Source organism: Trachypithecus francoisi, unplaced genomic scaffold (assembly GCF_009764315.1).
Source record: "Trachypithecus francoisi isolate TF-2019V2 unplaced genomic scaffold, Tfra_2.0 Lachesis_group11, whole genome shotgun sequence".
Classification (NCBI taxonomy): Eukaryota; Metazoa; Chordata; class Mammalia; order Primates; family Cercopithecidae; genus Trachypithecus; species Trachypithecus francoisi.
Genome location: NW_022681456.1, coordinates 43,526,320 through 43,598,408, shown reverse-complemented (window position 1 = coordinate 43,598,408; position 72,089 = coordinate 43,526,320). Strand labels below are relative to the sequence as shown.

The following is a 72,089-nucleotide window of genomic DNA, read 5'->3' as shown; positions in this document are numbered from 1 at the left end:
TATCAAGATCCTCCAACTACTTGCAATGCAGGAGGAGGCAACTTTATAACACAAAGCAGTGGAAAAAAATTATTTAAAAGTGATAGTGTATAATTAGATTCACTTGACTTATGTTGTGGACTTTTAGAAAAGTGGTTAAGAGTTCTGTTCTGAAGTTACCAGGAAATGCTTCACTGCAAAGTTGAAATTGAGTCCAGAAAGCTGTAGCATCTAGATAATGGAAAGTCAGACATTCTGAATACTTGGTGTACTTCGGGGAAAGAAGGTGGCGTTAGGGGGAATTCTTTGACTAAAGCAAAAGATGTGGGTTCAGGAATTATGTTCTAATGAGTGTTATCTGGTTGGATAGGCAAGGTAGGGTCAGATAATGAATGGACCATCTCAAATGCTGGGCTAAGAAGTTTGGGCTTGATCAGAAAGGCTACAGTGAAAAAGCATACATGTTTAAGCAAATGGTGTGTTGAGGTTCTGTAAAGACTTACTTAGCTTTAGTGTCAGAGAATTAATTGTGACAGACAGAGGCTGAAAATTTGTTGGAAACTGCAAGTCTGTACAAGAATAAAACTCTAAATTTGAGGGAATGGCAGTGTAGAAATGAACACTAGTGATCATAACGAGAAAAGATGGTACTGATTATTAGGGGAGGAGTAAAGAAAAGACTCGAAGATAGGTCTAGTTTAAGCTTGAGTGATTTGGAAATGTAATGGAAAGCAATGAAGCTGAATTTAAAGCAAGAAAGGTTTATTCAGGTGGGAATGTTCCTTAGTTTGAATTTTGGGCCCTATAGAATTAAAGCAGGATGTTCTGGTGGAAATGTCCTGGAAATATGGAACAAACCTGACTGAAAAATTAATGTTAGAGTTACAAAGTTTGAATTGGTAGACATGAGAACTTAAGCGATGGAAATAGATGCATTCTTAAGAATGGAAATATAGAGAGAAAATAACTGGAAATGGGAAATTAAGACCACTCGAGTTATGTTGAAAGATTTCATTATATCTGAATGGAAATTGGAGGATGTATGCTAGTTTACCCAAAAGGCAGCCTGTTTTGTTAATTTAACACTACATTAAACTAGGAAAGATAACCTCTTTCTCCGTGGATCCTCCATTGAGCTTTGGTTCATTAGAATTCCCTCATTCCTTCTTTGGGAAAGTGGAATGGGAAAGTCAAGGTTGTGGGGCGAGAATAGGTGACATCTCCTGGATTTTCTCCTCTTATTCCTCCCCATTCCCACACTCTTATTTTCTGCATACTTAGATTTGGGGTAAATTCTCATTGTATTTCTATGTCAAGACCTGAATCCCTCTGGATGGGGTAGTATATTATGTCAGTGGACAGTTAAACTCACCAACTTTTTATTTCTTTTTGTTTTTTTAATCTGATGACTGAAGACAGCACCCCTCTTCATGTTTCAAAAGATCTAGTAAGGACTAATGAGAAAAATTTGAGAGGGCCCAGGGGATGCATATCTATAGGTATCTCACACCACACGCAGGCAGCTTATTGTCTTTAGTTCCAGTAAAAATAGCCCATTGGGAACCAATTCAAAATCTGTGGAATCTGGCGTTAATGTGAAGTGACTCTTGCTCTTGCAAAGAAATCCGCTTTAGAACTCCTCTCTAGAACTCAGATATTTTACGAATAGTGATGAGGATAATGAAGCTAATAATTATAAATAATAGTCCTATGTGTTAGAAATTGTCTCCTTGATGATACAATTGTTCCTCTACTCTTCTCCCACATTTTAATTAGAACATGCTGCTGTTTTTTTAGATTGGGAAGAGGCAGTGGTCTGATAAGACAACACATATTGGCACTGTCCCCATTTCATACCCTCTTGGTTACAGCCACCATGCCACTGGCCTTCTTCCATTTCAAACTAGATTAATTTTCAAGAGGACAATTTCCTAGGTACCTCTTGGATCCAAAAATAAACTGGCAACTGGTAAAATTCTTGTTGTAACTTCCATTGCAATTTCAACATAACTGTCTAGAAAAGGTTGTGTCACTTGAGAGAATACAGTGACCCACAGGGAAATTTCAAAAATTTAGACCACTCTGATATAACAAAGCCTTTTCAACCCTGCAATCAATGGCCATTTAAAAAGAACAAGTGCACAATTTAGATTGTCACTCAAGGACCAAAATACTAAGGAGATGATTTTAGATCTGTAATGTCTTCCTATAAAGTTATATAATAATAACTTAAAAAGAATCAGCAGAGTGTACTTTTTTATTTATCTTGGGGAAGAACATAATGCATCAAGAATTACAGTTATTGGTAAAGTACAGAAAAGGTTTAGCATATAGAGTAACATTTACGTTTGTCTCTTTTATTCAAATATCCTCTACTGACAAAGACATTTTTAGTTATGAAGGGGAAGGGAGAGTTAGGGGGAAGCAGAAAGAGCTTGAGATTACTGTCAGTTCTGAATTCAAATTCCTGCTTGGCCACTTTCTGGTTTTGTGGCCTTGAATAAAAATATTTACTCCAATTTTTATTCCTTTTATTTCTTGATCTAATAAAATGAGGACCAATAATGATTGCTTAACAAGGTTTCTGCAGATTAACTAAGTGTACTTGGTGCATAGTAGGTGCCTAGTAAAAAGAGAATATCCCTTTACTTGCAGATGTGAAAGTTCATATGACATAATTGTATGACTTCTTATTTTAATAATTCCCCATTTCGAAATCTCAGCTAGTGAAAACATCCAAGGATAAAAGAGCTAAGGAATCAACATTTGTTTATTTTGTACCTATAATATCACACAACAAATATGCACTGATTTTTGGTGAGTGATCTTCAAAAAAAAAAAACGAAAAAGTGTAAACTAGTAAAAAGTCTCACTATATCTGCTACTTAGTATTCAAACTGGGCTTTGAGTTATCTAAGCTACTATAGAAAATGTTCTGAAATTTAGGATTTTTGTAAGAGCCACACAAATTCCTTTTGTGGTTTAAGTGGATCCTCCCAGTTTTCATTGTAAGATTGAAACTCAGGTACTGAGGCTGCCTGGTCCTATACCTATACCTAACCTACATTATTATTGTTCTGCTGTTGGGAGAGTGATTTAGGAATATAAAATGTAATTGAAAAAGCATTGTTTTCTAATCAAGGTATCCAAATGCATTTCTTGCTTTGTTACTAACTAGATTATGTAATTGATCTTTACTTCTTTGGGCCTAAATTCCTTGTTGGTTCTATATTAGCAATTCTCAGGAATTAGCTGGTCTCAGGACTTGGACTTCATTAGAATTACCAGGGATATATCTTTAAAATCACATTCCTGAACCTTCCTTCCACCTTCTGAATAGCTAGGAATGGGGTCAGGAATCTAGGGTTAACAAGCTCTGTAGGTGCTTCTGAGTAGTAACTGGGTTTAGAAACCAGTGAAGTCTTTCCAAGTCTTCCTTGCCTGCAGATTTGAAGTCTCTTTCAGGTTTTTTTACTTTCAACTAGGCTTTTAAGTACTATGGAGGTGGTTGCTCTCCCAGCCTTCAAGTGACAATCTGGACTATAGGAGAAGCTTAATAAAAAACAATTTTGTGAATCAAGTAATTTGATTTCCTTGTTGGCATTGAATTCTCTCCTTGGGTGGCCTCCAACTTTCTCAGATATCAATTCTTCCTCAGTTGTTAAGAGAAACAAATTAGCTTCAAAGAATTGTTGCTTGAAGTTTTCCCAAATACATAATTATTAAAAGCGTGTGGCTTTTAATTTAAAGTTATGGCAGTATTCATAACTGATTGTATTACTCCTAATGATATAGTGCCTTGACTTGATTTAGCCCTTGTTCCGATTACATATACCTGTGAAAAATTGATTTTCAATTGCCTTTGCTTGGAAATGATGTGTTTAATTGATTTTGGGAACAGATTCTATCCTATTAATCTTTGACGTGCTATGGTATTAACTTTTTTAAGCTCTCAAAAGAATAGCTTAAAAAATAAGCTCTTAGAATATTTAGGGAACATACAAAATTATAAGGAGAAGGCTGGGGCGGTCGCTCACGCCTGTAATCCCAGCACTTTGGGAGGCTGAGTTGGGTGGATCACGAGGTCAGGAGGTGAAGACTGGCCTGACCAAGATGGTGAAACCCCGTCTCTACTAAAAACTACAAAAATTAGCCGGACACGGTGGCAGGTGCCTGTAATCTCAGCTACTTGGGAGGCTGAGGCAGGAGAATTGCTTGAACCCAGGTGGCAAGGTTGCAGCGAGTCGAGATTGTACCACTGCACTCCAGCCTGGGTGACAGAGTGAGACTCCGTCTCCAAAAACAAACAAACAAAAATTATAAGGAGAAAAATCGAAATTACCCATAATCTCATTATTTAGAAACAACATGCAATATTTCAGCACATTTTTTCTAGTTATACATGCACACAAAAAACAAATATTTGGGATGTTTTCCAAATATGTAATTTTAATCCTTCTTTTTCTACTTAATGTTTTATACTGAACATTTTCCTATGTTATTTTTGTTCAAAACAGTTTTAATGATTATATACTATTTCTATAATATGAGTAGACCATAATCATGCAATCACCTTCTCATTTTTATATGTAGTTGGTTTTTAACTTACTGCTTTTATAATAATGCTATAATGAACATTTCTAGAAATGATTATCTGAATTTCTTACTATTTCCTTGATATTTTCTCCTAAACAAGAATTACTGCAACAATCTGAATTTTTAAAGGTTCTTAATATGTATTACAAACTATTTTTCAGAAAATTAAAAAAATCGATAACAGGACTGAATGAGAATGTCCATTTTTCATCATACTATTTTTAATAGTTACTGTCATTGAAAACAATCTTTGCTAATTGAAATTCTTGTTGTTCATAGCTTTCTTTTCTTTAAACATTAGTGAAGTTGAAGAGTTTCCTTGCTTGAATCAATTATATGTCTTATACTGTAAATTGTCTTATGGTCTTTTTCCATCTTTTCCTATTAGATGGTTAAAGCTTTTATGTATTGATTTATATGTGTTTTCTATGTATTAATTATATAATCTTTTTTTTTTCTTTTGTCAGAGTCTCACTCTGTTGCCCAGGCTGGAGTGCAGTGGTGTGACCTTGTCTCACTGCAACCTCTGCCTCCTGGGCTCAAGCGATTCTCCTGCCTCAGCCTCCCGAGAAGCTGTGATTACAGGTGCCTGCCAGCAAGCCTGGCTAATTTTTGTATTTTTAGTAGAGATGGGGTTTCACCATGTTGGCCAGGCTGATCTTGAACTCCTGATCTCAGGTGATCTGCCCACCTCGGCCTCCCAAAGTGCTGGGATTATAGGCTTGAGCCACCACACCTGGTCTGTATGTCCTTTAATGTGATATGGTCGGCAAATATTTTCTAGTTGGCTAGTAGATTTTTAATTTATTTGTGATGATAACAATATTTAATGGTATTAGGAATATTATGTTATATTATACTATAGTCTACTATACATGAAGACTTATCTATGAAAAAAAAAGGTGGAAAATCCAGATAGTACAGATGTTTAGTACATTTTAAATTTGTTTGCGTTATTCACATGGCTTGACTTTTTACAAACATATGTCTCCTAGAGCTAAAAGAGTCCTCATAGATTGTCTCACTTCCTTTTTCCTGGTAAGCAGATAACCATGAAGTAAGAGCATGTCTTGTCTTTGCATGTCAAGCATTATTTTGTGTTTCACTGTTGTAGGGGAAGATAAAGATACATTATGTCATTCTTCTGACTATGAATTTAATTAAAATCCTGATTCCTGGATGGTATCATGGGCCTATTGAATGAGAATCTCTGGAACTAGAACTTGAAATCTGCATTTTAACAAATGAGTCTGGTGATTTTTAGCATTCTAACATTGGAGAACTACTGGTGATGGAGAGTTCAGATGACCAATGGTGAATTTTATCTCACATTACTAGCTTCTTCAGTTTTCTTCCCCTCAGTGCTCAAGTAATCAAGTTGCATAATATTAGGTTGTACTCTTTATATATTGGTTTAGAAAGGTTTTTAAGCGTGTGCTGTGAATCTGAAGCTGGATGGAAACTCATTCAAGGCAGGAGTTGTAACACCCGGTTTTCTCCTTAGACAACTTTGCATAGTGCTACCAAGTTATTGACTCATAGAGATTCAAAGTACCAAAGAAATTGAGATACTTAATATTTTAAAAATATAAACCTATTCTCTGTATGAGAAAATGGAGGTAGAGTTTTAAAGTCTTTCAGGGTTTGTCAGGTTGCATGGTTTTTGATTTAATTTTTTTTGAGGTTCTGAATGGTGAACCTTGACTGATACTACTCCAATGATATTTTTAAAAGTATTTTTATAAGACGTTTTAGGGGTGTCCCTTTTGTAAGAAAGAGACATAAGATAGTAAATTAGAATTTTTATTTAATTTAATCCAAGATTTTGAGAACAGTACCTATTCACAAAGAATCAAAAAATAGCTTGATTTAATCTGCAGTGTGTCTCTCTCTGTGCTTAAAACTGTGGATCTATTTCAAAGGAATGGAACACGATCCTTGTCCTTGAAGAACTTATTGTATTTTACTTGCACTTAATTTTTGGCATTGTTTTACACATTATTTCATATAATTTTACTCTCTATAATTATATTTCTGGAGCATTTGCATTGCTCTCGTCTGCTTTAATAATGCTATTGCTGATTTATATTCATATATAATATCATGTTCTTTTCAAAGCGTATTTATGTATATGGTTCTAGGAGAGCCTCAAGAACTTAGTATAATATTAATAGATTTTTTTTTTTAGTGTTTGATGCTTGTGTGGCTCTGAGCTTCACATGAATCCCATCACTGAATTATCACAACAATGCTATAAAGTAGGCTGTGTTATTGTCATCTCCTATTTACCAGTGTGAAAACAGCTGAACAAAGCTATTTCAAGAGCTGCAGGCTGACTCAAGAGCATACGGTTCGCCTTAAGAGCCCCCAGTCTAAACCATTAAACACACTGCCTCCTCAGCAGCATAGGTAGTTGTAAAAACAGTTGGACAGATAGTCAAATTCTTGTCTACTTATATTGCTCAGATAGAATGGGGCATATTTGCTGAACTTGCTCTGCAGTACTCAGTAGAATATTTTCTGTGGGTTAATATAATCCTTGGATGATAGTCAAATGGTGATCAGAACCCCACCCCTGCCCATGATCTCTCCCAAGCCAGGCAATATATTTTTATTCAGTTACTTTTTTTAATCTGAAGTCACCAAATAGCGTATCTACTAAATGTAAAGCAGAAAAGCAAAAACTATAAAGCCAAAAAAAAAAAAAAAAGAGATTCCAGTATACATATTCAAAATCAGATCAAGTAGAAAAAACAAAAGTAATGACACAGAAGAAATAAATATTATAATCAATAAAATTGACTGCTAGCCAAATACAGAATTTTTCACCCTTCAAATCAATAATATTGTTTTTTAAATATCTCTGGAATATTCACAAAAATTGATCATGTTCATAGCCAAACAAAAACAAACGCAAAAAAATCTTAAAACCAAAAGTGGAGATTTTACAATCCATATTCTCAAATAGTTATGTAACTCAAAACTCATGAAACATAGTAAAACTGAGGAAACATTATACTTAGATGCAATTTATAGCTATATGTGGCATCATTATTAAGAGATGGCTAAAAATAAGGGTTCTTTGTACTCATCCTAAGAAATTTAAGGACCCATAAGGCCAGTCGTGATGGCTCACACCTGTAATCCCACCAATCTGGAAGGCCGAGGCAGGTGGATCACCTGAGGTCGGGAGCTCGAGACCAACCTGGCCAACATGGTGAAACCCCATCTCTACCAAAAAAAAAAAAAAAAAAAAATGTTTATACAAAAATTAGCCAGGCATGGTGGCACATGCCTGTAATCCCAGCTACTCGGGAGGCTGAGACAGGAGAATTGCTTGAACCTAGGAGGCAGAGGTTGCAGTGAGCCAAGATTGTGCCACTGGGCCAGCGTGAGACTCTGTCTCAAAAAAAAAAAAAAGAAAAAAAAAAAAAAGAAATTGAAGAACCCATAGTATGAATCGGAATGTATTAATAAATATAAAATCAAAAACTCATGAACAGGAAAATAAATGGAAAATCCAGAAAGCCTAATTAAACCTGGAATCTGATTATTTGATAAGACCATAAAATAGATAAAACAGATAAATCTCTCTGTTTTTTGAGTTTGACTATCATCCAAGGATTATAAGCCTGGTTAAAGGAAAAACAAAAAAGATGCAAAATAAGTAATAAAAGATTAGAAAAAAGAGAAAAATGACAATAACAGATATGGAAGACAGTAAAAGTCATGAGAAAAACTTCATGAAACTCAATTGTAACACGATAACAGAAAATGAATATTATATAAATGTAGTTCACTCAAATTGATCTAAAAGAACAACTTTGTGCTAACCATTCCATAATATAAAAAGAAGACAACAATATTTACCTTCAATAAGAAAGTAAAATAATTGGTATAAATTTGGAAAAGAGATAAAATGACATCGTATTGCAGATAATATACTTCTGTATTTAGAAAACCTAAAAAAAATTTCACTATTATGAATTAGAAGAAGAAAATTTGGTAAGTTGACTGGGTATGTAATATTTCAAAGAACCTAAGATATTATATATTTTAAGATATCTGTTACTTTATGAACCACCAAGAAGGAAAAAACAATGTCAGAATTAAGGTGTCATTATTATAGAATATGTTCCATTTTCAAAGATGTTAAAAATGTGTGTTTCAGAATTGATGATATGAGATAGATATTTAAAAAACAATAGTTTTGTGTGTGTGTGGCGGGGACAATAACCACTCATTTGCTAAAAAAAAAAAAAAAGCTATGAAATACTTAGGATTAAATTCATCAGGAAATATATAGGACCTACATGAAAAAAACCCATACATTTTCATGTAAATAGATAAAACTCCCTAACCAAATAGATCAAGATGCCATACTTTAGATAAGAACAGTTAAAATTATAAAAACATCCATGTGCTCAAAATTAATACACAAATTCAACACAATGCTAATTAAAAACCTGGAGTATACTCGGGGGAAATTTGACAAGATGATTTAAAAAGTCATATTGAAGAAAAAATATTCAGTATCACCGATAAAATTTAAAAAGCAAGAATAGTGAGGAGAGATTATGCATAATAGATAATAAACCATTCTATTAAATTACCATAAACCAAATGGGGAAGCAACTGGCATAGAAATTGACAAACTGATTAGGGGCAGGAAAAAAAACATCGTATTTTAAAATTCAATGTGAAAAGGCTGTTCATAAATGGTGCTGGTAAAAACTGGCTTTCTGCCTGAAAATAAACTAAACTAAACTAAAATAAACTAAAATAAAATAATAAAATAAAATAAAATAAAATAGGCCCTTACCTTTGGCCCTGTCAATTCTGGGCCAAGTAGTAGATTAAATCACTACTTGTAAAAAATAGAATAAGAAAATTCAGGGAGAGATATGTAAAAATCAACAGTTGAGAAAATATTTGCAACATAAATGACAGTCAAAGTGTTATTACCTGTAATATACAATGAGAGCTTGCAAATTGATAACAATAAGACAAGCATACCACAGACAAAGGAATGAAAAACGTGAATAGTTAATTCATAGAGAAATAAGCCCAGATGAACAATAAACAAGTAAAAAGCTGTTCACATTTTTTACTAGTTAGGAAAATACAGATGAAAGGGAACATGAAATCATTCTTTTTACACATCAGTTTGAAAAATGTTAAAGAAAGATTTATACCAACTGTAGGTGGACATTTGTGAAAAAGAATATTCACATGCATGGTTTGAAGAATGTACTTTTTGAGAAACAACCTGGCAATATTTTTTAAAAAATATATACAAATCATTTGGTTCAGCAGTTCTATTCCTATGATTCTGCACCATAGAAATAAAAGTGCTAGTATATAAAGGGTGTTTATTTCATCTCTGTTTCTAGCAACACAGCACTGAAAAATAAAGTGAATAACAGTTAATAGAAGAATGGGTGAATAAACTGTGGTATATTTGTAACACAGAGCATTAAAAATCTACTGAAAGAATAAGTTAGACCTGTATCATCTAACTTGAATGGATATTCTGTACTGTTAAGTGAAAAAAAGCAAGATGTATTTCTTGCATATAATATCATTTTGGTAAAACAAATAATGACAATGATCCCTTTACCCCACATGTGTCTATGGGTATGGAAAAATGTGAAACTATATGTTTAACATTTGTTATCTAGATGAGAAGTGACAAGGGGAAGAAGGAAAAGAGAGGGAGAAGCAGGAAAAAAAGCAATGTATAAAGAGTCAACTTTGAGCAAGAACATGAGGAAAAAAAGGAAAACAACAATAGCAAAGAAACAAAAATTTCTAATAGCTTGGAATTAAATTCCCTGATAGAAGAAGATACCATTATAGGGTTGGAATAGACCTAGATTCACACACACAGAAGATAATTTAGGAAACTACCAGAACTTCCATTTAGCTATGTTAGTTAAGAGTTAAATCTAATTTCCATAGCAGAAATTTGGACTAATTTTAGAACCCACACTGCAATCTTTACTTTCAATTTTATATATTTGGATAATGTTTTGGAGGTCTCAAATAATTAATATTAAAACAGATAATTTTTTAAATTTACCTAAAATCCAAAGTCTGTATTTATCTGGTAAGATGAAATAAATGATAGGAAGAACATTTTTCTCTCACCATTTTAATATTTACATCATGGTGTATCATTTTTTATTTTGTAAATTCGTGGTGGTCTTCAGAAATCAGAGTGAATATAATTTGCTACTGTTTTTCACCATGTGCCTTGCACATAGTAGGAATTAAATAAATAATTTGTTGAACAGGATTGAATTCCACTTTTTTTTTTAAGAGTGCTTTCCAGCTGAGATAAATCACCAAAGAATCACCAACAAGAATTCCTAATACTAGAGGACCTAACATTCCTTCTGATGCAGGAGACAGACTTTTATTTCAGCACCAAAAGGATCTACAAAACGCAGCCCATCAGTCACAATGAATAACAATTTCACCTTCACTCAAGTGTGTGCTTGAACAGTAACAGGTGATTAAACCTATCACAGTATTACCTCGCAGACTGGAGGCACTCACCACATTCTCATGGTTTCTAAGGCAACTGATTAAGGAATCTAAGAACTAAGGCCCCATTTAGGCTAATGCCCTTGGAAAGGTAGAATTTCTTTTCCAGTAGGCTGTACTGGAAGACAAGGCTTATTTGTTTTAATGTTTTCCATTTCTCTGAATTTCACAACACAAGGTGCTCAGATACCTTTTGGTAGAGCCTACTGGAAAATGTTACCAGTATAAAAATAAAGAGCTCGGTTTTGCCAATCCAAAAAACACTTGGTGTGATTACTGGTAAATAGGAGGCAACTCAATGAGGACTCTGTTTTCCTTTTAGCCTCACTTTTTATTTACTTCTTTGCGACACAAACTGTAAACGGTAACATTGATGATGTTCGGCCAACACCTCAGTGAAGGACTCTCTTTAATAAAACGCGTGATGTTGGATGGGTCCAATACAGACAGGCTTTTCATGCAGTTCTGCTGTTCAGGCTTGACACCCACTGTGATGAACTGCCGTTGAGATAAATTCAGTGGTTCTTTGGAATAAGCTCTTTGGGGTTACAAAATGGCCTCCAGAGAGAGAGAGGGTCAGGGCTTGCTTCCAATGGGAAGTTAAATGGATTTTTTTTTTTTCTTTTAAGCAGCTAGTCTGAGATCCAACCAGCAAGTTGTTCACATACTTCTACAGTACTCCCAGTCTCGACCACAGCCTTGCTTTCTCTTTATGAACTCATTACCCAAATCTCTGAAATGAAGTGATTTTTTTTCATTAACACGCTGAAGCATAGCACGAGCATTTCACTACCTACTACCACATAAAAGTTACTATCTTTGTTCTTTTCTCTGGCAGAAGGAATGTTAAGTCTTAGTTATCAGCTATGAAACACAGTTCTTGCTGTTCTTTTATGCAAGAATAATGTTGATCACATTCCCACACATTTTTGGGGCAATGATGGTTGTTATGACTCTCAAGGTCCTGAGATAACTTCAAAATGGCAATACATTCACACATCTTATGGAATGACTTTTCATGCAAGGCTCACACTAGAATGTAAACTCTGAAGTTTTACCTGTTTGACTCACTAATACATTCTTGTGTCTTCTACAGTACTTAGGAAGTATCATAGAAGGCAGGGCCTTTATACTGTTTATTGAATGAATGAATGAATGAATGGTCCTATTCTGGGCCATAGTGAGGGTAGCATGGCACGCCAACTGGGAGTGACGAGGACTTGGAACTATGCCACCCACCAAAGCAGAAATTGTAGGACAAGGCCTGGCTTGAATGCTCTGGGGGAATGTCCATTTCAACAGGAAAAACACATGATTTAGTTGTGTAGATGGATATGAAAAGTGATAGTGATGACAATAAGTTGCTATATACTTTTTGCACAGTAGGATTAATCTGCACAAAATCTTACAAACTAGATGGTAGTATCTCCATTTTACAGTGTGACAAAATGAGTCCCTGGAGGTTTAATTAGTTTCCTAATATCATGTAAGTAGTAAATGGTAGAGTTGAGATGAAAAATACTGACCGATTTTAAAGTTCATGCTCTTTTGATAAATGTGTGTGGATAATAGGCATTGGATGTAGAAGGAGGTAGGGGAGCCCAGTGACTAGTTATCCTCAGAGTATGTAAGTCAGAGGCCGAGGAGTTCAGGAATCTAGGTAGGCCCATGATGTAATCCTTCAAGACATGGGGAGTCTTTTGAGCAAGTAACAGGGACCCAGTTACTGGGCTGGAAATTTTGGTGAAGAGGCAGGAGGATCTGGTAAGAGGAAGGAGGGACCCTCAGAAGAATTGGGAAATTGGACAGGCCACAAGGATAGTCTCTGGTGCAGGAATATATGTTTTCTAGTACTGAGTAACAAATTACTACAAATTTAGCAGCTTGAAAAAACACCCACAGTTCTGGAGGTCAGAAGTCCATGCAGGGTCTGCTGAATCCTCTCCCTAGGATCTCACAAGACCTAAAAGATTGATTACACTGGTCTCTTTGTGGGAGCTCTGGGGAAGAGTGTACTTCCAGGCTTATTCAGCTTGGTGGTGGGATCCAGGTCTTGTGCTTGTATGACTGCAGTTCCTATTTTCTTGCTGGTTGTTATCTGGGGACCACCCTCAGCTCCTTGAGTCTGTGTTCAGGTCCTGCCCTGTGGTTCCCTCTACTCAGCAATGGGAAAATGCAAACCTCCTTTGCATCAGATTCCTCTCACACTTTGAATCTGTCTGGATTCCTCTTTTGCTACTGGCTGGATTAAAAGGGCTCATGTGATTAGAATAAGTTCACTTGAATTAATCTCTCTGTTTCAAAGTAACTGATTACTACCCATTAATTGCATTTCAAAATCACTTTTTTTTTCATGTAAAGTAACACAATCAGGGGCATGATACATCATCATCTTCACAGTCCTGGGGAGTAGGGACTGTGGCCTCTGGGGTGGGGACATATTAGAATTCAGCCTAGCAGGCAAGGCAACTGTCAGGATTTGAGAAAAGGCAAAAATGGGGATTCTGAGTTCCAGTGTGCTGAACTGTTTAAACTTCTTTTGCTTTAGGTCAGTAAGATCAAACTATGGACATAGGATGGCTGCAGCCAAATCACTAATCTTGACCCATCTTGAGCCTCGGCTCACTGGCAAGGTGACTTAGGAGAGTGAGGAAAAAGTTGCCCAAGCTTTTACCCATGTGGAACACATTCACTTCTGACATCCTTTACGAATGGTATGAGAGATGTTTGACTACTTCCTGACATTGAGAATTTTGTGGCTGGAATGGAGGTGTGTGATAATGATGAGGAAATCTAATCATTTCTGGCCTTCTCTAAAACCTGTACTTGTTCATGGAAAAAAAAAAATATGTGTTTTTGCCCAAAGGCCTATTCGCCTGTTCCCAGTTGTAATTTTAGTGTTAGGAAGTAGGCAGGGGACTCTTGCCTGCAGAGTGACTTTATAACAGCCCTCACCTAACCATCAGCTCCACAGCTAGACATCCTGACACTGTGGAATGGTAATTTATGAGGCCTTTGCTATTTTTATTTCTTTATGTGACAGGGAAGAAAACTCCTTTTTTTTTTTCAGAATAAATTCCCTCCCTTTAGGCAGAGAACTTTTGCCAAAAGCAACAACTAAAAATAAAATCTTCCTTTCATGTCTGTATTTCTGGGCCTCCTCAATCAGAAAATTCTACAGGGACAGGGAAGTAAATGATAATCCTAGAATATTTTAGAATCATTGAGTTCCCCAGCTGGTTCAGAAACTGCATCATATTAAGTGCCTAGCTTACCTATTTGTAATATAAGGGTTAAAAAGCAGTCTGAATGAGACAATTTAGTATTCTTGACAGTATTAAATGTCAGCTTCAACTGTTGGGAAAAATTCAGATTTTTTTACTCCCACCTTCAAAACATGCTTTTTTTTTGTTGTTGTTTGTTTCTCTTGAGAAGACTTAAGTTCTGCATTTTTACTCATAATCAAATAGGATAGATTTGGCTAGCTGGTTCCTCAGAATAACTGCTAGACTCTTCAAACAAGCAGCTGTCCCCAATTAACCTGTAAGGCATGTCAGATGCAAGGCCTGGTTCTCCAGGCAGACAGGCAGCTAATGGGGACAGTTCTTCACACACTTCATTTGCATATCTGGCAGTCAGACTATACATTGCTTTTCTCTTGGTTCTGTTATTTAATTTCCACCGGTGAACTAATGAGGATTAAAAAAAAATTTTTTTTTCCTTATTTTTATTTTTCAAAACCATGTTGATAAGAAACAAGCAACAATGCCCACATTGAGAGTAATGCTTTTTGCCATTTAAATATTTTATCTTTAGAGGAACACCGCAAGGCAATATCTTAGAAAGGCATTCCTGGCACAATTTCTCCTACGAGGCCTTGGTCGTCCCAAACATATGTCACTTTGTAATGAACTTTTAGGCACCAAATTGTCCCATAAGGTATGTGAAGCGTATAGCTTTCTAAACAGAAAGCTAACAGATGAGATGAATATAATTCAGCGCTTTAATTTGTAGATACCAGTAGTACAATTAATCGTATTTGAAATAGGTAGGTGTTACAGCTTTTAATTCTGTGTTTTGTTTTGTTTTGCTTTTAATAGATTAGAGAGTTACTTTGTCCCTGATAGCCCACCTTTGGAATGTTTGGCCACCTTCGTTGTGGTCAGTGAATGAGGTGCCTGCCAACTGGCCCCTTCAGGTGTCAGGACTGTACTCTGGGAAGGCTTGATGTGTCTTTCTCTGGGCATCAGAAGGATGTGCCCCCAAGCTGCACCACTGCGGATGGAAGTGGACAAGAAGGACTTGGTTTTGTTGAGGATCTGGAAGACATCACTGACTTAGTTTCCTGGGGCTGCCGTAACAAAGTGCTACAAACTGGGTGACTTCAAACAACAGAATCTCACTGTCTCACAGTTCTAGAGGCTGGAAATCTGAAATCAGAATGTCAGCAGGGCTACACTCCCTCTGAGACCCTGGTTAGCACCCATCCCTGGCTCTCCTAGCTTCTGGTGGTGATTGCCAATCCTCAGCGTCCCTTGGTTTGCGGCTGCTGCATTCTTCTCCCTCTGTGGATGTCTTCACCTGCCATCCTCCTCTCTCTCTGTGTGTCCAGATTTCCCTCTTCTTACAAGGACACAGTCATATTGGGCTGTAACCCACCCTAAAGACCTCATCTTAATTTGATTAAAGCTGTAAAGAACCTATTTCCAATAAAGGTCACATTTACAGATTCTAGGAGTTAGGACTTCAACATTTCTTTTGTGGGAGGACAGAAACCAACCCCAAACACACCTGTCTCCTGCTTTGCTGTACAATGAACTGAGCCTGGAATGGGGAGAAAGTGTAACACAAACTCTCTTTGAGTAGGGATCACTTTCTCCCCCACAGGGTCTCTGTTAGGACAGCAGGCCAAAGTTTGCATGTTTTACTTAATTTTTTTTTTTAATGAACCAGTGTCTCTATTGCAAAGGCTCACTCACTAAGAGGAAAAAGAACTTCCTTCAATTCCACTTCCAGAATGGGAAAAACAGTTTTTAGGGGATTAATGTGAGTATCTCCATTTTATAGATGAGAAAACTGAGGCATGGGCAGCTTTAAACACATTGAACACACCTATGTTTCAGACATGGTAGGTGTTTCTGTTTATATATTTAAGGAGTTAGGTAGTAGTCATATGACTTTCCCTAGTTTGTGTATCTAGAAGAGAGAAGGCAGCAGGTCTTTGAATGTCTCATCTGGAAGTTTGGGCATATACATTGTTCTGACCATGTGATAAGGAATATATTTTCGAGGATGTAATCTCTGTTATACCCTTTCGAGTTTACCTCACCAACCTGTACTAAAGTTTTTTCTTTCTAAAAAGCTCTATTGCGTGGGCACAATGGCTCGCACTTGTAATCCCAGCTCTTTGGGAGGCAGAGGTGGGTGGATCACCTGAGGTCAGGAGTTCGAGACCAGCCTGGCCAACATGGCAAAACCCTATCTCTACTGAAAAAAAAAAAAAAAAAAAGGCCCTATTTTATGGTAAAATAAATATTCCTTATTTATGAAGACTATGTACATGTTATTCTCAACTGAGCCACTTAGTACATGTGATTTTACTTTCTTTTTTGAACAACTTTAGTTTTTGTTGAACTTAATTTGCTAAAGTTTTCATTTGCTCAGTTTTTCCATGTACCTATCACATAGTAGCCTTCCAACTCTGGTTACCTCTTTTCAGTATCTTCTAACACATTAGTAAGCTTATGTCTTATTATTTTTTTTAATAGAAGCATCCCCCCGGAGCTCTCCTTTCTCTTGTTTAAAATTTAAACTCGTTGTTCTCCAGACCTGCTATGCAGCTAGCATCCTGAGACAGCCCCTCATCGTCACCCTGGGTGTTCCTTTATTTTCTTTCCTGCACTGGATTCTCTGCTTTCCATCTTTTGCTTCCTCATTTTGGTCAAGCACTTTCTCCAGGGCCTTTTTCAGGCATATTGGAGGTAAAATGGTAATTGTTTACATATCTGATAGTTTAGAAAATTTTTGTTTGGGCTTTTTAGGCAAACAAAAAGCCATTTTAAGGCATATTTATACCAGTTGGATATATGTGGAGGTTTGAATATCTCCATGCATAGTGTTTACCGTTACCTGGCTACAGAGTGCTTAGTAAATATTTGTAAATATGAGAACCAATGTCTAAACAGTTCATTGGTGGAAATCCAACTTGTTCCTCATGAACTCAGTTCCTTGAAAGTCAAACTCAGGACTTTGGTTCTTTGGCAACTAGTACTTTTTCAGAATTATCCTAGGTCAGAAGGTTTAATGAGGAAGTCTTTATAGGCACTGCAATTCCTTCTCCTGATAAGCCTCACTACACTTGCCACACCTTGCTCTGATCTCTTCTACATTCTATCTTAAGGGTGGGGAGAAGTAGGCACTGATTAATGTTGGCAATAATTAGTCAACATCTTATTAATAAGTGGTTAGTTCCTTAGTGTTCATTAAGTACCCACTCTGTTTCCAGCCTTATCTCAGGCAGTATAAAAGATAAAGAAGTAAGTAAAAGAATTTGGACCCTTCCTTGATAGGATTTACAATCTAGCCAGATATGTTAATAATTAAGGAGTTTATAAGTTCTATCCATTTTCCTCCTCCCTCCTCATTTCCAGTTTACTCTGATTCTCCCATTTGCCTCCCTGACTGCTTTCCCTTCCCTGTCACCCATGATTCATCATCTCTTCAGGCTTGCTTAGCAGTGTGGCCCATTCTCAGTGTGGAGGATAGAAAAGGTTTTGCAGATGAAGAATGTTTTTATCACTTGTTAAAATTGTGACCTTGGGGAAAATCAATCAAAGTCTAGAACACTCAGTTTCTTTATCCTTAAAACTGAGATAATTATGCCCACCTTATGTGTTTATTACAAGGATTAGTAATAATTTATACAAGGTATATCAAATGTTGTGTGCATGGTGGATGTTTAATAATTTGAACTACAGATACAACTGCTGCCAATGTTAAATGTCATTGTTAGTAGAAAACTGCTCAAATTCCAGGAAATACTTTTGAAATGTTATTAGGGCAACAGGACATTTGTGTCTGGTCATAACATTTAAGTTACTTGCATCCATACCAATATTTTTATTTAATTTAAATAGTTAATTTATTTAGAGTCAGGGTCTCACTGTGTTGTCCAGGCTGGAGTGCAGTGGCACAATCATTGTGTACTGCAGCCTCGACCTCCCCAGGCTTAGTTGATCCTTTCACCTCAGCCTCCCAAATAGCTGAGACTACAGGTGTGCACCACCACACCCAGCTAATTTTTAATTTTTATTTTGGTAAAGATGGAGTTTCGTTATGTTTCCCAGGCTGATCTCGAGCTCCTAGGCTCAAGTAATTTTCCCATCTCCACCTTCCAAAGTGTTGGGGTTACAGGTGTGAGCCACCATGCCCTGTGGCCCTATACCATTATATTTATTAACTAAAAATATTACTTATAGTCATTGCTACCTCCATCTCCCATTTCTTGCACCAAAAGGAGAAGAATTAAAAAATAGCAGGACTCTGCTCAGAAGAAATACCTATGAGTTCTCTCTTAGTAGCCCTGAAAGTATGAATTTATTCATTGATTCAACAAATACTTAGGAGTCCAGTCCTTGAGGCTGAACATGAAAGAGAGCAGGACATGGAGGCATTTAAAGGTGCTTGGTGTGGCAGAATTGGGAATAGAAAGTGATGAGCAATAAGGTTGAAGAGTTAGGCAGGATCCTAAACATCTGGGGCTTTCTAGGTCGTGTTCTGCCTTTGGACTGTATGATAGAAGCAGAATGGGAGAGAAGATTGAACTCTTCTGATTATTCTGGCTGCAAGTGGAAAAAGGATTTGAGAAGGCAAGATTTTGGACAACAGAAGCAGTTGGGGTGCTGCCGCTGCAATCCAGGCAAGAGATACTAGTTGCCTTCTCTAAGGAGATGGATAAAATTGGAAGACCTTGAGAGCTAGTTAGGATATAGGACGTACAAGTCCATAATCTCCAGGACTTGCTGAGGTGGAATGTTTTGGGGTTTAGACATCTTTTTGATATTCCTAGAGAGGCAATATGATGTATATAAAGTATATTATATCACAACCTCAGGGAGGGCTGGGCAGTAATGAAGACATTAATATTTGCACAGTAAAAGTCACATATTCACAATAAGTTAGATCCATCAAGACTGTTAGTAATTGTCAATCACTTCAGAGAGGTTTTGCTGCCAAGCCAGCAGCTTGTTTTGGAATTGTGGGTAACTGTTGATGATTGTAAAAGGCAAATGGAATAAACAAAATAGTGACTTCAGGCTGATACTTGGGTATTTTTTTGGGGAAATCTAGCTGGATGATGGCACCATTTCGAGAGAGGGGGACAAAGCAGAAAATGCACATTTGAAGCCATAAAGATGTGTTCAGTTTGGAGTTTGCACTAGCAGTATTTATGGGACATTTATGTAGATATCAAGTAGCAGCATTTCAGCAGCAAGGGAATGGTCATCAGTGTCAAAAGCTGGAGACAGAACAAAAAAGATGAGTGCTTATGTGTTCCTTGGATTTAGCAACCAAAGAACTGTTGGTGCCCTTGGAAAGAATGGCAGTGGTGTGGCAGCAAAAAAACCCTAAATGTAGTAACTTAGGGAGTACGCAAAAGGTAAGAAAATAGAGTGAGTAAATGTAGATATATCTTTTAAGTTTACCACATATTTATTTGTTTTGCTGGCCAAAATAAAATCCATCTTGCATGTCAATGAGCATAGAGATGCTAAATAGTTATAAAAAGTGTAAAAAGATAAATAAGCCATATTCCTTGCTTTTAAGAATCTGGTGCAGAAGATAAACCAAGAAAAAAGGTATCATGATTAAGTTAAAAGAAGTGTTTACTGTTTTTTTTTTTTTTTTTTTTTTTTTTTTACAAACGAGTACACATCTAAATTCCTATGGAATTTTTTGAAACACACCCAGGTTCTGTATCCTCGAATATTTTGATTAATTAAGTCTCAGGTGGAGCCAGCCAGCGTTTTGCATGTTAAGTAAATTCCAAGGTGATTATGATGAGATGAATTAAGACTAGGAATGTACATTTAGGAAACAGCCTTAAAGAGGTGAGAATTTAAGTTGTCAGAGTTAGAACTTGGAGATGAGACTGAGAAAAACTGAGAGCAGAACCTATATTTGTCCTATTTTACTTAGAAGGGGAGCTGAGAAGGGGAGATGAAATAAATACAATAAATAAATAAATACATAAATAGGCTGTGGGAACTGCCCAGTGCCATGCAAATATAAAGGGGTGTTATGGAGAAGGGCTTTAAAAAATGCTGAACTGTAGGAAGATAATTTAAAAAAATAACCCTTGATGCATGACAAGAAAGCCCCAAAATTGGGGTTTAGCACAGGAGGGTTCTTGGCTCCACCCAGGAAAGAATTCAAGGGTGAGCCGGTGGCCTAAAACAACTTTTATTGAAGCGTCAGTGCACAGCAACCGCAGAGGTAGTGCTCCTTGTAGAGCAGGGCTACTCCATAGGCAGTGTGCCCAGAGCACAGGTCAGAGGCAGTTCTGCAGTCATATTTATACTCACTTTTACTTCTATACAAATTAAGGGATGGTTTATGCAGAAATTTCTAGGAAAAAGGTGGTAACTTTCAGGTTGTCAGGTCATTGCCATGGAAAGGGACAGTAATTTCTGGGTGTTGCCATGGCAATGGTAAATTCACATGGCACACCGGTGGGCCTGTGTTATTGAGAGGTACTTCTGCCTGGGGTACTGTTTTAGCTAGTCCTCAATTTGGTCTCGTGTCTGAGCCCTGTCTCTGGAGTCGAGTCCCACCTCCTACCTCACTTCCACTATTTTAGTTTCTAATTACAAAAATGTTACAGAAAAGTACAATGAAGAAAACAAAAATCCTTTGTGGTCTCACATCCAATCATATCCACTGTTTATTTTTTAATGGGTATCTTTCCTGTCTTTTGGCAAACACTTTTAAGAACTTTGATGGAAAGAGTAGCCATTTATGGGAGTTGACATTAGTTTCAGGCCAAAAAGATACTTTGCAAAAAACTTTAAATTGGATTGATTGTTTTTGAATATTAACATGAAGAAAGATGACTTTGTAACATTTTTGGTATAGCTATAGCTACTCTGAAAAGGTTTCGTGGAAAGCATAGACCAAGGGTTAGCACACTAGAGCCCTTGGGCTAAATCCAGCCCACTGCTTGTGTTCTAAGTAAAGTTGTACTGGAATACACAGCTACACCCATTTGTTTATGTAATGTCTATGGCTGTTTTCCTGCCACAACTTCAGATTTGAGTAATTGTGACAGTGATTATCTGGCTCTAAAGCCTAAAATATTTATGATATGCCTCTTTACATAAAAAGTTTGCTTATGCCTTATATAGACTAATGTTTTCCAAATTATGTTCCATGACACACTGGTTTCCTGTGAAGTGTTAATAAACTTTCTTGAACAACAGCCTTGTATTCAAACAAGTTTGGAAAATGCTGGATTAAAGTTAACCAGGGTTTCTTTCCAGTAGTACATCTGATAACATTTACTATGCTAATTGATAACCTACAAGAGCACGGTATATTATATATAGCATGCTCCCAAATTATCTGGTCATAAAATTTTTTTTTTTCCCAGCAACATCTATTAATGTCATATAGTTTGGAAAATCTTAAGTTAATCTGTTTGGAAGGCTGTGCCAGGATCATAAAATGGCATAAACTTGAGGCCGTGGAGTTTTAGTTCTAGGAGATCTGTGTAGAAAGCCTGCTTGGTTCCAGAGATCAGAAAACCATTATCTGCTGGTGAGCTGTCATTGTCCCCTGACCTCTGTGAAGGAAATTTTAGTGTGAAGTATAATTCCCAAGAGTTCTATTCAGAAATGGAGATAGGTGGTAGATTTATACGGCCTCTAAGATGGTAACTGGAGTAAATGATATGTTCAGCTTTCTGAGACTGTTTCTGAAAATTTAGCTTTCTCAATGTTTTAGGGTAAAATTTTGGAGGTAGATATTTGGAGTATTGTTTTCAGAGCTACAATACGACTTTCATGGGCACCAGGCACTTTTCCCTTTGTGGGACTCCTTTTCCATAAAAAAAAATTAGTGACAGTTATATTTTATGACTGTATTGGTATAAAGACAAATATAATCTAGGCTGAATATATCCATTTTTTCTTCTGATTTGAAGATATATTAATATTAAAACCTTTCATAGCCCCTAAAAATATTGTAGGCCTTAGACACTGTTCCTACTGGGTGAGTCGGCCTTGAGAATTGTAAAGGCATAATATATTTTCTGCAAGACCAAAACCTTCTTGAGAGTTACATACTTTGTACTCTCCTTCTCCCTTACTCGCTTAAAATCAATTGTATATAGTATTGGTTCAGTAATGTCTGTTGAATGAATGAATACATGATTAATTTCAAGATTCTCAAATACCTTGTTCGAGGACAAACATGAATAGCTGCACTAAAAGACATTTAGTTTTCTTCCAAAGATCTAACCAAATTAATACAAATTATTGAAATAAGTCAAAATACCAGAATGGGATAGAAAGAACTCTTTATGTTAGATCTCTTGCCAGTAAGTAGCAGTGAAGCCAGTCATTTCGTAACTTTGGGCCTCAATTTCTAAATTAGCAAGAAAAATGTTAATTAAAATGATGGGATTCTATACATACTTCTAATCAGAAGCCAGAGAAAATAGCTAAAATGTTTATAATTTCATAAGGTTGTGAAATACGTAACTGGTTTTCAAAACAGTCTCAGTGGTAAGTCTCCCAAGTTCATTTAAAAGTTAAACTCTCTCAAAAATGTTAATCATGGCAGATATGGTTACAGACTACATAATATGCTTTCAAAGGACAGTACATGGGCCCCTTCTAAGAGCAAAACAAATCAGAAAGTTCTTAAAATTCAATAAGAATCCTAATAAGCCACCTAACTCAATTTTCTTCCAACATAATCCTCTTCTTGGATAATATTATTACCTGCTTTTTGTCATATCCTACTTGAAAGCTTTAATACCCTAACCACAATGTTTTCTTTTACCAGGAATTTTGTCTAACTCAATGCACAATTAGTAGAAAAGACATGATGTAATTAATATATCACATGGTCAGTGATATCCACATAAGACTGTATCAGTGTAAATATTTAAAAAATAACTTACAAAACAAATATGCAGGCTACTATCCATTTGCTATTAAATCAGGGATAAGAGCTACTATTTTACCTGGTACTACTTCCAATTGAATAAAAAAAACCCATCACCATAAAAAAGGTAGGTTGGGCCAGTCACTTTTAAATTATACAAATATCTATCATTTTGTTTAATGGAATAATACACAACTCAGGAAAAGGCCAGGCAGCACATTTCTGAAATATAAAACTGGCTCAATATGCTATGATTTTCATCTCAAGAGTGAGTAGATGTGGAAAAACTGAAATTAGTTTGTCCACAAGTCTTTCTCCTTTCTTTGCAGTTTGTGATGTTCTTTCCTGGGAAGAGAAGAGTTGTGTAGGCTGACAATGCTGGTTCCCAGTACCCCCACCCCTCTCTACCATTTCCTTCCATCTTGGATAAAAGGAGAAGGCAGATTTATCAGTAGAAACTGTGTGTGGCTGTGGAGAGCATTTTACCATTTGTCCCCTAAATGTCATTTCATAGAGGATTCTTCTCTGGCATGGACATCTTATGTTTTGGATATTCCAGGAAAGTGTGAATTTCACATGTTCTATTCCTCTGTCAGGCATGGGTACTGGTTTTGGGTTAGGGATAGAATATCCACTTACTCCTGTCAGGTCTCTAAGCACCATAGTACATTTTTGGGTGCAAACCAAGACCCAGCCATGAAAGATCTGGGGAAGATGTAGCATTCATCAGGGGGCCAGTACGTGTTAAGAAGAAATTTCTCATACATATGACTCTAAACTGCACATTCTTAGAGAGGTTTACCATCTCAATTTTCAATGGACTTTATTGACTTAGTCCATTGCATGAAGGCTCAAAGTGATTTTGCTTTGAAACACTCAAAGAGAGCGTTATTGAATTACGTTCTTGATGTTGAAAATGACGCTGGACAAGAATAGCTGTCCTAAATGGATCTTTGACCCCTTAATGTAATCAAGATTATCAGGGACTATTTTCCCCTCTTGAGCCAACAGTTTTGTCATAGAAAAAAATGAGTGAGAACAATTAAAATGTTTTCTAGATTCGATACTAGGTATTGGAATGCAGAAGATGTCTGTTCTGGCAGACTGATTATTTTTCCAATACCAGGTACAGCACAAAGTTTCTGGTTTACAATCCCCGTCTTCCCTGGCACCAGGTTGCTTTGCCTGAAAACTCCCATCCCAGGAACCAGAAACATCATTCAATACAGCTACAGTATACAGGGCAAAGCTCCATTTCAAAGGTCAATGTATAATGAGATAAGAAGAATCAATTCCAGAAGGGTATGAAGTCCATATTTGAATGGTCCTCAAACTTATATTCTGAAGGGAAACCTACTACTTTTGTTTCTTTTCCTGAATTTGGTCTTCCCAGAGGTTAAGGGTCCTGGTGTCAAATTGGAACCCAGCCTACTTGACATTGAAGTCTCCAGAATATAGTTTGGCTTCAGGGAATGTAACCGCCTTGTGGGGTATCTGGAAGAGGCTTCATTGATTGTGACTTTTACTGTGTGCCCAGTTCTGATGGTCTGGTGTATTTTCAGAAGAATGTTGAACGTAAGGCTAATCAGGGAGATTTTAATTCATTGGGCACTGTAGACATGAAACTTTTTAAAAGCTGATGAAAAAATTTAAAACCTGGAAAAAATTATAGGCTACAAAATAAGAGAAATACACTGCAAAATGAAAGTTTCAGAAATGAAATTATAAAAATCCTTTTGCAGTTTAAAGAAAAATGTTAGATTTAGGATGAGATTGGGTATGTATGTATTAACATATTTGATGTGATGTGGGACGGAACTCCAGAGCAGGAAGGGCTCAGCCTATGAACCTCTTACTATGGCCCTGCGGCTGGGCATATTGAGAGACAGCAATGGATACTTGTGGGTTTAAATAAACACTTTTTCTTTCCTGGATAAAAGTTTATTGTTTCTGGTTTGCCTCTTAACAAGAGATGCTAGTAATACCAGCTTCGATCTAAAAACTTCAATTTCCTATGACAGCAACTGAACACTGTCTTGAAATTCCGTCATTGTTAGATTGGGTGGGAAAATTCTAGCTGAACCTACTTCTTTTATTAAGAGGATTGGCCTTTGTGACCTCAGAGAAGAATTTTGGCAGAACAGATATGCTGATTCTAGTCCTGGTAGCAATTGCTGGGCTCTCAGCAACTCTTCATGTGGGCTCTTCCCTTCTCCCTTTCAAAACTTGCAATTAACCCTGGGTAAGAGCCTTTTTTTAATTGAAATTCAGTTGAGGGACCCGTAATTTAACTGTACATTGGGAAACAAGAGAGACAGAAACTAGGAGTTTTGCCAGACACCTGGGAACAGCTTTATATTACCAGGGAATCCTCAAGTTGGAAGGGGCTTTCAGAATCTTCCTGCTCAACCCCCACACTCCACAGATGAAGGCAGGCAGGAAGGCCGAGATGAGAAGCTACTTACACCAGGTCTTAGAGGTGATTTGTGATTTGTGGCAGAGAAAGGATTAGCAAAAAGGCCCCTGACCTCTCTTACTCCATGCTGACTGAGAGTGGAAGAAAAATAAAGTCCACTTTGGTGTGGAAATGCTTTCTAAGATTAGAGGAGAATGAATCACTGGAATTTTTTTTTTTTTTTTTTTTTTTTGAGCAAAGATTCAGAGCAAACTGCGTAGAGTATGCAAGATACAGGGAAACACTGAATCCTGGGGCTGACAGTTTACATCCTGGCTATTTACCAAGTGTGTATAGACATGGAGCCTTTTGATTCTGCTTGTTGAATAATTATATTTGATCTTAAAATCTCACCAGCTCTACTGTGATAGGTTGTGTGCCTTACAGTCTGTGAAGTCTCCAGTTATTAGTGTGGGTGAAATCTTGTTGTATATAGAGAAGAGATGGTAATTTTTTTGCTCTGAGAATCTCCAAGGTGAAATCTACTCATTTACTAATTGCTAACAGGAATAATGATAGATTCTGCATTTTTCTCATTAAGTGTTGGAATTGATTTGGATGCAGCAGTTCTGCAATTCCCTAAAATACATCTTTGTGTTTCTCTAATGGAAAGCTCAGAAATTCTCTACAGAGATATCCTCTCACTTTAAAGCCCCACCTGCTATTTAGGCAAGGTAAATATTTCACTGGTGGAAGATGTAACTTCAGGCTAACAATCTGCTTTTCAGAAATGTTATTTCCAAGATATTGACAGAATGACTTCAAACTCCCGAGCAAAGCACAGGGAGATGGATTTTCTAAGAGGTGGAGTGTTTTCTTTAAAAAGCTCTGCAACAAGCCCAAGTTATCTTTTACAGTCTGGAAGATAGCAGTTTAACCAAGATAAAAAGCTGTAAATGGTTGTTAATCTACAACAGCCATTACTTTTGCACTGGGACATATTTTTCCACTGAGCCCAAGCCTGTTCCAGGTTGGATTTCTGATTTCTTTCCACTGAGTGAAAGGACAGGGCTGTTTTTACCAATATAATGACACTTCCTTTTCAACAAACAACAGAGCAAAGGCCCTTGTTTTTGTACTCTTGTCTCTATGTAACTTTGCTTTTGTGCTGCAATGAATGGCACAGTTGTCCTCTTCTTTATGTTTTTTAAAAATCATACTTTTGCTAAGTTGCTAGGAACTATATACATTTTAGTTTACTTCATAAACAACTGAAATAATAAAATTCCGATTTTTCTGTTCTTGAGGGACTAAGGACCCTTTTAAAAAGCACTTGCTATGTGTCTCTCTGTGATTTTAATTTTAATTTTCTCATTCAAAAATGACAATAACAATATTACTTCAAAGTTTATTTAGAGGGGTAAATGAAATCATATGTGTCTGACAGAGTATATGTTAGTTGTCCCTTTTGTACAAATGAATGAAATGATTTACTCATTTGAAATCCATGTTGGCCGAACTTCAGCTCTGGATTATACACTAATACTTAACTTTTTTTTTTTCTTTTTATAGGTCCATCTTGAAAATTTTACTGTGATTTATGAATATAAATATTCAATATCTTTCACTCTATGCCCACTATTGAGCAGGTCTATATTTTCAGTCCTGTTCTATATACTATTTACAATGATCATCAAACACACTTAAGCAATTCCTTTTTATTCCTCATGCAATGAGAAGTAAGCAAACATTCCATGAGGTTCAATTTATGAAGCAATAAAAGGAAGTTAGTCATCAAATAAAATAAAATGGTAAAATCAAGGGACTTCCTTATTCAGACTGTTTACAATCTTTCAAGTAAAAATAAAAATGATTTTATAGAACACAGATATTGAAGTAATACAACCTTTAAGCTTCCACTTGCATCCCCAGATTGGACCCCACCTAGAAGAAATTTGGAATAGAGTGAATTGAATTTACTGGTTGACTCATAATCTGGGCAAGAGACTTTTAGTCTTTCCCTTCCTGTAGTTTGCTGATTTCCCTAGAACATTTACTGCCCTTCAGAACAAGCAGGCTTCTATGGTAACCAGTGAAGTAAATGGACCCCGTTGCCAGGAAAGGTACATGAAACAAAACCAAAACAAGGCAGACAGGAAGACGGGGGCTTCCCTAGTGGTTGAATTAAGAGTCGTCAGGGGAAACATAAAAGTACAATTATGAAACAGTTCAGTGGGATGTGTTAATATTGATTGTGATAATGATAGTAGTAGCATATGGATTAATATGTGGTAAAAGCTGCATCCTTTTTCTTTCCTTTTAGTACATTGCCTTTGATTACATATGCACAGATTTCTATGACACTGTTCAATAACTAACATCTATTGAGAACCAACTATTTGCCAAAATTTTACATTTATTTTTAAAAACCATTATAGCCACCTTAAAAGTATATTGTGATATTAATTTTACAGATTCCTCCAAACTCAGTTTATCCGCCTTCCCTGAGAAGCCACTTAGTTCTGTCAGTGAAATGGCCCAGTGGAATCCTGTGGAGCTCTTAGAACATTTGTAATTATGCAATTAATGATCGTAATACTTAAAGTTTAATGTTCACGTTCTCTGCCAGCTTGTAGACTGAGACAAGCACAATGCCTTGTTCACTGGCCCATCTCTAGAGCCTGGCATGGTAGCTGGCACACAGTGAAAGCTCAATAGACACTTTTGGCTGAGATATAAAAAGACCAAGTCTCAGGGAAGTGACTTTTGCTCAGTTGTACACAAGTATTGAAACCTCAGCCAGGGGCTTTTCACTAAACACTCTACCTGGGATGTTGTTTTGTCATAAGAACTCAGAGTACATAGACATTCTATCCTCTTGGGTATTAATCACATTTCAATAATCTAAAAAAGAGAAAGAATATTTTTCCCTCTACTTTGAAGATGCAAACAAAAGTTCAGTGTGTTGCCTAAAGTCACACATGCTCTATAATAATAAATAGGTTGATGATGGTAACAATGGTAATGACTTACAAAAACATGGCAGGACTGGACTCCTAGCTTCCAGCTGCACACTGTTTAGACAAAGATTTCCCAAACTTTTCCTTACCATATTTGGCTGATTTAAAAAATAGATACATAAACTTCTACCATAATTGTTTTTACATTTGTCAATGTATATTTCTTTTTTTTCTTCTTTTGCCCTTTCTTTGAGGGCAACAACTTTATTTTTTCTCTATTTTCCCATGTTAGATTCTTTCACTTACATGCCAATTGAGTAAATGTATGCTAAAGGAATCCTGTTGCCGACATCCTTATGATTGCATGTGCTGGTTAGTATCTTTCTTCTTTTACTTGTATCAGTGCGGGTTATACTGCGATAACAACTCTAAAATTTCAGGTTATTTCTCATTCATGGTGTCAGGGAGAGATTTGTTTATCACTGTCACATAGAGAGTAAGGCTGAAGGAGACTCTGTCATTTTATGACACTGTCATCTATTGACCCCAAGCTTCAAGGTTCTCCCCAGCAGGGTATGAGAAAGAGCTGGCAAGTCAAGCACAAGCCATGGAAGCCTTAGTCCAGAGTGTCGTTCACATGCCTTTGGGCAAATGAGTCACATGACGGCATCTAATTTCAAGGAAACATGAAAATCTAATCTCCTATCTAACCAAAAGTAAATAATTAGAAATTGGTAGACTTTAACAATGCCTACCATACAACCATCATCTATGAAGTCAGGCTTTGTGAAAGAAAGAAGGTAGATGCAGATAGGAAGCCAAAGGGAAAAAAAAAAAAAGGAGAGAAGATCTGGGAGGGTGAAAGATAGATAGGGAGAAGAGAGATGAATAGCTCAACTGCTATTCTGATAAGATTAGCTCCATTTCCAAGGGAGAACTAAGCCCTTAAATAAACCAGTCTTATCTTACCTGTGCCTCTGGACAGATCATACACATGACTCATTAGTGAGGTGACTATATTTTACCATTGTTGTTCATATTTTGTTGATGTTCTTATACCATTGTGGGTCATAGTTCATTGAGACAGACAATTTTTAAGGTTTCCTGGATTGTCTCTCATGCATAAGGTATAGAACTATGAAGATTCTTGCCTTCAACTTGAAGTAGGTGTGACAAATAAATAAAACTAAGAAGTAGATTTGTGTTTGCCATTGGAATGCATCATTACTCTCTTCCTCATCTTTCTCTCACTATTTAAAGTCTCTAACTATACTCCTTCGTTGCCGGGGTTGAATACCACAAAGGAAAGAGTTGTGAATATCTTAGTTATCGTATTCTGAGTCTACAAGTACCAGGCAAACAGGTAGTGCTCAGTAGATAATTGTTCATTGGTGGCTTGAAAGGGGCAGCTTAGGGGGCCCAGCTATAGCACTTGCAATTAAAGGTTTATTTCCCAAAGTGGGCCTTTTGGGGAACTGCAGAACTACTGAAGTTACCTTTCATCTGATGAGTTGTGCTGTAGGCAAGTTAAGTAGGGAGGCAGTTTTTAATCTTTGAGTTGGCCCTTGGCAAGATTTGCTCAGTTGTTTTCTCTCCAGTTGGTAGTTTGGAAGTCCCAGCAGTACAGCTTATGGCTGACAGTCAATTAGTTGTGAATTTATTTTTCATCTTCAGCAAATGTCCCTTGTGAACAAACAAAGGGTGCATGATAATTACCATCAACTACTATCTCTTCATCTCTCCTGTGTGCCTGGCAAAAATACTGTGCAAAACAGACAAAATATAGTTCTAGTATAAGGGATCTGACAGAGCAAATAAGGATCATTAACTTTGCCATCGTTTTTAAAAATAATTATTTTATATGGGAGAGTGATTTTCTTATTATCTGATAAAGTGCTTCACGGAGGGCTAGAGATTGAAAGGAGGTTATAAAAGAAAGAGGACCAAAGATAGAGCATATACATATCCAAAGGGGTCCTTTGATTACTGTACAAGTTTAATAATTAGAAAATAGTATGATTACCAGGTGATGATGGTAGTTTATGGAGGAGTTGATAAGAGGAACGTTTTTGGTAACATTCTGGTACTTTTGTATGCTCATTTAACTGTCCGACTGCTATAGAATAAATGTCAGATTATATTTGATAGCCAAAGTATAATTCTGAGACTGTTTCATTCATTAAAAAATAAAGAAAAGGAATAACATTATGTTTGTTATGTACAGAAACCCTTTCCTCATCCTTCAATCAGCGACAAACATCTACTCAATTGTAAATAAACCTTTGAAAGTATATCTTTATCTGATTGAAAATAAAATTTTGGTGATAACTTCTATTTGTGAATAGAAACTTTTTCCAATTAAAATGTTCAAAGATATTCATATACTTCAGAACAAATGGGTATTTGGTTTTTAATTTCTAATTTTTGAATCCAGGATTATTTTTGCATCGTTAGGGGCACCTGTTTGATTGCTTTGGGTGTAGGTAACAAATAATTTACCAGCTGATGAGAATGATGAATTCTGGATATTTTTATGATATTATATCTGCATTTAAAGCCTAAAAAATATTTCGGGAACAAAAATATCTTGGAAACATTCATCACCAGTAAAAAGCAAGTTGCTTTAAAAAAAATACCTCACTAACAAGGGACTAAATCATTACCATTTATTTCCTTTCCCCTTCATCCCACTGAAAATGAGTCCATTTTTGCCAAATGTATCCTATGAAGGATAGATAATCCTGAGGTTGGCTCCATGGACAATTTGAAATTCCACAAAAGCCGTGAACTTAAAAGAGGACAGGGTTACTACCAAGCCCTAGGAGAAGAAGAAGGAAATGAATAACTGTTTCTCCCCACTCAAGGGCATAATAAAGAAATATTTAATTTTATTATAATCTTGCATTTATATATTTTAAATAAGAAACTTGGCTCAAGCCTGTAATCCCAGCACTTTGGGAGGCCGAGTCGGGTGGATCACGAGGTCAGGAGATCGAGACCATCCTGGCTAACACGGTGAAACCCCGTCTCTACTAAAAAATACAAAAAACTAGCCGGGCGAGGTGGTGGGCGCCTGTAGTCCCAGCTGCTCGGGAGGCTGAGGCAGGAGAATGGCGTGAACCCGGGAGGCGGAGCTTGCAGTGAGCCGAGATCCGGCCACAGCACTCCAGCCTGGGCGACAGAGCGAGACTCCGTCTCAAAAAAAAAAAAAAAAAAAAAAAAAAAAAAAAAAAACTTTGAGGTACACTTTTTAATGTGCAGCTGTGATGAGATTTGATACAGAACACAGTGTTCTGTTATTCCAGAAATGTGACTAAGAGAAAAAAGATCTGTTTAGAACAAAATAAAGAACACAGCCCAAAGCCACACACAGGCAAATGTGTGTGAATGTGAACACATTTTAACATTTTTCTTAAAATTAGACTTTCATGGCAGTTGCTCTGCTTTATGGGACAGTGTCCTTGCTCTGGGATGTGACTGTGAGGTCACCTTATCCAATTCGTAAATGTGGGAATCTTTTTAACAGTCTCCAGTTTTCTCCACCCTTAAGGAGATAGCCTAACACTCTGAGGAAGGGGTCTGGGGCAGTGGAAAGACCAAGAGTTCTGGAATCTGTCAGCCATGATGGGCTGACTCTTTACTGTTTCATTACATGACGTTGGGTCAGTCTCATAGGCCCTCTGAGACCTACTTTCCTTATCTGTAATATAGAAATAATAATAGTGTCTTCCTTGTAGGAGTTTTCATGAGGATTAAATTAGACAATAAGTAAACTATTTCTAGTATTATAGAATGACTGAACATCATGTCTTGGTGCAATTCGCATGTGATCAGTTGTGAGCTCTATTTGCTCTTTTTTTATTTAATTATTTACTCATTTGAAAAATATGAATTGAGCCCCTGCTATGTGCTAGATTCTGAGTCTACAAGTCTGTGTTAGGTAGACTTGGTCCCTATCCTTATTGAAGTACAGAATCATGGAGGCAAATGTCAGACATGCAAACATTAATTACAATACAGTGAGATGCACTGGTTTCCAAGTAACTTGTAAGCATTATGATACTAAAGCCTGAGAAAAATTTATTTTTAAATTTAAATAATGTATTGAAGGTAATAGTATAATTTTACTTTCATTTATTTATAGTCCACAATGCTTTTTTCACCTGCAAAGAAGTGGAAGTGGAAACACTGTGGAAGAATATATCTCCCTGGAAACAATATATGTTGGCTTAGCATGTAGTTAGTGCTAAGTGAATAGTAATTAAGATGATGATGATAATGGTGGTGATGACAATCATGAGAAAAGTGCCTTGGAATAATGCTACTGGCAATGCAACCCTGGCAGTGTTTTATTGAGAGGTTTTGCCATAAAAATCACATACAGAATAAGTCAAATATTCTATGTATTTTTCTGGTCCGTAACTCAAATACAGAAAACACAGAATTTTATTTCCCCTCTAGAATATCATTGAACTGTAAATGAAACTATGGAAACAGAATCAGTATTAAGAATATATGCCTATAAAAGAGATTTTCCTTGTATAAATGCTTTATATATATGGACACATGTTTTAGAGACCTTTGGAAAGTGTTTCTGGGCCCTCAGCATCTCCCTTGCTGATAGGAGCAGACTAGGTGACTCTGCTGAGCTTCCTGCCTGTGGCTCTCTCTCAGGGCATTTGTTGCATTACCTTCCCCCAGTTCTTGGCACACAGGCAGCAGGGACACCATGAGGCTTCCTGAGAGTACCCATCTGACCTGGCACAAACACCACCCACTGCCCTTAAGTTCTTCTCACTCAGATGTCATGGAAACCTTTCTGATGCCAGTTCCATTGTTGAAGCAGTCTCCTCAGTTGCAGAGACTAAATTGCCATAGTTTTCCCAAGGAAGGTTAAGGTCATGGAAGCGCTAGGGTAAAAGGTGCAGAAACATAATCCACATCCTTTAAGAGGATACAGGTGGGAACGGCCCATTATATACATTCTGGAATTATTTGCTAAATTATCTTTCCAGGACAGATTGCCCCCCGAAAAGATGAGGTGAGTTTATCTGGCACAGCTATTGATGTATAAAACCACTTTTTTTTTCTCCTGAAGTTCAGAGACTAACTATAGAAACATTGCTTTGTATGGTTCTTTTTCTTTTAAACTGATAATATCACACAATTTGGCAGAGATTTCTGTGTTTTTCGCAAGGGTGAATAATATCGTGATAAATAATTTTATACTGTATTATATTTTCAGGTATTTGTAGGACCTGGAACTTGGAACATGTATACCTAGATAATATATGTCAAGGTGTACCTCATTTTAAAAATAAAACCTTTCGTTGTGAAAAATTTTTAAATTATGCAAAAGTTGGTAGAATCGTATAATTGATTGCCATTACTTATCACCTGGGGTCAACAATTATCCACGCATAGACAATAAATTTTCATCTAAGTCCCTATCTACTTCACCTCCCATGTTATTTTGAAACAAGTCCTGGACATGGTATGATTTTATTCATAAAATAAAGTATTAAGTATGTATCTTTAAAAGATAAAGTTTTTTTGTTGTTATTATAATCACAATACCATCATCAAAGCCAGAAATTAAAATAATTCCTTAATGTCATAAAATATTCGTATCCAGTAAGTGTTCAAGTTTTCAATTATATTATCAATGCCATAATTATTTTGTGATTCTTTTTTTAAAAATTAAAATCCAAGCCAAAGCCACACAGTGTGATTGGTTGATATGTCTTTTAAATGTTTTCTAAATCGTAGATTCTCTCTTCATCCTTTTTACCCCTTCTGGTTTCTTTGTAGAACAAACTGAGTTATTTGTCTTGCAATGTTTCCCACAGTCTTGACTGTGCTGATTGCATGCCTGCAGGGCATATTAACAAGTTTCTACATCTTTCATATTTCTTGCAAGTTGGTAGTTGTATATATGAGCTTGATTAAATTCAGGTTAGATACTTTTTTTTGATATGACTACTTCATAATGATGCTATGAACTTCCTCTCCTCTCCTCTCCTCTCTTCCTTCCCTTTCCATTTCCCTTTTCTTTTCTTTCTTCTTTCCAAAACACGGTCTCTCTCTTTTGCGTAGACTGGAATGCAATGGTGCAATCATAGCTCACTATAGCCTTGAACTCCTGAACTCAAGGGATCCTCTTGCCCCTGTCTCCTGGGTAACTGGAACTACAGGTACTCACCACCTCTCTAAGCTAATTTTTAATTTTTTAGTATAAACACGATCTTGCTATGTTGTCCAGGCTGGTCTTGAACTCCTGGCCTCATGTGATCCTCTGCCACTGCCTCCCAAAGTGCTGGGATTACTGGCATGAACCACTGCACCTGGCCTGATTCTGTGCTTTTCTATCATGAGGCATGAGATGTTTAGTTGGCTCTCTTTTGGTGATCTCAGCAGCTACTGATATTCAATTAACGAACCATTAATTCACTACGATTTGCAAAAATGTGATATTCTAATTCTATGATTTCTTCTTCACTTATTACCTGAAACACTTTTATAAGTGAAATTTTCCTTATTGATTATATAGCAATTCAATTCACATATGAAATCCTGGATAAAGGCTTGATTTTTTTTTTTTTTTGCCTTTTTTTTAACCAGTGGTCACCAAGTATATGTTTTTGTAAGTAGAATTATGCCCCATGAATTCAAACGTATTTTTTATTAAACTTTTTGCGTTTTGTAAAATTATTAATGCTCAAATTGTCCCAGTTTTTGTGAAATGGAACAGGAGTTTCTTCAAGTTGACTCTTGCATCCTGCTGATACAAACCTTGTAGCCTATGATAGTTTCCTTGCTGTCTGGTTTGACAAGATGCTGCAGACTCATCTTGTATATTTTCTATCCCAGTCCTTTTAGTCTTTTGAGAATGGTATTAGAAATTATAATGCCGACCTAGGAATGCTAATGGATATATGTATATCATGTATGTATGTATGTGTGTGCGTTTATGTGTATATACATATATACATAACATACATATTTTAAGAAATATATCTTTTAAAAAGATAAGCTATATTACTGATACTTCCAGTTCAAATTTAGGAACACAAGTTTTTAAAATTTAACTTCTTCTACCTTACACTTACGTCTTCTTTTTTTCTGTGCTGAGAATCCTGGTTCTCAAGGTTGTCAGAAACAATTTAATTAAAATATTGCACATATTACACAGTTTTCTCTGCTCTGCCTTTTTCACTGAAGAATGTGTCTTTAGGTGGTTCATTTTATTTGTTTCTTGTATTTTTAAAGTACATATTTTTGGTATTAATAAAGGCTTGCTCTTTTGTTTTAATTTTTATACTAACTTTAAAAAAATTACCCATTACAGTTCTGACCCTGCCTTTGTTGTCTGTTGAGTCCATTCTATAAGATATATTGATATTAGCTAGTATTCTGCATCAATTTAATCAGTATTAAAATAATTGGATTTAATTTCTTTTAGTAACTGTAAGATAATCATCAAGATTATTCTACTTTTCTGATAGTGTCCCCATTCTGCCATTTTTATAGTTGTAATATAGATATATTGTCACAGCAAATATAATTATATACTATATATATTTTTTTCTTACAGACTTCATTTTGTCATAAGATTGCAAATATATATGATGTTTTGTCTTTTCCTGTTTGGATTTTGGAATTCAGAGGACATCTTGTCATTTGATTTTGTTATATATGTTTTGGTAGCTTAATTGGTTATTGTTTTGAAGAAAGATTTATTTAGGGGGCTTCAAAAACTATGGTATTACCACCACCTTCTCAGAACTCTCAAAATTGCATGAGTGTTGAGTGGTTTTCTGTTAACTCTTTATTTTATATAAGCTGCATTATTTTTAGTGCGTGTTTTGCAGAGTGTATTGTTCTGGGGAATGTATATGTGGTATTTTATCAGAAATACCTATTGTGGGAGCATCTTATGAACAGACTTAAACAGAGCATTTTGAAAGAGACATCATTATAAAGCACGTTAAGCACTTATGATTGAATAAGTATTATTTCTGTGTTGTTTCAGTTTGAATCCCCAGAGAATGATGTACTCCTTGGGTACATAAACATAAATATGTAATTAGAAATAAGAAGAAAGAGGAGGAAGAAGAGAAGGGGGAGGAGAAAGAGAAAATATAATATTATACCAATAACTTGTGCTTTACTCATAACTTTAAACTTTGTTCTGATAATTTATCAGTTCTTGGTAGAACAATAAAGTACTGGGTTTAGTATCATTAGTAGTAATAATGAGATTTCTTGCTTTAAGCAAATCCCTTATTTTAGAAGAAAAGTAAAACGTTAACTCTTAGGAATTATTATGCAATAACAAAGAGAGCAGTAAAATTTTATAGTGGTTGGACCAACTCCAGTGGCTTTCTGGTTTGTGAAAAGTTCAGTAAAAATTGAATAAATGGCTCACATAATGGGAAGTTTAAGTAATAAAATGGAGGGTAGGGTGGGGAGATGAGGCTTTTCCCCTTCCCTGCTGTGTACCTAGTAGAGTTGCTGGTGATTTTTGCCTTTTATTATAGTACTGTGCTCATTATAGGCATAGACAGATTATCATAATTGTAAGAGTGCACATTTGGTGTAAAAAAAAAAAAAAACATGATGGTGGAGCCTCTGGGCTTAAAAAAAAAAAACTTTGGGAGATCTTATTATATGTATTGTTTTCCAATTAGTCTCATCTTTGCTCCCTTGGTGCTTAGAAAGAAAACTCCAAGTAGAATAATGATAACTACCATGTGTTGGTTCTTACCATAAAACTAAGAGCTAAACAGTCTACATGTAGGTGTCTCATTTGGTCTTCCCAATAGCACGATGAGAGACACATGCGAGGAAAGTAATGTACAGAGATGTTAGATGACTTGTTTAAGGTTACAGAGATGGTGAATTATGGAGCCTGAGTTTGAATCTAGGTTAGTCTGACTCCTGAACTGCACTCTTTACCAGTGTATGAAAGCGTCTTCAGAAAATCACATAGTGTAATGTGAGAAAGTGAAGCTTTAAAAGAGATTCTAGTCCTGTCCAAGCTAAGTTTAATTTAGGGAGGCAGGGAGTGTGTACACTGTGCAGAAAATACAGTTCTTGCCTGAGGATATCACAGTCCCCATTCAGTTGACATTCAGCAGAAGATCAACTCAGTTGTTTGGCTATCTCAGTTCAGCAAGCTCTTCTAAGCCAGACGTTGGGACATAAAAATGATTGAGACATCTCTCTGCCCTTGTGTCCAGTGGAGGGGCAGGTTACATAAATAGATGTTTGTGAAAATCAAAGTAGAAGCTCAATCCTAGAGAACTCTGAGGATAGCCTGTGAGCTGCAAGTCTGAGGAAGGCGAAAGGAGAATGGTGAGTAATGGGAGTTTCCCTAGGGGTGACCAACTTGTCTGGTTTGCCTGGGACTTTCCCAGTTTGAGTACTGAAAGTCCCACATCCTAGGTGATCCCTTAGTCCCTGGCAAACTGAAATGGTTGACCACATGGGTTTCTGCTGGTTTGAAGAATTGCCAATTTCCCATTAGGGAACTGGGACATTCCTAGTCAGTCCTTGTAGAGAAATTAATATTCATGATCATCACCCTAAAAATGATAACCTAATCTTCTATGAGAAAGATTTTAGTTAGCTTTATTTAGCTAAATGAAGATTTAGCAAGCTTGATTTGCTATCTTTTTCAATTGGGAGTTCAATACATTTGCTTTGTTTGCTTGTATGGTAGGAATCCATGTTGTCATCAGGGACATTGCAAACTCAAGTGTGAAGACAGAGGCAATCCTACCTGAGTCCCATCAAGATAATGGGCACACAAACTGCTTGTTGAGGGAACAGACTGTTTAATGAATAAGGAATTAGGTTACACAGGCACCATGTTCAAAAGTCAGCTGGCAGGGTTTCAACAACATCGTCATCAGTAGAACAGTCCTGGGTGTGCAATCCTATACTGCCTAGGCAGGGTGACCAGATTTAATGTACCCTTTTACAGCTCATGGGGTATGGGGCTTATCACATGCTTCAGCAAGAGCACCTTTTATTATTTTGAAACTTACAGTGTCACCTTAGCATTTTATGACAAGTGTTGTCCGTCATATTACCACTATAAAAATGCCAATAATTTAGAGAGTTGCTTTTTCAAACATTTTATCACATAATTAAAATTTTATTCTTCTTTTCACCTTTCCTTTTTTCCTCCCTTAAGAGCCCTTCTGTATTTTTCTTGTTTTCTTTCTCTTCTCTTCTTTTTCCTACCTCTCTGTCCTCCTTTCTCTTTTTCTTTCCCTTTCTCCCTCCATCTCTCTTCTCCTCTTTGTTTTATCCTTTTTTCCTTTTTGAAGAAGAGGGGACTTTGCTTTGATTCTCTTCAGATGCAACTCTCCTTTCCTGTCACATGCATCTTATCAAAAACTTAAGCTAGGAGGGTGACTTGCTGAGACTTTACCTAGAGTTTTGTTTTCATTTCTGTACCAAGAAGTCTCCCTGAGTATCTTGCGTCATAGGAGGTAGATGAAAAGGGAGTTATTGGCCAGAAAGAAATGGCATGCATGCCTTCTTGCTCTTCTGAAGAATGTACAGGTCTTTGATGTTCTATGGCCTGGGCTGGGTACATCCTGAGGGGCCCTTAAGTTCTAATATTGGTGACGAGAAATAGCATGATCTCTTTTGTGTTGGAATGAAAGAGAGGAGCTGGATTCTGAGGAGAATTGAAAGTTTTTGTCAATTTTTTGTTATTGTTATTGAAAGGGGGGTGGGGTTGGGGAGAGAAGGGAAAGAAGGGAAGAGCTCGGGTAGTGGGACACTTCTAATACTTGAGTCCCATCCCTAAGTTAATTCTGATATTGTCAATAATTTAAGAGGTTCCAGGATCACTGACTCCAGAAGAAGGTTGCATTGTAGGTCCTCTTATGAATGCCTAGAGCAACTTGATTAGAAAATACAACTTTATACCCCTTCTTGGAGACCTATTAGTAGTTCTGGCTGTCCCAACATAAGGGCAGAATCCTACTCTGATCTGTTTCGGGAAACCCTCTGTGAGCCATCATACCCTGGATGACAAACTCCAGTAGCACCCTGGAGAGAGCACTTAATGACAGGTAGACCCCCGAAGGACTGTAGAAGGTGCTTGGTTATCTGAAATAGGGGTGGGGTGGGGGGAAATGGGGCACTTTTGTGCATCTTGAGAGATCTTTGGCCAGAAGAGACAGGCTACCTCTGTTACACACTAAGAACTCACAAGAATGAGACAATAAAACACACTCTGTTACACACTAAAAACTCACAAGAATGAAACTTTACACGTATTGGATTAGGAGTATATGGGAGATTGGAACCTACTAATGGAAAGGAAGAGTGGAAATTCTAGCTCCATTGTCTTCCAGTAGTCATTTACCTGCGCTGTAAAGATGGCTCTCAACTCAAGACTCAAGAGTCTCTGTTCTTGAGATTCTTTATGTTTGTTTGTTTTTGTTTTTAAATTTGTGATGTGATCTCTTTGAGTCTCTTAGTGTGATTCTTCTGTTTTGTAATTTAGGAAGCTGCTACACTTCTGGGGATGAGAAATATTATTTAAATTAAAAATTACATTCAATTTTAAACCGACTTTTTAGAAAATTTCCATTTAAACCTCCCACCTCATATATAAGGATAGTTCTAACACTTGGGAACTGAACTTCTTCCAATTGAATTCAGATGACTGAATGTATCCTGCAAATAATGCACAGAGCTTATGAGAAAAAGTCCAAACTCTCTCTGCCATGGGTGTGAACTACTGAACCATGATACCTCATTACCTTCACACTCTGGTTACCGTTGGAAAAATTAGACTGCCTAACCAGTTCAAGCAGATAGGCCTCCAGGAAGTGACCCTTTATCCTCCCCTCTTGCCCACTTAAAACCACAGATTCTTGACTAATTTTAAAGAAAGAAAATCAGTTCCTTGCCAAAGGATTTTATGACTATGTTAACTAGTCAATAAATGAAGTGACTATGAAAAAGAACTGTTCCACCCCTCTACTGGGAGAACAATGGAATCACCAGTCATTATACAATCATAATTTTACACTCACAATTTCAATTCTGCCAACAGTGGAGAATTTCTCCTTTGCCGTAGGAATGTGATTAAATTTTACCTAATTTCTCTGTAGGATGCCTGAGAAAAATACCACCTCGAATGAAGGACCATTTAAAATAAGCACGTTGAATAAATAAAATGTCTTTTTATAGGATCAAATGTGTCCCATTTTTGAAAATAGCTAGGCACAAAATACTGGGCAGCTCTATCATTGAAATTTTGGTTTAGGAATGGGGGGGAAAAACATAGACAGTAGGGAAAAAGAAAAAAAATTCCTCCCCCCATGCTGAAAATTTTACTGTGGGCAAAACTCCCGTGATTTTGATGGTAGTAAGACCCCAGTCTTGGCCTTGGCTTGAAAAGTATGAAAAATAACAATCATAAAATAAAATATATTAGAATTAGAAATAATGGGAACATAGTGACTATGATTTTAGTCTTAAGTCCAAGTTTTGGGCCAAGAATATTTACTTTTCTGAGCTGTCGTATAAGAAATACTAGCTCCCCCGCTCCCCTGCCAAAAAAAGATAAAAAAGCATTATATTGATTTCCTTCAACTAATTTCTAGGATGCTCTCTTGAGTATTGTGCATGTACCCAAATTTGTATCAGGTAGTAAAGTAGAAACTAATGCCATCTCACATATGGGAGAGGAAATGAATAAAACATAGAAATTCCTCCCTTTCTTTCTACCTATAGAGACATTTTTTTCCAGGGGTAATGTAATATCCAACTAAAACAGAGACACAAACCAAAACCTAGGCCTGGGTCTGAGATACTAAGAAAGCAGTGTGGTAACATAAGCTTCTCACTGATAGTCTGAATACAAATATTTTAAAATTGAAGTGGATAGTCAGGTTTTGTATCTATAAGCACAACATATGTTAAACATACAAGCATGCTATTAAAAATCACTGTACAAAAATATCAAATATTCATTCTTATTTTAAAACACTAATAGCATTATTTATTGACATACTGGTTCTATGTTGCATAAAGGGCAGGGATTATACTAAGGAAGAATAAATAATAAAAATTTTATAAATGTTAAAGGATCTGATCAAAATCAGTTTTTACAAGGCTATAAATTTAAAAAAAAATTGGCAGAAGGAGTAGGTAAATTACAGTGTTCAGAAATTTTATTCTTCCTCCCTTGTTTTTCAGCACTGAGAAGCACAATGACCCTCAACCCTGCAGGGAGATGGAATGCAATTATTTTCTAGGCTTGAAAACTTTTAAAAATACTTTCAGTGCTATAATTTCTGTTTATAAATATATGCCAAGAATAAAAATTAAATAAATTTAATGGCATCTCATCATATTGCAATGTATACAAACTATCTCGCAAAATATTCGAAGGTGGTTTATGATGGGGAAGAGAAACCTTTATGGTGTTAATATATTGATGAGCAGAAGTAATTCAGAAAAAGCAAGTTAGACCAGACACAAAAAACATCTTGGATTTGCTGACTATAAAAGTCATTATACTATACACTCTTAGAAGAAACTAAAAAGCCAGTAGTGGCTTTAATGAAGGGAATAGGGCATAAAAGTGAGAAAGGTGTAACATGGCTTGTCTTCCTTCTTGTCATTTTTCCTTTATTTATTTATTTATTTACTTACTTTATTTTTTTTGAGACAGAGTCTCTCTCTGTTGCCCAGACTAGAGTGCAGTGGTGCAATCTTGGCTCACTGCAACCTCCGCCTCCTGGTCTCAAGCGATTCTCCTGCCTCAACCTCCTGGGTAACTGGGACTACAAGCACGTGCCACCACGCCTGGCTAATTTTTTATATTTTTAGTAGAGATGGGGTTTCACCGTGTTAGTCAGGATGGTCTCGATCTCCTGACCTTGTGATACACCCACCTCGGCCTCCCAAAGTGCTGGAATTACAGGCGTGAGCCACCGCACCTGGCCTCCTTCATTTATTTTTCAACAAACATTTCTCAAGCATCTGTGATTGTGTTAGGTCTTCTGTGGATGAGGATGGCTGGACAATAGAATATATCCAAAGGCAGAGGAGAAGCATCTGAAAGATAGTCTTAGTTTAGACTGCCGACAATACTGAATGTCAGACTAAATTATGATAATAACTAATATTCATTCATTTAGTGCTTGGCTTTTCTAAATGATTTTTGTATACTGACTGAATTCTTTCAACTACCTTAGAGGTAAGTGCTATTATTACTTCCATATTATAGGTAAGGAAACGAAGGCACCGAGAGATTCAATAACTTGCCCAGTGTCACACAGAAGTACCTGGCAGAGTTAGAATTTGAATTCCAGGGAATGTGGCTTTACAGTGTATTTTTGACCATGATGCTACACTGTGAAATGATTTCAGCTTTATTCTGTAGGCCATCAGGAGCCATTTTGCTGTTGGGCTCAGTTTTTCTTTTCTTTTCTTTGTCAGTTCCCTCACCTGTAAAGTAAGAATAATGATAAAATACCTACCTCACAGAGTTATAGTGAGGATCAGATAAAATAATACATAGGAAATTGTTTTGAAAATTTACTTCAAATTGCTTTGAAATGTGCTACATGGCATTATGAGTATTATGTTCAAGTAGTAAATATGAAACAAGTGTTCAAATAAGGCAAAGCTTGAGTTGTTACTGTTTACCAATGGGCACAGCCTTTGCAACATTAGTAGCTATATGTCAGCCTTGAATGAATGAGTGAAAACATATTGGTAAAGGAAGGACACATTTGAGTGAGAGGAGATAATGACAGTCATAATGGTGATTCTACTGTGGATACTCCTATCTGTGAAACACATATTGTTGAGTGCCTATTCTGTAATAGGCATCTGACCAGATTCTATATGTGGTCTCTGTCCTCATGTGCTTGCAGTCCAGGAGCCTTATGATTTGTACCACATTTCATGGCTCATGAAAGGCTCTAAAAACCTTTATATAAACATGTGGTTCTATCATCCCTTGAGAAACCTGCATGGGAGGTAAAATTATTCTTGTTTTTCAAATTAAGAGTTTGAGGCTCAGAGCTTGAGTGACTTGTCCAATATCACATAGTGTGCAGAAGCATCAGGACTCAAACCCAAATCTCTTGCTCTGCAGAACACCATTCTTTCTGCAACACCCGGCTGCCTCAATCACCATCATTATCATGATAATAATAGCTGAGCACTTGATGCCAGACATTGTTCTGAGTGCTTACATGAATTAGCTCGTTCAACCTTTACAACAAACTCCTGCAAGGTATATCCTATATTGCTTCTGTGAAGTACTAGGCTGTGTGTTGAAGTAGAGTGATGTTCTTTGACACACATTGGCAGACTTTTCTTAGCTTGATATTACCTTCTCTGAGGACATTCAATTTTATAATTAATGAATCTACACACTAGAGGTAAGAGGTGGGGGCTTGGAACAGGAAAGTCTTTCCAACTTGGTGTGATATTAACAGTGGGAAGGAACATTCCTTCTTCCGAAGGGAGAAGAAAGATTAGCAGTCTCTATAGTTGAAATCTCCTCCTCAAAAACACAGCTCTGTGTTGCTTCTATAGCAGTAGTGGCCTGGCTAGATCACTGCAGAATGAATCTCACAGCTAAGTCTGCCTCTTTTACATTCAAGACGTGAAAAAACTGAGATGACCCCTTCCTTGACATACTAGCCTGGATCAAGGTAGAACATAAATAGCAGAAAAGGGAACAAGTGAGTGACAGCTCTCAGCCAGAAACCTGAAACCTGGCATCCTTTGACCTTATCAGTAAAAGTTCCTTGTAAGAAACAGAAGGATTGTTCAAGGGAACAATGAGAACTGATAATTGATGGCAATTAAACAGTCATAGGGAGAATGAGAGTTAAAAAATAAACTCTAGGACATTTATCGAGGCCTTTATGGGGGTGAATGAAGGTCACAGCCTATATTTAACAGCAAATTTCCAAAGACATTTAATAGAAAAGAGAAACTCTTGAGATATTTGATCTCCTCTTCATTCTTAACTCCTCAACCCTGTAACCCTGGGACCTCAGCCATGGAATACACATGTGTCAAATCAGGTAACTGAGACTGTCCTGATGTTGCATACCTCTTCTGCCAAGGAAGAACTGAGAATTGCATACTCATTTGCTCAGTAAAACATTATAAAAGTCTAATTTGGAGAACGAAAACCTTGTTTTTTCTAATGGTATATTCTCTTCTCAATTCTAGAAGGGGGTGTGTGTGTGTGTGTGTGTGTGTATGTGCATATTTGGTGGTGGAGGTAAAAGAGGGTGTGGGTTGGGGTAGGGAAAGGCTAGTTCTCCATGTTATGGGTACATTTTTATTGTTTTGATTCTATCATTTAATTCAGTTAATTTCTTTAAAAGTATAGTTTTTCTTTTCACTAGTAGTATTCCTGAGAAATCAAAGCCACTGATTAATCATATTTTTTAAATGTCAATGTATTGACAATAGAGGAGAGACAGTTCCAAAAAACATGAGACACTTTCTAGTGAACAAAAAACTTCTTTTTGAGTTTTTGAAAAAGTGCTTCCAATGAATAAGCTGTAACAGCTGGGTTGGACATTGAGATTATTTGTTTAAAAGATTAAGATGGGTGACTTAGGTACTTGACATAATTAATAAAGAGATAACCCTGTAGCCACAGTGATGTTGAACACTCAAAAGTCGATTTTAGTTGTTGTTGTTTTTTTTTTTTTTTTTAAAAGAAACACTTCACACATTCTGTGTCTTAGTATGCTCTGGCTGCTATAACAAAATACTATGGAACTGATCACTTAAGGCCGGGCGTGGTGGCTCCCAGCTGCAATCCCAGCACTTTGGGAGACCGAGGCAAGTGGATCACAAGGTCAGCAGTTTGAGACCAGCCTGACCAACATGGAGAAACCCCATCTCTACTAAAAATACAAAAATTAGCTAGGCTTGGCGGCACGTACCTGTAGTCCCAGCTACTCGGGAGGCTGAGATAGGAGAGTCGCTTGAACCTGGGAGGCAGAGGTTGTGGTGAGCTGCGATGGAGCCGCTGCACTCCAGCCTGGGCAACAGAGTGAGACTCTGTCTCTCAAAAAAAAAAAAAAAAAAAAAAATTGATCACTTAAATGACAGGGCGCAGATCCCATCTTGGTCCCCACCCCCATGACCTCATCTAAACCTAATTACCTCCCCAGAACTCTACCTCTGAATATTATCACCTTAGAGGACTAGAGGGCAGAGCTTTAACCTGTAAATTGGTTGGAGGGAAGATACATTCACTCTGCAAATGTATTTTATTGTAAGGAAGAAATACTAAATGAATTAATCAAGTAAAATAACATAAATGCAGTTCATTTTTCTCCATAATAACCATTAATAAACTGTTAAAACACAATAATTTTCCGTGAGTTCTGTGTGTGCTCAAGATTCACCACCCTTTTCTCTTATGACTTAATTACGACAGTGTAGCACGTGGATGTTGCCTTTGACTTCCCAGCATCTTTTCTACCCTCCCCCAGTATGTGACTTTAGTGTAGTTTGACCTCAGCTTCCAGGTGAACTTTGATTTGCTGTATCCAATCATAGAATCCTACTCCCCTTGCTGGCACCCGCTTAAGAACCCAGAACGAAGCCAATTATTTCATGACTTTCCTCTGGAGCCAGTTAATGGCTCAGGGTTGAATACGTGAACCCTTTTGGCCAAATCAGATTGAGGAAGGACTTTTGTTCCATGGTTGGGGAAGAGGCACACTTTATTTCCCTTTAGATGTGAGAAAGGAGAACGAACATGCAGCCTGGCTTATTACTGGCAATTATCTTGCAATCACAAAACTGGAGAGAAGAAAAGAATATAGGTCCTCAGTCATATTATTGACTTGCTTGAGAAGCTGTTACGTTTGTTCTTCACTGTACATTCATTTATTTGATCCAATAAATTTCCTTATTGGCTTTTTAATTACTTGTTTCAAAAAATGTGATGACATACATAAATAGTACAAGTCTTGGTGATGAACATAGTGGATCTAAAGAGAAACTTAAAATTCATTAAACATTTGCATCACTTTCGTAAAAAACAAGTAAATACAGATTAACATTTTATTTCACTTGAAAATTTAAATTTGTACACAATAGATTCACTCTCAACACCAGAGGGTGGGGACAATGTCTAGGTATACTTTGTGTTCCCAGTACCTGCTATGGAAATTGAATAGTTTGTTTCTACAAAATATAGTTTAATTAATATAATATTTGTTATTATGTATTTAGATTGCTTGTATTAACTCGGTTTGAAATATCTTCGGAATTATGACATTCTGTTGCTCAATTTGGATTACTTAGAACTCTTTTTTTTTTTTTGTTTGTTTTTGAGACGGAGTCTCGCTCTGTCGCCCAGGCTGGAGTGCAGTGGCTGGATCTCAGCTCACTGCAAGCTCTGCCTCCCGGGTTCCCGCCATTCTCCTGCCTCAGCCTCCGGAGTAGCTGGGACTACAGGCGCCCGCCACCTCGCCCGGCTAGTTTTTTTTATATTTTTTTAGTAGAGACGGGGTTTCACCGTGTTAGCCAGGATGGTCTCGATCTCCTGACCTCGTGATCCGCCCGTCTCGGCCTCCCAAAGTGCTGGGATTACAGGCTTGAGCCACCGCGCCCGGCGGATTACTTAGAACTCTTAATGAGCTCACAGCTTAGTTGGGGAGACAGATATAAATAAACATCTGTGATATAAAGTGATAGACACAAAAATAAAATGCTTCCAAGGCCTGGAGGAAGAAGTACCTGGCTCTGACTGCAGCGTGGTCTTGTTGAGGAAATATTTCCTGATAATTGCATTCTTTAAAGTTGTGTAATAGTTTACCTGGCAGGCATAAGGGTTGAGGAGGTGAAGAGAGGGCCTTCTAGGCAAAGGGAATGGCGCATGCAATAACACAAGTTAAGTAGAAAATAAATCATGGCATGATCAAGAAAATCTAAACAGTGTAACGTTTCTGGAGAGGAAGAGAAAGGAACCAACATTTGTTGAACAACTAATTTGTGTTAGGAGCTGAGCTAGATTAATTTAATTATTTAATTCCCCCCAAAAATCATAGATTAAGAGTATGAGGTTCAAATGGAATGGAAAATTTGGCCGTTTGGGCACAGCAAGTAAACAGTGGAGCTAGGATTTGAATCTGGGTTAGTTTGAGCTAATATTCAGGCGTTCTCACTAAAACATAATTCCTATCTGAATCTTCGGTTACATGTAGGCCATGGCAGGAGATAAGGCTTCAAATTTAGGTAGTGCCAGATAGTAGGATCCCTGTGTGCAGTGGACAGTTGGAAACACAAGGCCAATTTAGAGATGATTTGGCTGGTAATAAACAATTTGATAGTTATCATCCTACTGGTTGTATTCATCACATATTCGTAGTCACAGTCATCCAATGATAACATTCAGGGTGAGAAGGGAGAAGGTTAAAACAAAACTTGAAGAACACCAATAATTAAGGAATATTTATGGAAAAGAAACCAGAGAAAGAGATTGAGGAAGAGTGACCAGAGAGTTAGGAAAAGAGTAGGAGATGGAAGCCAAAGAGTTTAGAATTTCAACCTAAAGGTGTCAGTTAAAATGCTTCAGGAGAAGGTCACAGGTAATTAAGCTTCAGTAATGTAAGTTCTCCCATTTCCATTCCAGTAAGTGATGGGTGGATATTATTAAAGGCAATTATTACCACTCAATTAAAAAACAAATTCTTGCAAGTAGACTGGCCACCCAATGGGAACACGATATTTCAGGGAACACTGATTTCAGGAATTCTACTGGAATCTTGAAGTTGGAAGATATCTTACCAGTCACCTTTATGTGGTGGATTAACTAGTTGTATACTTATGCCCATACTTGCCCATCCAAGTATACAAGAAATCTATTCCTGATGTCACTCAGGTTAGAGACCTAGAAGACACCTGTCTTTTCTTGTTTACAGTGACCATTTGCTCTTTAGAATATATCAGTAATAACAAAACAATAAAAATTTCCAAATTTATATCACTTTTGTTGTATCTTGTACGTTTCAGTGCTCTTTCATACATATTTATGGTTTGATTCTCTCCTCGAGCTTGTGAATGACACAGAAATAAACAGCTCCACTTTACCGATGAGCAAACAAAGGTTCATTGAGATTAATATAAATTAACTTCAGGTCTCTTAAAAGTTAATTAATCAGGGCAGAAGGAAAAAATCAGCTCTGATAACTAGCTTTCTCTTAATCACAGTACCATTAGATAGATGATTATATAATCTTGTGTACTGGTCTTTCCCTTTTCCTCACTTTGTTTTATGTAAAGCTGGCTTCTTCAATTCTGCAGTAATCCTCAAAGAATGCATTCAAGATTTATATCTCTTCTGGTGGAATCTGACAGTAAAGATGGGCCATGCCCAAGAGTCCTTCACATGTCAGTTACCTGTAATTTGGACCACATTCCCTGGCTTGCAGTAGAGATTAAGAAATAAGCGTTGCTTATTTAAGTGAGTGAGCTCGCCTTTGAAGCTGGATAAAATGGTGACAGAGTTCTGTTTTTATAGCATTTAGGAGAGAGATTAAAGAGTCTTCTGGGTAATTTAACCACTATTTTATAGCATTTAGGAGAGAGATTGAAGAGTCTTCTGGGTAATTTAACCACTATGGAAAGTCAGTCAGAATATGTCAGCCTGTTGAGTAGGCTTTCCTTTGGCTTGAATTCTCCATACAATTCTCTGTCCTGGTCAAACTGATGAGCCATCTGCTGAGCTTGCCCTTCACAGCGCTCCAGAGAGAAGGTGCTGCAGAACATGGACATCCCATGCCCTACAAACCAAACAATTCGTAAAGAAAAAAAGCACACCCAAAGATAGACATGACTTTTTATTTTTCTGACTCTTTTTTTCTTTCTGTAATCTAAGAGCAGTGTTGGAGTTAGATTTTAAGTTTTGACATTTAGATTTTAGAGATACATAGAATTCATAACTTAAAAAAGAAAAGCTGTTCAAAAATGTAACTTCTATGGATAGAAATCTTCAAATGAACCTGTCTCAGGGGCTGTGGGCTTATGATTTACAAATTGGTTTTGACTGTTTTCACTATGGGTCCTCTGATCTTGCCCCTGGCTATTCTTTTCCTCTTTACAGGCATTTCTCAAAGGAAAGAGGAAAACATCTGTGACCAGATTATGATATATCCATCTCATACATAAAGAGACTTGATTTTGCTCTCAAGGTCATGGTACCATGCCCTTATCCAACTGATCCAACACACACACACACACACACACACACACACACACACACACGAGAGAGAGAGAGAGAGAGAGACTCATTGTCTTTTCCTTGTCCTTTTATGAATGTACATGGAGAAAATTACAGCCTTTATATAGGAACAAAATGCTTTTCTCCCATTCTGTTTTATCTTGCATTAACTTATTGTCCTTTCCTTGACTCCACCCCCTCCTTCTCAAACGTGATCTGCTTGCCATCCCCATTCAAGCCGGCCTTTTTTTGTGCCCACCCACAATTTGCTGAGTAGGTAATCTGGATGAGGAAATATCTGCAAGGCCACTTGGCAAGACATGAGATTTTCCATTCTTTGTGAAAATGAATGAAAAGACAATTATTGCCACACACTGTTCTGAGTATTCCATAAAGAACCTCTTCTCTACTCCCTGAACAGAATTCTCAGCTACTGCCTTTTATCTTCAGCCACTCCCTGACTTCTTGTCCTGATGTTGTCTGACCAACACTGAGGCAAGCATGTCTTTGGGTCTTGGGAAGTAGCTGTGTTTCTTTCTTGGGAATAACCATTGTACAAGGGGGAAAACATTTTTCGAATGCTCAATATGTGCCAGGAACTGAAGGATATAGAAGTAAATGAGATGGTCTCTGCTCTTTGCAAAGATTTCCCTATACAGTAGGTGGGACCATCATGTCAATAAATATTGCAATTTCAGGCTGGGTGTGGTGGCTCATACCTGTAATCCCTGCGCTTTGGGAGAATGAGGCAGGTAGATCACTTGAGTTCAGGATTTCAGGATCAGCCTGCCCAACATGATGAAACCTTGTCTTCACTAAAAAAATTAAAATAAATAAACAAAAACAGTGGGTATGGTGGCAGGCACCTGTAATCCCAGCTACTCAGGAGGCGGAGGCAGGAGAATCACTTGAACCCTGGAGGTGGAGGTTGCAGTGAGCCAAGATCACGCCTCTGCACTCCAGCCTGGGCAACACGACGAGACTCCGTATCAAAAATAAATAAATAAAACCCAAAAAACAAAACAAATATTGCAGTTTTAATTTGTGAGACTCTCAAATCAAAAGAGGCTTACACTAAGTTTAGGATAGAGAAAAAGAGTCTGTAACTAGCTTTGTGGGTGGTGGGTAGGGAAGAATTTCTGGAAGAGTTGAGCTCTATGAGCTAGATCTTGAAATATGAGCAGGGCGCGGTGGCTCACGCCTGTAATCCCAGCACTTTGGGAGGCCGAGGCGGGTGAATCACAAGGTCGGGAGATTGAGACCATCCTGACTAACATGGTGAAACTCCGTCTCTACTAAAAATACAAAAAAATAGCTGAATGTGGTGGTGGGCACCTGTTAAGCCTAGCTACTTGGGAGGCTGAGGCAGGAGGCTCACTTGAATCCGGGAGGTGGAGTTTACAGTGAGCTGAGATCACGTCCCTGCACTCCAGCCTGGGCAACAGAGAGAGACTCTGTCTCAAACAAAGACAACAACAACAAAAACCAAAAATACAAAGATGAGTAGGCATTTGTCAGATGGATAACAGGGAAAATGGAGGTGGGATGGTGGGGGAGGGAAAGGAAGGAAATGAGATTTGTAACAAAGGCAAAGGTCAGTTCATATGGGTCATTGGGGAACATGATCAGATTTGCACTTAGAAACATCACTTTGACTTAGCCTAGATGATGAATTCGAATGCCCGTGCTGGGACCAATTAGGTATCTATTTAAATTAGGGCTTGATAAGCTACTGCCAGGGCCAAATCTGGTCCACAACTACCTGTTTTTGTAAATAAAATTTTATTGGGACACAGCAACACACATTTGTTTATGTGTTTTCTGTGGCTGCTTTTATACTACCAGGAAATAATTGAGTACAGTTGGTTCCAAGACCCACAGGAATACCAAAATCTGCAGATGCTCAAGTCTCTTGTATAAAATGGCATAGTATTTGCACATCCTTCTGTATACTTTAAATTATCTCTAGATTACTTATAATATCTAACAGAATGTAAATACTGTGTAAATAGTTTTTATGCTGTCATGTATTACTTAACAATACGAATATATTCTGAGACAAGCTATTTTATTCTTGTGTGAACATCACAAATTGTATTCACAAAAACCTAGATGGCACAGCTTACTACACACCTAAGCTATGTGATGTAGCCTATTGCTCATAGGCTGCAAACCTGTACATACACATGTGACTGTACTGAATACTAGAGCAATTTAACACCATAAGTATTTGTGTATCTAAATATATCTAAACATAGAAAAGGTACGGTAAAAATACAGTATAAAAAGTAAAAAATGTTAAAGTACAAATGGAGTTTGCAGGACTGGAAGTTTCTCTGGGTGAGTCAGTGAGTGAGTGGAGAAAATCTGAAGGCCTAGGACATCACTGTATACTACTGTAGACTTTATAAACACTATATATCTAGGCTATGTTAAATTTATAAAAAATTTTCTTTCTTCAATAATAATTTAACCTTAGCTTACTATAACTGTTTAACTTTACACATTTACAATTTTTTTTTAAATTTTTTGACTCTTGTGATAACACTTAGCTTTGGATACACATTGGATAGCTGTACAAAAATATTTTTTCCTTTTATCCTTACTCTGTAAGGTTTTTCTATTTTTATTTATTTATTTTTACTTTTGGAAGTTTTTTGCTCAAACCTAAAATACAGACACACATAGTATCATAGGCCGATACAGGGTCAGGATCATCAGTACCACTGTCTTCTACTTTCATGTCTTGTCCCACCAGGAAGTCTTTAGGGGCAGTAACACACATGGAGCTGTCACCTCCTATGATAACAATGCCTTCTTCTGTAATACTTCTGAAGCACCTTCCTGAGACTGTTTTTACAGTTAACTTAATAAAAAAATAAGTAGAAGCTATACACTCTAAAATAAAGATTAAAATTATAGTGAATACATAAACCAGTAACATAGTTGTTTAATATCATTATCAAGTATTATGTACCATACATGAGTGTATGTGCTCTACTTTTATATGGCAGTGCAGGAGGTTTCTTTCCACTAGCATCACCACAAACACCTGAGGAATGTGTTGCACCATGCTGTTAGCATGGCTATGATGTTACCAGGTGATAGGAAATTTTCAGTTCCATTATAATCTTATGGAACTACAATTGTATATGCGGTCTATTGTTGACCAAAACATTATGTGGCAGATGACTGTACTGTATTTTTTTATTTGAATAATTTCTTCTTTTTTTATTTTTTATTTTTTAGAATATTTTCTATCCCCGATTTGTTGGATCCACAAATACAGAACCTGTGGATATGGAGGGCTGACTGTAGTTGTAACACAGGCCTGCAAAGCCAAAAATATTTACCATCTGACCTTTTGCAGTAAAAGTTTCTCTATTTAAATAGTGCACGAGTCAAAGTAATAGAATATAATGGCTTGAACTAATGCTGGGGCAGGAAGTACTGAGGAGGAAGAGAGAATAGAATTTGGTGAATGATTGGGTTGGAGGAAAGGGCAGAACTGTGGGAGACAAAAGGATCTTGTAGGTTTTCCCAGTTTCTGGATCTCCATTTAAAATAGTTTCAGCATTGTGTCTTGCACAAAGATGTGAAAGAAACTGTCTTTGTCCTCAAGGAGCTTCACATGTTAGAACAGATAACATGTGAACATAAAAATATTTAATAACAGTTTGAATACGAGGTCATGAAGTTTCAGGGGAGAGAGAGAGGATGATGTTTTGTTGAAAGTTTAATGAAAGCTTACAGGAAGAGGAATCATTTGAGTTTGAAGGATTGGGAGAACTTGAGCACAAAGGGTTGATGAGAGGGTGCAGAAGCAAAGACAGATATCTGGAGACCAGCTGGAGAGAAGACAGGAAAGCCAACTTTCGGAGCTTAGACTATTGAATAGGCATTGGAAACCTGAGGGGTTTGAGCAGGAGCTGTACTTTGGTTACTCTGGCAGTAAGATCAGAGTCAGTTGAATGAGGAAGAGACCAAAAGACAAAAGGAAACTAACATTTGCTTTTCAAAGCTCAGCTTTGCTGACTCAGCAAATATTCATCCTTCCTTCATGCTCCCATCACACCCCAGGACTCCTTGAATTAGAGCACTTATTACCTGTCAATAGAACATGAGAGGTCAGAAACTGTGACATTCTTACAGGAAATATGGTGCAGTGGTTAAGATTTGTCTGGGTTTAATAATCAGTTTGTTTAAAATTTTTAAAAAGTTTTTTTTCCTTATTTATTTTTAATTGACAGAATTTTATAAATTTATCATATACAGCATATTTTGCAAGATGTATATATTATGGAATGGGTAAATTGAGGCACTTAATGTATGCATTACCTCACATACTTATTTTTTTGTTTTGTTTTGTGGTGAGAACACTTAAAACTGTTAACTCTAGTAATCACCACTGACCCCTTTTTGATCTTACCCTCTTGATGTCTTGGTTTCAAGATGCCTGGGCCTAATAATTGTAACTCCTTCTACAATTAGTAATAATTGTAACCATTTGTTGTGGTTATTAAATGATTTAATGTGTGAAAAGCACTTAGTGGCTGGCAAGTAGTGAAGGCCCATAAATGTTATTGATTATTATTTCTAGTGCCTAGCTAAGTGTTTGGAAACTAGTAAGATTTGTGTTGAATGAGTGAATTTAAGGGCCGCTAATGAGCCAGGCACTTGGAATTGGCTCTTTGGGGTTATCCTCATAACTCCCATGTGAGGAAGGTTATTATTTCCAATTTTAGTGAATTTGCAGGGACTCTGAGAGTAAATGGCAGAGCAAGATAAAGACTTCCAAGCTCTGTTTCATGGGGAGCTGGTGGGAGAGGGAGAATGTAAAGAGATGAGGGTAATGAATGGAGTGAAGCCCTGGAGGAGGGGGGAGAGGAACTGGAACAACAGCACAAGGGAACGTCTTTGACTGCTGTCCTGCAACAACACAGACAACAGAGGGTAAATGTGAGGGGAGAGGAGGGAAACAAAAGCATTAGCTGAGCAGGAGGTAAGCAGGGGTAGGAAATCTGTTAAAGGAGAATTCAAAGAAGACTCCAAGTTCTTGAGCTTAGATGACTTAGAGGAATGATGATGCCATTTATAGAAATAAAAGTGGGCAGATTTGCTTTTTGGGGTGTGAATTTGCAGATTTAGTTTTAAATATAAAGATTCTGATACTCCCCAAACCTTGAGCAATGAGTTGGAAATGTGACCCTGGAGCTCGGGCTAGAGATGGGCACTGGAGATAAACATATGGAAATCATCTGCCTAGAGGTGAAGGTTGAAGTCAAAGGCGTGGCATTTAGGAACCAATACAGGGTTAGTCAGATCCACAGGCTGGTTCTCAACTCAGCTTGAGAAAGGACTGGCCAACGGGAGACTGCAGTCCACGCCTGATATATATTTGTTGGCTCATTTGTGACACTAGACTTCTTCATTGCTCAGTAAAGATTTGGCAAGTGGCTGGTGTGCAAAGAGTCAACTCTCAGGATCTTTTTGTGTGAATAAAAAGTGGATGGAGACAGATAAATCTCTCTAAAACAGGAAAAAGGGAGATGGAGTCAGAGTGGCCTTAAAGTGTCAGCTCCTTCTCAGTTTGTGGTGCTGGCTACAGAGCCAAACCTCCTTTGCCTATACTAGGCACAGAGCTTTGGAAATTAATTGAATCTGCTTAAAACTAGTTCCCCCTGCCCTGCCTCAGATAATTCAATGCAAGCGAACATATTTGCCCAGAGAGGGTCATAAACACATCATAAAATCTGACCTTCCAAGAGGGGATTATCTATAAATAACTGCGGTTATCCCGTGGGTGCTAGGCATAAGCTTGGCGGAGGGGCGGAGAGGAGACCTATTTCCTCTGCAACCTAGGCATCTCTCCGGAGGTGAGCAGCAGAGGACTTGCAGAGGCTCAAGTATAAGCCCTTGCAGTCATATCCCCAATTTCCACTGACAGGGCCGCTGCTGCTTCCACGGGGCTTCCTTCACTTTGCTGAGCAATGGAATGTGGCTACCGGGAAAAGAATAAGATTTCTGTTTCTAAATATGTCACTGGTGAAGCTCCTTTTTAAAATATTAATTGTGGCAACGTTGGAAATGCATAAAAGAACTGACAATCATGCTTCTTCAGACCACAGAAGGTTTAATTTCAAAATGTGGTTTTGAATTGCTATTTTTTTCTTCTGCCTGTAAGCAGTGGATTCATCAAAATCTTTTCTTCTGAATTAAAGAAGAGCCCCTAATGGTACCCATTCTGTGTCATTAATGTGGAGGAGGTGAGCGATACAAGAGCAGTCTATATTATTTATGATGAGCTGAGTCATGAGCCAAATGAATTTCAATAAGGTCTTCTAGCTGATAGTGATGATATAAAAGATACAGAGAGGAGGCAGTGGAAACCCATTGGAGTGGCTGCTAACAGATCCATTCCCTTGGCTTTCCATGATAAGTAAGAATCTACCTTATTTTTAAAGGCTCCAAATTCAGAGGTCACTACGTGATTACTCAGTAACTGTGCTGACGAAACCTCTTCTTGTTTACTGAATAGGTAGCTCATTTTCTCTTTGTAATTCATGTTAACTAATCCTAAATATATCTAGAATTGGAACTATGGGATCCTGTGGCTGGGTGTTTTGTAAGCCTGATGATGTGATTGAGGGTAGAGATAATATCTCACACAATTTTTTTTTTTTTAAATTTTACTGCAAAGCTCATAGAGCCTAAAAAATAGTGTCTCTGAAGATGTAAAGGAAATGGTATAGAGCTTGCATCTCAACAGGGGAATAACACATTGAACCAGGTGAAAAAATGAATTTTGGGAGCAGGATGAAAATACATTAGATGCCAAAATGGTTTGTGACCCTCCAAAGCTGAAATCTCTGTTACAAAATATAACATTTATTTCATAGGGGTGAATAGGAAAAAATTGTTCAGAAAGGCTTTGTGGGTAAGGGAGACTTTCATTATTATGACAAAATGTTTGGGAAACACTGTTAGCTATGGAAGAAAAAGTCCTGGTTTTTGGAGTCAGAAGGACTTTATTAGGAGTCTCAGCCCACGGATCACCAGTGTAGCTTATCTCTCTGTTTCAAAAGTCTTCCACTTGAAACTGATCATAATACACAGAGGTGAGCAACTTTATTCACTTCACTGTCTTCTACTCCGCACCTAATACAGTGACTCGCACAGAGCTCTTAATGAGGATTTAGTGAATGAATGCATAGAGGAATAAATGATTCTCCCTCAAAGGATTGTTTATTGATTAATTGAGGTGATGACTGCAAAATTCCTATCTTAGTACTTGGCACATTTGAGGTGTTCAGTAAATGATGGCTGTCTTTCTCCACCCCTGCTTCCCCCACTGTCTAGGACACACAGACTTCACAGGCCAAGACAGAGCAAATGACTCTCCTGGTGTCATATAGCAAGTCTATAACCCTCTTAAAAATTGAAGCAGGTTCTCTCAGCTCCAGCTGAGCCCTATTTGATTGATTATTATTACAAATATTTTCCTAGAATATTCACTGAGTTATCTATATTCTTGGAAAGAAGGTCTTACATCACTGAAGTATAATCAAGCCATATCTAAATTGATTTTGATTGGGTACCATCTGGATGTGCTAAGTACAAATTCACATGCCTGGAGCAATGAGCCAAGTGCTCTGCCCTGACAATAAAAGGGTCTTGAAAGGGCTTTTGGGAAGCATTCTGAGAGGCAAACTGACACACAGTACCTTCTTCAGCGTAACATGCAGATAATTCAGATAGGAGGGCTGGCAGGTACAACATAATGGCCTGCAAAGCCAGATATCCATATGGCAAGGGACTGGGTAAGTGAGGATGCATCATCAGCACTTCATTAAGGGTCTTGCCAGAGTTGCGTTTATAAACCCACATTGTACACCTACATGTTCATCCAAGTATCAGAAAATCACATTTGAGAAGGTGGAATTGTCTTTAAGAATTTTTAAGCTGTCAACTTAAATAATAATTCATGTAAAATGAAAATGTTCCTTTCTCCTGTTTGAAGATCCTTTCTTCTCATTGCATTTTTGTATTTAGTAGTGCTTTATGCTTCTACATTTTTTAAATAAATTCAACTTTGAGGGCAGAGACTATATCTTGGGCCCTTTGCATAATCACTGTTTCCTTACTTCGCATATAGTAGCTCCTCAAAAATGCATGTTGAACAAATGAGAGTGTTCTGCAGCTAAAGGGAAAAGAAGGCAGGCCTAACCTCTGTGGATCATCTTTTATGTTCTAGGCACTGCATGGTGCACATTACAGCTATTATTTCATTTAACATTTATAATCAACTTGTAAGTAATTTGCCCAATGTCACAAAATTATTAAGTGGCTGAAACTGGAATCAATTAAGGTTATTTCTGATTCCAAAGACTATGTTCATTAAGAAAAAAAAAAAAAAAATGTTTCAGCAGCCATGACAATGCACCCCAAAGACCTCCTACTGTAAGTAGTATAATTGACCAAAGAGCCCCAGCAGCATTGGCCAAAGATGCGGCTGCTGTGCGCTCCACTTTTAACACAACTGTCTCCACTTTTCACAGAGGCCATGCCTCCCACAGGCAGCTTCCAGCCAGGAACTGAGGGCAGCAGGAATAATAAGCAGTTCGCCTTTGGCTTAGGGGCCAATCTTCCCTAGGCCTCATGGCAGTCTAGGATGGTTCCACTCAACTTTCCACCCAGTCTGGCTCTTTCACTGGGGTCAGATTGCATCATGATCCAGTGACTCTTCCAGCCTCCTCCAGCTTCCTATTTTCTCTTGTAGGCATTTCCCTTAATAAAATGCTTGCACATTTAATCCACTCTTGGGAGCTACTTTATAGCAAACCCAATGAACACAGTTCTAAATACTTTTCCCATTCCAAGCTGCAATTCATAGCTTAAGTTAATTTTCAACAGACATTTCCTCAAAACACTTCTGGTGTTAGAAAAGAATAAATATGTACTCTCCACCCATGATGCTCTGGGGCCTGCCACAGCTAAGAGATTTGTTCGAAGTTCATGTTTTGTCCCACAATTACTTGTCCAATGTCTGTCTTCACTGTAAAATAATAAGCTCCATAGAATCAGAGTGTGACTATCTTGTTCAGTGCTATATGCCCATTGCCTAGAATAATTGCTGGTGCATAGTAAGTACTCAATAAATAAATAATGAATCAATAGGGAAAAAAACCCTAAGAATTATTTTTCTATTCCATAATATAGTCATACTTGGTCTTTTTTTTTTTTTTTTTAAAGACAAACCTTTTATCATCAGCAGAATTTAAATGACATTTTAAATGCAATATTAAACCTTTACTCTTTAGCACATTAGTACATTCCCTGGGGGTAAAAATATCTTTGTTTAGAAGTTACAAGTTCACTAATTTGACCCATTGTCAACATTAGGAAAAAAAAACCCAGACTTTCCACTTCCTAGCTGAGGGTGTTTTCCTTCTCATGCACAACATTCTTTTGCATTTACCTCTTACTATTATAATCTACTTTGAGAACTTTTTCTCCCACTCTTCCATTTTAGGCATTCCTAATGTAATTAACTTTACCTACATTGTTATTTTTCTGTTTATACATTATGTTCCCTCTTAGCTTTATTTGAGCTTTGACTACTTCTCCAATTCATTCTTATAGGATTGTAGTCTAACCTCAGGATTTAGTTCTTACCTTTTAGTTTGGAATCACCTGGAAATGTAGGGAGGGAGGATTGCGTCTAATTCCTGACATCACTGAGCATTTTCTCTCCCTTGGCCCTGAATCAGTGAGCCCCTGATCAGAAACGTAGATCTTTGATTCTGTTTCTTTCTCTGCTGAGGATGGAGTTTTGTTCTTATTAAAATTTAGAGAAAAGCCTCTTTGCAGTGCAAGTTGTCATGATAAATAGTGTTGTTCAGTTACCCTTTCTCCTCTGTGCAGACCCTAACACATAGAGATGCTTAAATTTTCTCTCACTCTCATAATTGAGTGGGCTCTTAAAGAGGCAACTCCATTTTTCTAGCTCTGGCTAAAACGCTTGGAGATATACTTGAATCTCTTCTTCTCATAGCCCTCATCCTCTCTATCAAAAATTCCTGTAGGTTTTACCTTCAAAACATACCTAGAAACTGGCCAATTCTCACTGCCTTCTCTGCTGCCTTCCTGAATCAAGACTCATCTCTAGCTTGCATTATTTCAGTAGCCTCCTGATTGGGCCCCTCACTTCCACCCTCGCTCCTTGGTAGTCTATTCTCAATACCTTCAGTATGGAAAGCAGTTGGAGTCATTCTACTCCAAGCTTCTGCAGGCTTCCTGAAGAATCCAGAGTGAAAGCCTGAGTCCTCAGAGTAAACTCCAAGGTCCTACTCAACTCTCAGCATAAGCCTCATGATCTTGTTTCACACTGCCTTAGCCATGCTGGCTCCCTTGCTGTTTCTCAAGAATGAGAGTCATGCCCCAGACTCAGGGATTTTGCACATAATGTTTTCTGCCTTGAAGGCTCTTTTCCTTGATATCTGCCTGAATTGTTCTTTACTTCCTTTGGGATTCTGCTCAGATGTCATTATCTCAGAGGAGGCTTCTTTGACCACCATATTTAAAATTGCAACCTCTCCTCTCACCCCTGCCTCTCTCTCTCTTTTTTTTTTTTTTGAGACACGGTCTTGCCCTGTCACTCAGACTGGAGTGCAGTGGTCTGATCACAGCTCACTGCAGCCTTAAACGCATGAGTTCCAATGATCTTCCTGCCTCAGCCTCCCAAGTAGCTAGGACTACAGGTATACCACCATGCCTGACTGATTTTTAAATTATTTTTGTAGAGATGGGGGTCTCACTGTGTTGCCTAGGCTGGTCTCATACTCCTGACCTCAAACAATTCTCCTGCCTCAGCTTCCAAAAGTGCTGGGATTCTTGGCGTGAGCCACCATGCTTGACCTCTGCCTGACACTCTTGATCCCTTCTCTTCATTTTTAAAAAGCTTCATAACCATGATATTTATAATCATCTGAAAAACCATTTATTTGATCTATTTAGTTATTTTTTTAAATTAGTCTCCTCCTGGTATGATAAAAGTCCCATAAGAGCAGGTTTTTTTTTTTTTTTTTTTTTTTTTCACTGCAGAATCCCTGGTGTTTAGAAAAGCTCCTGGAATGTAGTAGACACTGAATAAAAATTTGCTGAATGAAAGAATGAATGTTCTGCTGCCTTATGTATCCTTTAAGTCCCACCTGGAATATGAGGCTGTTACAGCTTCCCAGAAGTGATAGCCAGGTACATATCCCTTCCTTTTAAATGGAGCACTTTGGATTTACATGTTTTATATTATTGATTTATGGCATACATTTTCATAGATTTCCTTGATATCTTTCTTCTTAAACTATAAGCAACTCAAGGGAAGTATGGTAACTTATTAGTCTCTATACCCCTAACATTTAGAACAATGTCTAGTACACAACAGTGATTCAATAAATGCTTATTGGTTAAATAAATTAGTGAATGAATAACCCAAAAGAAGTGAAGCTGTCAACAAATACGATTGCTTCTTCAGAGTGGTAGCTGGTACACAGCTATCATTATTGTTCTTGATAAGAGTGGTGATGATAACAGAGTTACCCCTGAGACTGAAATGGAGCATCTTCAAACTATTTTTGTCAAAAGGACAATTAGAATTTAGGGTTGTGGCTTCTATCTCATTATGACAAAGGGTTAGAAGACTGAAAAGCATGTTTTGGTACCACTAAGATAGTGATACCAAATTTCCTGCTAAATTGGTGAGCATGTGCTGTGAGGCAAAACCAGGATCTTGATCAAATAGTCAAGGTAAATCAGTAATTATCAAGGTCGGTCAAACATAAAGGCATTAACCATGTTCCTAAGATCACTTAGGTCTGATAAGGAAGACACTTGGATTATATATGCTCTATGATCTGAGTGGCTGTTTTTCCTGAAATTCATGTATTGAAACCTAAACCCCTAAAATGGTAGTATTAGAAGGTAGGGCCTTTGGGGGTGATTAGATCATAAAGGCAGAGCCTTCAAGATTAAGATTAATGTTCTTATAAAGCAGACCCCAGAGAGCTACTTCATCTCTTTCATCATGTGAAGACACAAGGAGAAGTTGCAGTCTGTGAGGATATGAGCCTTCACCAGACACCAAACTTGCCGTCACCTTGATCTAGGCCTTCCCAGTCTCCAGAACTGTGAGAAATAAATTTCTGTTGTTTACAAGCCACCCAGCTTATGGTACTTTTTATAACACCCAAATGGATTAAGACAGTGTAATTAGATTATTCTACCAAGGTTTGCCTTCATTTATTAAATTATTTGATTTTAAAGAGAGACATTTCTCTAAAGAAATGAGGCATTGGAGATTTTTTTCTGGTGTCTTTCTACTGATAAAGCAAATCTATAGACCGAGAAAACATACACAGTAATATATGTATTTTATGAGTATTCAAAGTCACCACTGCATAATAAAGGCCAGGGAAATGAAGTGTTGAATGTTCTGATACTACTAAATAATCTTAGATAATTTGGCAAAGTCACTACTGCCTTTGTGACAAAGGAAATATTACATGTCTATCTGCCAAAGATTGGCATAAGACTGGTACAGTATTTCAGCATAAGTGAGCAGAAGAGTATAAAAAATTACCATTTTGATTTTTCTGATTCAACAGGAGCACATATTTGTTTGTTTTTTACAAACCTGGTCATTGATAAGTCTCCTGCCCACCCCCCCACCCACCTAAGAGAAACTAAAATCTATTCCTTTGCAAGGGACAGTTCCTCAGGTGGGGTGAGGAAATGTTAGAAACCAAGCAGGAAAGAAATTCTGTATTTTAAAGGTATCCTACTTTTCTATTTCTTTATTAAAAATTCAGCTTCTTTCAAGCACAGAAAGTGAAAACATGCCACCTCCCTGATGTAAGTAATGAAGGGGTCCTTAAAACAAAAGGATACATTGTGATCTGAAAATATTCCATCAAGTTATGAAAGCAAATGGTTTCTTGGGAAAGGAATCAGCTAGAAATTTGAGAAAACTCTTTTCAGGGCTCAGTGGAGGCATGAAATCTCTGTTTCTGAATGGTAAAATTTGTGATGTATATGTGTGTTTCTGTATCTATATCTGTATCTATACCATACATGGATCTTCTTATATTTAAAAAAGCAAAAAGAATGAAACACCACCACAAAAAAAAAAAAAAAGAAAAAAAATGCTGCCCCAGATGGTGTGCCCATCCGTGTGGATAAGTGTCACTGAGAGGACTGAAACACCCTCTGCACTCCGCATCCTCCCTGCTGGACACCCAGCCCTCAAGTGACTCTCTGCTGTCCCTGGTTGTGCCTCCTGCTTGTGTTGCTGCCTGTTCTCCTCACAGTCTGCAAGCTTCATTTGCTCCAAAGATGCTGTTCCTTTTCTGCTTGCTGCAAGCCGGGTTGGACAGCACGGCTGTCGCTTCTTAGCAGTTGTGCTGCACCTCCGGTAGCTTCCCACCCTGGCCATAGTTACTCTGCCCCTTCTGTTGACCATTTGGCCACTGACACTGAGGCTGAAGTTCATCTCTGATTAATAAGGGGTATGGCATGTTGGGATGCTAATGAAGTGGATCAGTAAGTTGCAAGTGAATTTGGCATATACCCGGGTGTCACTGTCACAAGCTACATTAGGGGTTGTCTTCTCTAGGGACACTAAAAATGTATTTTTTTTTAAGGCCTCATTCCTGATCTCTCAGTCTCCATACCTCTTTCCCACCATTCCTATGTTTCTGCCAACAATTGCTAATCTTTATAAAAACTCAGCCCAAAGAATACAATACTCTGCTAAAAACAAACAAAGCAAAACAAAAAACTACCAATTACTGATTGAACATAAGCTAACTAACCCCTTCAGTCTGGCATTCAAGGCTCTGTGCTTATTTGAGTCATACAACTGGTTCTAGCAGCTTTCTTTCTGTGTCAATGAATGATTACAGTAGCAATACTATTGTGTGGTTTTATTGGACCTTATTAATTATAAAGAGCATTCATTTTGATTGTTATAACTTATTATTCCTGTCCCTCACATGAGGAAATCAAGCTGTAAGATATGCTAGCACACATTTGGGAGCCTTGAGCAGGCCTCCGAACCCTTTTCACAAACACTTAGGAATTCCAAAGAGCATCATTTTGATACCCACTTGTAAAATGTAAGGACTTTGAATAGTAACTCAGGGACCTGAATTATATTACGCTAGCCCAAAGTTCTCTATTCTTTTCCCACTGTTGCTAAGTAGATAGAATATTCTAAACTGACTATTTGAGCTTGTCTTACTCCCTTGGTAATGCAGACAGACTCCAGGTGTTCTCTAAGCTTTTTAGACATGTTAAGAATGTCATATCTATTATATATTTAGACATGTCATGTCATGACATAAAAATATGAGAATGACATGCCATTCTATGTCGTATCATAAGAATGATGTAAGAATGTCATGTCTATGTCTATTTAGACATGTTAAGAATGTCTTATCTGTTGAGCATTGAGGCACTCAGAGGCTGAGGCATGGAGCTAATGTTTGGGTATTTGTAGCTAAAAGTAACTGTTTCAAAATAATTCCAACCAGGATGCACCATTATTATTTTATTATTACCTTGCCATAGCCATGATTGCTTACAACAGTCATAGGAGAGAGGGATCTGCTTTGATACAGATGCCAGTGTCACCTTTTCTTGAGAAGAATGCATAGCAGTGATGCTGCCTGTAATCCTAGCTACTCGGGAGGCTGAGGTGAGAGGATCCTTTGAGCTCAGGACTTCGAGGCTGCAGTGAGCTATGATCACACCACTCCCCTCCAGCCTAAGTGACACAGCAAGACCCTGTCTCTTAAAACAAAACAAAACAAAAATCCTATAGTGCAATGTTGAGTATATGATAAGATAATAAGTTGTCAGTAATTATTTGTGGGATGCTAAAACAAATAGAAGCATGGAAATGTATTCCTTTAATGGTGATGAGCATGCGTCGCTGCTGTCTGGAAAGCCTTACGATCTGTACTTTATCGTCTTAGGTACAATGCTCTCAGATTTTGAGCTTTCATACGTTTCTTGGACCCACGCTGAGGTATAAGTTCAGATATGCTCATTCTGTTAGTTTCTCTGGATGGCTGAGTATCATGTGAACAAAAAAGAATGAAATAATGTTGGGGATAGCTGAAGTGCTGCTTCTATGGCTTCAGAATTTCTATCCCAGCCACGTGGCAAAGGGAATCATCTTACCAGCAAAAAAGAGGGTCTGCTTTCACTGAACATCCCCTACATGGCAGTCAGATGGTAAGCTCCGTACTTACTTGAACTCTGATTTTCCCCTAAACCTAATTGGGTAGAAATAATTATCCACCATTATAGATAAAATATCAAAGCCCAGAGAGGTTAAGTAAATTGTTCAAATTTGCCAAGCTAGTGAGTGGCAGCACAAAGATTCTATTCAGCAATGCCTGATGACAGTGCCTGTGAGTTCACTAACATGCCATTCAGTTTTGTAGTGTGGGTATGGAGAGATGAAGGAGATAATTGAGTGTCATGTGCTATACAGAATTTTTTTTTTTTTTTTTTTGAGAGGGAGTCTCACTCTGCTGCCCAAGCTGCAGTGCAGTGGCACAATCTCACCTCACTGCAACCTCTGACTCTCGGGTTCAAGCGATTCTCCTGCCTCAGCCTCCTGAGTAGCTGGTGTTACAGGCATCCACCACCATGCCTGGCTAATTTTAGTAGAGACGGGGTTTCACCATGTTGGCCAGGCTGGTCTCGAACTCCTGACCTCAGGTGATCCACCTCCTTCGGGCTCCCAAATTGCTGAGATTACAGGCGTGAGCCACCGCGCCTGGCCTCAGAGTTGTTTTTAACTTTTCTCAACAGCTCTAAAAGATGGTGTTACTGTTCCCATTTATAGATGAACAAACTGAGACTTAGAAATTGTGAATAAGTCCTATGCAACTTTCTACACCTAAGATTTTACTTTGTGATAATTCCTAGATAGCTATAGATTACTTCAGCCATGGTATACTACATGAGTTTTCATGACTTGGTTTGTGAACATAAGGATGTTCAATTTTTTGAATCCCAGACAAGGAGAATTTGGAGAGGATGCATAGGAGAAATTGTGAAATAGGGGAATGTATGAAGTTAGAGAATGGTGGACAAGACCCCTTCTAAAATATTATTTTGGAACTCAAAATTTAAATGTTCATTACTTAATGTAATCAAGGAGTCCTTTATGTTTTTCAGAATTTACTTTTAATACACACCGGGTCTTTGTCATGAGAAAAAAACCGAACAGGACAATAAATGCATGCTTCATTGGAAATGGATTTCCAGCATTTAGGTTTGAGTATGGAACACCTTGGTATCTGAAAGACTGTTTTCCATAGAATAGACTCTGCTCAAATCACTTCTTGAAAATGCTACCTTCTGATTTCAAAGGCTGATGGCACTGCTGTTGCCCAGCTGTTTACAGATGTTTTCACCCTGTAGGAACTTCACCCTGAGTCATGAAGTTAATGGTTTGGCTGTCACCTTGTGATTTATCTGTGAAATTGCTCCTCTGAGTGCAGAGTATATATAAAAGGATGTTCAGCTTATAACTCATGCTGTTGCATAGCAGCAATAATCATGGATAAGACAAACCCTTTAAAAATCAAAGCTGTTAGTAAAATAATAATGTTTTCTTTGCTGTAGTACATACCATGTTGCAGTCTTATGGATAGTGTGGCATCAACTATTCGGATATAATTTAGCCTTTGTAAACAGAATGTGTTTGTGAAAATCGTGAGAGATTACTTGGCGTGTTGGATTTTGCTTTCTGGCAGCTGATGATCCTTATGCTCTACATGAATTACCAGGTTAGAGGTTTAGTGTGGGCTTTAAAAAGCAGATCACAGATCATACCTTTTCTCTTTGCAATGACATAGGATTATAGACTGACATCTGAATGTGCCTGAATAAAAGCAACTTGGAATTTGGGAGGATGGTTGGATTATGTTAAAGCTTTCAGAATGCTGCAAGCACCTCCATCCACAGCAGCCAAAGGATTTTTAGGGCCACAGGGACACATACTAATCAGCTCTAATTCTTTTCTCTTCTGGCTTATGACCCTGAAGTAGCTTAATAATTAAAGAGGTGCACCATCAGAAAGCTTTACAGACTTCCACGGAACTGCTTGTTGTAGTCCAATCCAAAAATGTAACAGATTTCAGAGAGAATCAAAAGGATTCTCGTTAAAACGTTAAAAGGTTTTAAGACTAGAGTGTATATGATAATATCCTGGTTGCCTATTTAGAATGCAGGAATTAGACTTAGTTAGAGCTATAGATGGTCCATTAGCGTGTACTTGCTGGTCAAGACTGTGGCACACCCAGCCCTTCATGGAAAGAAACTCACCCATTTTGAGCCACCCACAAATATTTTCCTTGGTTTATTCAGGACTTTTGCCTACGTTTACATGTTTTTCTCTTACAGACCACATAGCATGTCCTGTGGGACAGGAGAAATATGGAGAATGCAGCACGCTTGCTTCCTACCGAAGTAGGTATTTTCTTTCCAGATTTCCTTCAGTTGCGAAGTCTGACGATTTCAGTTTTTTTGGATGAAATAGAAAACGCTCACCTGAAAATGTAAGTCAGATTTGTTAAAATCACTTCCAAAGGATACTGATATGTCAGGTAGCATTTGAATACACAATAATTTCTTTAAAATACATTTTCCAAGTGGATTTATTATTATAGCCATATTGAAAGTAGTTTTCCTTATTGTGGAGAAAGATACAATAGTCTAACTTAGCCCGGTTCTATTAACAGGTAACTCTTTTAACCAACTCCTCTTGTTTTGATTGCATGCTTATGTGTGCTAAGCTGCCTTTCTTAGATGGCCTCCAAATTATTCCCATGTCTTGACATTCATGCTCTGTTTTATCTCGTTCCCTACACTCCTTTGAGTGTAGGCTGGACCTAATAACAATTTGTAATTTGTTAAAAGGCTGGCTTTTAACAAATAGAATATAGCAAAAGTGATGGGATGATCACTTCTGAGATTAGGTTATGAAAGACTGTGACTTCCATCTATGTTGTACTCTCTGACTATCTCACTCTGATAAAGCCAGCTTCCATATCGTGAGTGGCACTGTGGAGTTGTCCATGTGGACAGGATGTGATGGTGAGTAGCCTTTGGTTAACAGCCAGCAAGTCACTGAGGCTCATAGTTAAACAAGCTTCAAGGAATTGGATCCTGCCAACAACTACTGAGTGAGCTTGGAAGTGTATCCTGCCCCAGTTGAATCTTGAGACGACATGGCGCTGACCGATAGTTTGCAGTCTTCTGAGAGACTCGTTTGAGCTGGAAAACCTAGTTAAACCACACCTAGATTTGTAACTCATGGAAACTATATAGATGTGTGCTGTTTTAAGTGGCTACATTTTGGGGTAATTTGGCATACAGCAACAAATAGCTAATACACCAAGCCATAAACCAATCCTTCCCCCTCATTCCTCCTTTTCTTCCTTTGTTCCACCTCTTGCTCTTTCAAATGTAGATTAGGCATCTTCTGTGAGCCAGGTACTATGGTTAGGCATTGTGAATGCAGCACTGGGCATGGAAGACTGGCTAGGAAATGTAGTGATGACTATATTCAGTGGGCTTACATGCTCATGGTGGGGACAAACATTGAACAAATGAGTGACATAAAATAAATGTAAAGAGTACTTTGGAAACATGACAGTGGGTCTTGAGCTATTTCTGGGAGAGATTGGTTATCAGTGAAAGCCTTCCAAACTATGAAGTGTGAGTGGAATTATTTTAATTTGGTTTCCTATTAAGCATGTCAGCTGGGAGAGAATTCTCTCCCTAGAAGGTATCCTGCCATCTAGACAACTATGTTTCTTACTATAATGTGATACATGGCATTTGAAAATATCCCTAAAAAAGACAAATACATAGACCATCTGCTGATGCTCAAAAGTTTTTCTTTGTTAAGTAAGTAATTCTGGAGTATGTGTCATTTTACCTATCTTGTACTAAATTTGTGTTGAGTGCCGATTTCTCTGTGCTGTTCCTCCCAACCGCCACCTTTAGATGCCATGTCTCTGTAATTCAGCAAGACATTTATATGATTATTTGTTAAATTACACATGCCTAGGAACCTGAGAGTGTCACAAGAGCAAACATAATTGTTGATTTTCCCTGCCCCTCCCCACCCTATTTTTATGAGGAAAAACAAACTGTCAGAGGTCAACTATGTAGTAATTGTGAAGGCCACTCCCATCAAAGCGTGTAGCTGAGTTATATGAAGATGGCAGTATGTGTGTATTTATTTTCCTGGCATCAGACTCAGTCTTCACTGTGCTCTGACCACAATCCATATTATCTCTCCCAACAGTCTGAGGTCCTGGAGTTCTACAAAAGCATCCGTGTGAAACAGCACCAAGAGTTAACTTAACCTTGAAATCCCTGAGAAAAATCATGGTAAAAAAGCTTAGAGCCACGGTGGTGGATGGATGCATCCAATGATCACACAGTGAAAGGTGATAAAATGACACTGAAAAGGATGATTAAAAAAAGAAAGTTTATTCAACTGGGAGACAAATAACTTTTTTTTAATAGGGGAAAAGGACATAAAGTAGTTGACAATGTAGAAATTGTTCCTGAGAACGAAGACTGTGAAATTTCCTAGAGATAGATATAATAAAAAAGTTGCGGTGCTGCCTCAAAGCACTGTGGGAAGCAAGTGTGCAGTAGACACTACAGCTGGTCCTCAGCAGTCACCTCTAGGCCCTGGCTATGAAAATAAGAAAAAACATGAAAAAGAGAGGACCCTATAATTTCAGATTAGGATAGTCTCATTGGCAGAAGTGTATGCAAAGCTGATTTTTCTGAGAGTAGACAAAAAGGATGCAGAACAAGAGAGGAAGAACAAAAATCAGGAAGGTATAGGTGCCAACACAGGCAGTCTTTCTATTTCTGCCCAGAAGCTGATAAGATCTCTACTTAATGCTGGCAGGTTTATAGAAAGCCTTGAAATATGAATATAATTATCCAATAACCAACCACATGAAGATAATAAAAAAGATGATGTTTTTAGAATACAGAAAATTCTAAAATTCTAAACTTCTCTAATAAGCTTCTTGGTATAATTCATTATATTTGCTTATGGAACTCAGGGAAGAGTAAACAAAAAGTTATGACTGTAAGAGGAGGTACTAGATGAAGAAAGTGCGCAAAGAAATTATGTAATGCAGCATGGTTTCATGATTACTGTGTAATTGTGGTCACAGTGGTAGGTGTATTGTGAGGAATCTTCTCGTTGCAAATAACAGGAGATATAACTCACACTGCCAAGGTAACAAAGGTGGTGTGACTCTAAGGCAAATATATTGAATAGATAGCTGGGTTCTATCAATGCAGGATGGCTGTCAATGCTTCTGGAGGCCCTAAGTGTTCACACTTAAAGAATATGTCAATGGAAGAGCAAGGGATCTTCTTTCTAGTGGTCTCCATCTAATTAGCTCCTTACTTATTATTGCTCTACATTGAGTACCAGTCCAATGTCTAACTCAATCACTATGGACATTGGAATAGACTCTCTTGTGTCAGGCCTCTGAGTCCAAGCCAAGCCATCACATCCCCTGTGACTTGCACATATACACCCGGATGGTCTGAAGTAACTGAAGAATCACAAAAGAAGTGAAAATGCCCTGCCCCTGCCTTAACTGATGACATTCCACCACAAAAGAAGTGAAAATGACCGGTCCTTGCCTTAAGTGATGACATTACCTTGTGAAATTCCCTTTCCTGGCTCATCCTGACTCAAAAAGCTCCCCCACTGAGCACCTTGTGACCCCCACTCCTGCCTGCCAGAGAACAACCCCCCTTTGACTGTAATTTTCCTTTACCTACCCAAATCCTATAAAATGGCCCCACCCTTATCTCCCTTCCTTAACTCTCTTTTCAGACTCAGCCCGCCTGCACCCGGGTGATTAAAAAGCTTTATTGCTCACACAAAGCCTATTTGGTGGTCTCTTCACACAGACGCGCATGACGTCTTGTTTAGCTGAAACCATTCAAGGTCCATTGCCAAAGCAGTTTCCTCTTGAAGCACATTGACTGAATGAGGAAGCATCTTATATTTGAAAAAAAAACCAACAAAAAACCCAGGATGATATTATTAAACAGAAAAGAAACAGATACAGGGCATCAAAACTCAGCAAAATCTTCTGCAATGGGCAGTAAACTCTTTCACATTGGGATAGAAGGTGTCTAATTTTTTCAACTTCTTATATTAGGTGCAAGTAGAATGAAAGGCATGGCCTCTTAGTTTAGTTTAATAAAGGAAGTAATTGCTTCTCCTGTGGAATAGTCAATAAGTTTAGTACATGAAGGTGAGGAGGCAGCCTGGGGGCATTTGGACTGGTATTTAGGAAAGCTCTGGTTCCCAAAGAAGTGGAACCACAAATTTTACATGTGACTCAAGACCGTTAATTCTTTGGGCCTCTGTGTCAGGTGGCTTCTGACTTCAAACATTTGGCCTTCCTCTGAGATGGGTGGGTGCACATAGCATAGGTGTGGATTATCTGTCAGAAGCCTCTAAATATGCAAGAATTTTAAAAAATTTGCATTTTTACAGTTAATGAATAACCCAGTGGCAGGTAAAAGGAACCATAGCATAGGCTATTATTTTTTCTATAATGATTGAGACAGGGCCATAATTAATCAGCAGTCATACAAATGCCAAAAACTGGTAAAGTTGTTTAAATAGGAGGAAAGAAATCCTCCACATCAACCCACAGGTGACCTTCTGCAGAGAAAATGTGTCTTGTGCCATAAATAAACATAAGTATAATGAACAGGAAGTGGCTTATTGTTAGAAAAAAGAGAGATCATCTGATTATCTCTTGCTGATTATATAAACACCAGAGAGTAATTTTAAGTATTCTAAAGATAACTAGAATAATTTACAAATGCCTTTATACAGAGTAGCAAAGGAGCAGTGTGTACATTCAAAAAGCATGTTGACCTTGCCAAAAGATTTTCATAAATTAACTTGAGAGAAAGAGCACAGATTCTGTTATACCATATGGTCATTGGCCAACATGAAGTGTAGCTAATTCTTGATTTCTGAGTAAAAAGATAAAGAATCCTTTATGGGGAACAGATGCAATTAAAATAGGAAAATCTC

The 72,089-nt window shown here is 37.6% G+C and overlaps 1 long non-coding RNA gene across 1 annotated transcript; it reads left to right on the top strand.

Annotated features, from left to right (window-relative positions):
* The first annotated feature begins 33,540 nt into the window (after nucleotides 1-33,540).
* Nucleotides 33,541-69,953, top strand: LOC117089643. Its single transcript, XR_004439687.1, has 3 exons — nucleotides 33,541-33,688; nucleotides 67,382-67,536; nucleotides 69,294-69,953. It is a non-coding gene; the product is annotated as an uncharacterized LOC117089643 (long non-coding RNA).
* The last annotated feature ends 2,136 nt before the right edge of the window (nucleotides 69,954-72,089 follow it).